The sequence below is a fragment of the Morus notabilis genome, unplaced genomic scaffold (genome assembly GCF_000414095.1).
Source record: "Morus notabilis unplaced genomic scaffold, ASM41409v2 Scaffold324, whole genome shotgun sequence".
Lineage (NCBI taxonomy): Eukaryota > Viridiplantae > Streptophyta > Magnoliopsida > Rosales > Moraceae > Morus > Morus notabilis.
The window spans coordinates 126,918-195,525 of NW_010362325.1; the positions used below are offsets into that span (position 1 = coordinate 126,918).

Sequence of the window (68,608 nt, forward strand, 5' to 3'; positions counted from 1 at the left end):
AACAGTTTATTTTTCAAGGTCAATCGAGTAAACACTTTTATCTATTTCATTTTTTTTAAAATTTTTATTCTACTTATTTTAATTTTTTTGGATTTTTTTTCTGCCAAAAAATGGTTAGCCTTCATCTTAAAAAAAAAAAAAAGAAAAGAAAAAAAAAATAATCCGCTCATGATGTGCGTATGCGACTAATTCGATGCAAAAAATCATAATTTCCCTCATTAACGTTTATGTAGAAGAAATTGACTAAAATTTAAACTTCATTCTTAATTTAACCAACGTTACAACAAATTTTAAAGTTTAAAAAGTGAATTACTACGAATAAAATTTGAGGATTAATATGTTAAATTTGTAAAATTAAAGGGTATCTGTACAGAAAAGCCTTTAATTAATAAATAAAAAACAAAAGGCTGCAGTAGCATGCAATTACTTATAATGGCATAAATAATAAACCTTCGTAAAACTATGACAAATTATGTACTTTTTTTAACTACATAAATTTTAAGAAAAATGAGATAAATGCTTTTTTAAAGTGTATGAGTCTAAATTTTTACTTATTATTTTTTATTAATATTTTTTTAATTAAATCATTATATTAATAAAAAATAAACGATAATAATCAAGACCTATTCACTCATAAAGGTAAGCACAGTAAATCTTTCTAAATTTAATTTTTTTTCAAATGTCTTAGAGAACTCTTTATACTAAAGAAAGGGCAAATTTTAAAAATATCTATTGAAATGGAGTCCACATTAGTTCATATATTTTTATTTTTTATATTATAACTAATTAATGGGTAGAACTTTTTAAAAAGATTATTTAACCGGTTAGAATATCTAATTTTCTCGAAAACATAAAGGCCCAAACGACATCCAACTAAATTATAAAGGGCTAAACGACATCCAAATAGAAACAACCAGCAAATTAGAAAAAAAGTAAATAATAATAAAAAACCACAAAAAAATGACTGTAAAATCTCTAAGAGAGCTCTTTAAATTTTAACTAAATTCTAACTAAAATAACTTTTTAGTTAGAAAGTTATTTTAAATAACAGCTTTTTAGTGAAACCACACTCTCTACTTTAATTAAATATGTATTATTTTAATATTTTTTTGAGTTTAAAACATAAATAATTTTTTTAACTTTTAATTTATGTCAAAATAAAAAATAAAATAATAAAAAGAAAAAATAACTAACCACTTCTTGTTAACTATATTTAGTTAATAAAAAATACTTTAATTAAAATTTAGAGAGCTTGTTTGAAAATAATCTATGTAGCGCAAGGTAAGGTCAATGCTCCAACCAATTATATTTATTACCAATGGAGTTAAGATTAATAAATACAAGTAGTCTGTCTCCCACTATTTTCCTTAAAGCGTAGACTCAAAGGTCAAGTGGATGATTAAAGATTAGTAAAAAACGTGATTTATCCGTAAACATAAGAAAAACCCCATTTTAGCCCTAAGGTGGGATACCCTTTTGATGATGCTTAACTTTTTTTTTTTTTTTTTTTTTTTTTTGGCTCCTTGTCACGCTAGTAAATTTAAAATTGTTTTTTTTTCTTTTGCTGAAAAGTGAAAAGTTAAAAATTTGCTTTAAACGAGCCTTCAATTATTTAAGTTACGACTTATGGTAATTGTGCAAATGAAAGAATATCCTACTTATCTTGTCTAGATTTTTAGAATGTCTGCTCAAACATTTTAGGTCATTCATTCAACTTTAGTTTATGCAAATTGTGTCGCATTCTATGAAGTTTGTCCTTAGCCCTTTGACCATTACAAGAGTCAAAACAATTTAAAAAAAAAAAAAAAAAAGAAAACGACTAATATTATGTGCAAAGAAAAAAAAAAGGGTCATTTTACATGTAACACTGAATATTTTGTTTATAAGTTACCTTTGTAATGAAAGGCCAAGAACCGAAGGATATTGTTGCTGTGAACTCTTTCTTACTCAACCCTTCACCCTCAAGAAAGAATTGTGTTGGTTCATTTATGATAAAAATCTCACTAATTTGAAATTTATGGCCAGTTAAATATTATTTTATTTCCTCATGGGGGGGCCCACTAAAGATGTGCAATACAGCTTTGCATTTTAACAGGGGTCTGACCATTACCACATAATATTTAGATCCAGATATATAGCATCTGCTAAACCTTCATATAAATTGGTAATTTCACAAATTAGTATTTGGGAATAAGAAAATGAAAGGAAAACAGATGTTCTTATCAATTAAATTAAATTAAATATGACAAATGTCCATTATGTGTCTCATTACCACCTAATTCCGAATCTTATATTTGTACGACGATCATTGAGATTATCATGGAATCCTGATGGAGTTAGACGTTTTACCAAACTAAATACTGACTTTCTTTTTCTTATGGACCCTTAAAAAATAGATAAACAAATAAGTAGCAATTATGCATTTACTCTTATGCCATCTTAGTGCCTTAGCGGCCTATCTTGAGTGTGTGTTTGAGACGCTCTTTTCACAAGTCTTTCCCAAGTTTTATTAGGAGAGAAATAGAAAAATATGTCAAGATTTGAGATGAATTAAAATTAATAAGTTAATAGTTTACATAAGTTAATAAATAGGTCAAATTACTATTTTCGTCCATAACTTGTCTGGTTATAAACCATAATTTGACAAGTTATTATCCATAACTTATCTGATTATGAACCATAACTTGACAAGTTTGTCCATAACTTATCTGGTTATGAACCATAACTTGACAAATTATGGCCTATTAATTTCTATAACTAAAAAATGGTCTATATATTTTTTTTAAACTTTTCATATTGACCAATTTTCTACTATTTTCCTTTTATTATTATTATTATTATAAGATATTAGAAAATACACTCCTTGAACTATCTCCTGTCGTTTTCCTCTGGGGTTGTAATTTGCGATTATGAAGTTTTGAAAGAATAAAAATACAGATTAGGATTTTTCTAACTATTGAAGGCGGACCACCATATTTTAGGTTCAACAAAATATACAATATTTCTCTTAGTACATTTTTTATAAAAAATAAAATAAAATAGCGTCTCTAATAGACCGTTTTATCGGTATGACTAATTTTTTGACCTTTGAATATGATCAAAATCAAATCAAATTGAAAAAATATGCAGAATATGAAGTTTCTAATACAAATATAACGACTGAAAAATAAAAAACTACCAATAGTTTATTTATTCTGATCCTATAAGAGAAATTCTTAAAATATTCTTTCTTTTAAACAATATTTCTTGTAGTTTTATGATTCATGAAAATTATGGGGCGCGTTTGGAACTCGTTCCAAAATGATTTTATTTTTTTTGTATGAAAATGAAAATAAAAACGTCTTCAATCTCAGACAGAAATCATTTTTGAAAATGCGTTTAGTAGTTTTATCAAGAGATTGTTTTCAGTGTAAAAAAAAACTCATTAATGTCTCTATTTCTCTCTCTCTGCTCGAGAGAGGAGAAAACAGAAATAAAAAATGAAAAACAACTAAAAGTTGTTTTTCATTTCTCTCTCATTTTACACTAAACCAAAAAATCGTTTTCATTTCTGTTTTTTGTCTTTATTGTGCCAAACGACGTTTTCATTTTTTTTTCAAAAAATGTGAAAAATAAAAACCGGATCAATTCTAAACACGGCCATGAATGCACATGACATGCAACGGCGGAGGCAAGTGGGGGCACATGCCCCCACGAAAATTATGTATAAAATTTTTTTTAATATAATTTTTTAAAAATATTACTTTTATTTGTATTTTTTTTATTTTGCCCCCATGCAAGTTGAATTAAAAACCTCCTATTTGTCTTTTCTCTCTCCACTCTACTCTTCTTCTCATCTTCTCTCAACAAGCAATGTCTGCTTGAGGACTGCTGCTGGCCCACCACGCCCACTACTACTCAGGTTTGTTTTCTCTTCCTTTATTTATTATGTGCTTTGTGCCCACTTCCTTTACCGAAAAGTTCAAGAGTTTTCTCGATGAGGGCAATTGTAATATATTTGGTATATTAATGAGTTTATTGGTTGTTAGCTTTAGCACTGATTTTAGCTGTTGCTACTGCTACTATTGAGAGGGTATTTTCTGTTATGAATATTGTGAAGAATTGACTACGCAATCGAATAGGAGATCAATGGATGAATGACAGTTTGGTTGTATATATTGAAAAAAAATTGTTGATCATATTAATAATGAAGTTATTATGCAACACTTTCAAAATATGCAAACTTGATGAGGGTAATTGTAATATATTTTATAGTTATTGAGAAATACTATGGTAATATTTTTTATATTTACTGTTGTTCTATTTATTTATTGTAAAATATGCTTTATGTCCCATTGAAATTTTATTTTGGCTGCCACTGATGACATGTCAATAAATTTAATCATAGTTTCCAAAAATATATGGATCGAAAGGTCTGTTTCTGTTGATCTTCTCTGTCTTCAATGATGTGGGACAAATTGGCCATCATCACCATGTATTGCCAACTTCTCTAGTATGCTATATACCCAACATACCATAAACAACTAACGTTCTTTATAGCGTACGTATTAGGACAACAAAACTACATGGCATGATTGTGTTGTTTTGATTATATGGCGTTTGGTAAGAGGGAAAGAAAATAGAAAAGGATGAAGTGTATATAATGTAGGCAGAACAAAAATAAATAAAAGAAAAGACTTTTTTTTCTAGTTATGGTTGATATGAAATTCATTTTTCAGTCTTTTTGATTTTTTGAAGGATCAAAATTACAGTATTACCTAAAAGATTACAGGATTTTTAATTTTTCATCTAATTCATTCTCTCCTTTAACTAATTCATCTTAACAAATTTCAAACAACTAATCCTCTTACTTGTATCTCTCTCTAAATATTTCCACTTTTCTCTCCCACCAAACATGTGTGTGTGTGTGTGTGTTTTTTTTTTTTTAATACACATGTACATATACATATATTTTTTAGGATTAATTTACAAGTAATGCTAGACAATCTTACTATGTAAGTATTTACAGTCCAACTTTTATACTGGCCAATCATGTCTCAGTGATTTTTAAATGAAAATTTTATTTTATTTTTTATCAGTGACAGATATACCTTTTATTTTTCAAATAACGTAATCACGTAAACATAATTCAATCGTATCACCAAGAAAAATAACTCCTTAGTGTTTAAACTAAAACATTAAAATAAAAGTAAGGGCAGCGCAGATTAATAGATATCCCGGGAGCTCAAGGAGTTCTTGGACGTGTGCATGGGAATTTCGGATTGCCTGAAAGGATGTCAAAGTGTGAGGAGGAAAATTTTAAAAATAAAAAGTATATTGTTGCTATCATTATCATATAGTCCGTAATTATTGCTGCTATTGTAGGCTTAACAACAAGAAGTCAACAACAAAAATAAGCTGTTAGCTGCGGTATTCTTCTCTCATAATATCCGACTTACACACACACACACACATATATATATCATGTCGTATGAGAAAACTAAAATAAGGTTCACTCACCATAGAAATTCTTCTCTCTCTCTCTCTCTCTCTCTCTCTCTCTCTCTATATATATATATATCTGGTGATTGTGAATTCATTGTTCTCTTTGGGGTGGGGTAAATATGAAATATACATATACACTCAAACTTCCAAAGAGAATAATTATGTTAATGGTGATTGAATATATATATATATATATATATATATACACGAGCATAAAACTGAGAAAATAATAATAATAATAACAACTTTATTCTAGCTAATAAGCTAGGACACCAAAGGGTAATGGTGGGATTGCAAAAGGGGATAAACCTTGATGATACCCACAGAATCACAAGTGGAATGTGACCCGTCCTAACCCCAAATGGTCCTCAAACTCTTCTCATGACTCATGAGTTATGTGCTTCCAAAACCCATTTTGTAAGCTTTGGATTATGATTTTAAAATATATGATTATGTTCCTTGATTAAATCTTGGAGCAAATCTTTTAATTAAAGAGACAGAAAAAGAAGGAGGGTTAGGATGTTGATGTGTTGCTTGTAGGAAGGGTAGTGGTACTTACCCTTGTCAAAAAATTTGTCCAAACTCCCACAAGAGAAAAAAAGAAAAAAGAAAAAAGGAAAAAAAAAAGGTCGCTTTAATAATGGAGGGGCCATCCAATAAGCACAAGTATTAGCGATTAAGTAAAGATTAGGACAAATGATTCAAAGAGATAAGAGAGGTTGAGAAGGAAAGGAGAAGGAGAGGTGGAGGAAATTTTTACTTAGTGGTGGTAGGGTAGGATGCCCTTATCAACTAATTGAGGCCACTTTCCTATAATTGTAATTAGAAAATTAATTTTTCAACCGTTTCAAAAGTTCGATGATTTTTTTTTTAATCTTTTCCTTTTAAAACTGGGAAAAATATTTTGACTAAAAAACGCGTATCCAACTTGGTGAATTCTAAACAAGCCAAAAGGTAAAAAAGTAAAAAGAAGACTTTATATTAAATAAAAGAGAGAGAGGGAAAAAAGAAAAAAATGGAAGAGTATACTTAAGAGAAAAAGATGGCACCAAAAAACCGCGTTTAATACAAAATTATACATAAAGAAAATGACCCATACACAATGACAAAAAAAAAAAAAAAAAAAAAAAGACAAGAGGACAAAGTAGTAGTAGTAGTAGGAGGATGGGGTTGGAGATTCCCATCCCATGTCCAAAACAAGGACTTGAAAAACCATTGAATAGTAAAAACAACAAGAAATAACAATAATTAATATTTAAATACCAAAAAAAAAACTCCCATTGATTGCGATTTTAAAAGATATGACCCCCCTCTCAATTAAATATAGCAATTAAACCTTAATTCAATGGCTGTGTATTATAAAGATATGTTAATAAAGCATTAAAAGCTTAATAATTGTAAAAAAAGAGAACCCTCCCGCAAATCCCACCACATTAAACCACCCAAAAAACCCCACAAAACCTCTCTCCTTTTCCCCTCTCTCTCTCTCTCTCCTCTCTAATCTCTCTCTCTCTCTCTCTCTCTCTCTCTCTCTCTCTTTCTATCTATATCCTTACTAGCAAGAAGAAGATGAGCTAGACCCTCCAATTCCATCCTCCATCCTACAAACGGCGTAACGGACCACCATAACGCCGTTAATTCAACCCCATTCCAAAAACATCACCATTTCAGTCACGTGCGTCATAAAAAAAAACCCACTCATCTCATCTCTTCTCTTTAATTAATTAATAATTATTATTTATTTTTTAAAAAAAGTCTTTTATTTATTTATGGCTTTGGTGCAAGCGACGAGCATTCCCGCGAGCGCCAACACCGTTGACGGCGAGACTAACGGCGCTGTCACCGTTCTGCCTGTTCCGCCGTCAACAGACGGCGCCGGCGGAGACGACGGCAGCCGAGCCCCAAGGCTCCCCCGGTGGACTCGGCAAGAGATCCTCGTCCTCATACAGGGCAAGCGGGTCGCCGAGAGCAAGGTCCGGAGGATCCGAACAGCCGGAGGAGCCGCCTTCGGGTCGGGTCAGGCCGTCGAGCCCAAGTGGGCCTCCGTCTCCTCCTACTGCCGGATGCATGGCGTCAACCGTGGCCCTGTCCAGTGCCGGAAGCGGTGGAGCAACCTCGCCGGAGATTACAAGAAGATTAAGGAGTGGGAGTCGCTGAGGAAGAACGACCCCTCCGACTCCTTCTGGGCGATGAGGAACGATCTCCGGCGAGAGAGGAAGCTCCCTGGATTCTTCGACAAGGAGGTCTACGATATTCTCGATTCCGGCGCCAACCAGCCGGTGGCGTCGGGGGCGGAGGCGGAGACTCCGGTTCCGGTTCCGGCGGCGGAGGAGGAGGAGACGGGAGTTATGTTCGATAGCGGGAGGGGTGCGACGGCGGAGGACGGAATGTTCTCGGATTTCGAGCAGGAGGAGTCTGGTCGGAGCCCCGAGAAGGAGGCGCAGCCGCCTCCGGCAGTGGCCAAAGAGGTTGCTAGGGTTCCGGTGGGGATTCCTGCTACGCCGATTTCAGGTAATTCAACTAAAAGAGAAACCTTTTTGGCTCTTTCTTTCTTATGAGAAAAGAAAAATGAAAAATAAGTGAATTTGGATGATTTTTTTTTTTTTGAATAATTTTTCATGGTTGGAGCGAAGTGAAACTGCATTTTGGTCTTGGTTCATCGCAAACTTAGGTGATTCATTGGTATTGATTTTTTCTTTTAATGGGGATTCTCGCTTGTGTTCATTCGGCGGTGGAATCTTCACTTGAGAACTTGGCCGCTTCATTTCTTTTCATTTCTCTATTGAATATGTTATTAAGTTTTTTAGGTACAAATACAAATTATCATATGCATTAAATGGGTCTTACGGATGTAGTTAATTTGTGAAGATTTGTCTCCTAAGCAGTTTGATTAGTCTAATTAAGCTTGGTTTAACTGGGAAATTAGGGAAAAGCTTGGTTTACCTGGGAAATTTGGGAAAGATCAAACTTTTTTTTCCCCCCTGTAGAACTCTAATAGCCACATGGCTTGGTAGGATCATGTTTTTGGGGGATTTGATGACTGACAAGTGACAATGTCCTTCACTGATTTCCTAAAACTAATTATGAGTTTGTGACTGGATATTTTGGCGGACACGTTCTAGAACAAATCATAGCAATATTGTTAAATGATGAGATGAGATGGGGTATCATCATCTAGTAAAAAACTATTGACCACTTTGTGATTCTGTTCTTGCCTCTCTTTTTTTTTCTTTTTTTTTTGCCTGCCTTCTGGTCCTTTTTTTGTGGGCATCTCCCAGCTTGTCCTCTTTTAAATTTCTCACTCGTCCATTGATTTCTTTCTTGGGTATTATATATTCCTATCCACTTTGCTATTACATTTGAGTTGACCTTTCTAGAACTTAGAAAATGAATAGCATCCTTAAGTACAACTGATACTATGAGTGCAATTTTCAAGCTATTTAGTTTATAATGCGTTTTCACACTGGTGGTTGGGATAGACACTAATTGTTTTTCATTTATAAATCTCTTATGCGATTCCTTTTATTCAATCATGTTTCTGAATCCAACACATTTTGAGTTCTTAAGTTGGCAGAAAATTTCTCTTTGTGAAGTTATTTTAGGGCTTGGTATTGTTTTAGAAACTATGGTGTTTCTGCCAATCTAGATCTTCAGTTTCTTGGATACTGTTTTTGGATCAGCAGGTGCGGCGGCGGCAGAAAGCGAGAAACAACCGGCAACAAATCCCGACACAGGAGCCACCTCTCAAGAGGGAAGGAAGCGGAAACGATCCGCATTCGACGCAGACGAGGAAACCAGCTTACAGAATCAGTTGATAGATGTGTTAGAGAGGAATGGGAAGGCAATGGCTGCCCACCTAGAAGCTCAGAACACCCACTTCCAACTAGACAGGGAGCAGAGGAAAAGCCATTCTGATAGCTTAGTAGCTGTTATCAACAAGCTCGCAGATGCTTTGGTCAGAATCTCCGAGAAGTTGTAGTATAGATGATATCTCCTGAGGCAACTCACAAACTCTAGTGTACATAACACAAAAGTTTCTCTATTCCTCTCTCCGAGACCAGTAGATACTAGCGGTTCATTATCACAAAGACCACATTTCAGAGCGCCTTCATATCTCTCCTTCTTCCTCTTCTTCTTTCCTATATATATATATATATAATACATATTTTTTATTCTGTGGTGTATATGCCACCTTTTGTGGGCTGGCATATGACCATCATAGTGCCTATACACACATAACGATTTTTAGAAATTATTATAAAGGGGTTTACCACATTTCTTCTGCTTCTATTGTCGTATAATGTTATACGTAGATCTATATGGAAATTTCTTTGTATGTTTGCTCGATTGTAAAGGCTATTGATATATAGATGAGTTGCATGTCTTACTCTTACCCAATTATTCTTACTTTCTGATGTCGTATACATACAATCCTCGCTCTTCAAAGATATGTGCAACAGTAGAGGTGAAACTTTTGTTTTCCCCTATAAAACTATACATAATGTTTTTTCTTTAGCATCTGTAAGTGCTTTCTTTCATTTGTCAAACTTTTGTTAGAGGGCAGAGAGTGGAATGTGGGGGCTCTTGTTACTTATCCACTCTGTGCTACCAATTTCAGTTTGTTTGATTGTCATATAATCAATCCACTACAGATTTGAGATTTGCAATGGTAAAGCTATATGATGTCCTAAAGTAAAGATATTCTGAACCATTTATGCCGGCAAATTTGGAAATCTGGATTCTGTGTTTACCATTCTGAGCAAAATAATCTTTTTCTTATATAGATTTCCCTGCCCAATTTACTCCCAAGATTTCATGGTGTTTTTATCTCCATCCTGGGCAAACATATAAAGGATTTTAATATGTTTTCTTTCTACAAAGGAAATATAATAATGTTGATAATGTTGCATCATCATCCTCTTCTTTCTTTTCTTTGAAACCAGAAGAAGAAAGAAAGGTTTTTTCCGTAAATAAAAAAATTTCCGTCACAACAAAATATAAGACGGGGATCATGGCCACGGGGTCAATACGTAAATAAAGAGCATAAACAGCTATAAACTTGTGTATTCATGGCATAGACAAAATATGTACACTGAACACCGCACTTTAAAAATAAAAATAAAAAGAGCTTTGATTAAGGCCTCAAAAAGTTATCACGTGCAGGACCCAGTAATTTTAATTTTTGCCATGTGAGTATATGACAATATTACAGTGCTGCCCGGGTGTTGTGATGTATTACCAATAATGATGAATAACACAACTCTTCTTGCACACTTGTCTCATGAGCCCAACTTCACAAAGCTATGCTTAAAAGGATATGTAAGCCCCACAACTTGACTGCTGAGGGATTTGGGGGACAAATTCTAACATTCATCAGCATTGTTGCCTTTCTCACCTAAGTATCAGAGTCATAGGAATTCGCCATTGTTCTATACCTCCGACCTGGTTTTTGGAACCCAGTATTCGCTGCCGCCTTTGTTTCGGGCTCATCGTCCTCAACGCCACTAGTTTCAACTTCAACCTCTCCGGCTGCAATGCCAACTGCGAAGCCTTCTGGGTGCAAGGACTTTCGTCCCTCACTTTCCTTGTTCTGCTCCACCTCATGGCCCTCATTTACCACTTTAGCATCACTAGCCTTTTTCTTCGGAATAAAGGTCACAGACTTTGGAAGCCCATTAGAAAATTCATTCTGGATATTCTTCACCTCATTAAGAAAGTCTCCACAAGCTCGAGCGTTAGAGAATTCGTCAACTTCAGTTGTCGACTCCAGACTATAACATGTGTACTTGGAGGGATTTACCAAATAGTCTGGCAATCCAGAAGCCTTAAAAACTACCTCATTGGGAGATGTTTCTTCACCGTCATTTTTACACTCAACGTCGAATCTGACTCGCTTTTGAGGCTTAAAAACCTTAAAAACTGACTCATTGTCTTTCCTTTTCAATATAGGCTTTGGCCGAGCTTCATCTTTGGATCCTTTTGCATCTGCAGGTTCCTTTATTTCCGCAAAGTTCTGAGCTTCAGCTTTGTCTTTAGATCCTTTCGCATCTGCAGGTTCCTTTATTTCCGCAAACTTCTGAGCTTCTGCTTCATCTTCTTTCAGCCTATGCTTTGCAGCTAGGTGATTGGCACGCGGGTCCTTTTTGTTTCCAAGCACATTGTCGGAATTTAAAAAAGACCCCTTTTCAGTAACATCACTCATATACAGGCGATCCCCGGCATTTTCTCTTCCCGAAGCCACTTTGTCAAACTCATCTTCCTCTTCCTGAAATTCAAGCAAATTTAATCATTAATGGAGACAACGACACTAGTCAAACCAAGCTTGTTTCTAGATTCTAAGTAATAATAGCAGAATGTCGTTCTGTCCAACCAAAAGTGTTTGGTTCTATGCACGTTGTAGAACAAGCCACAGCTCCACAACCATGGGAATATTTCCCAATACTCAGATATATATATATATATATATATATATATATATATAATATTGCATTACAGAATTACGAAAAGCTCCAAGGCAATTACTTTAATTTATCTCAGCTCAAAAATAGATTGATACGCGACAATCTTCACCTCAAAACTCAAATTCAACACTAATTGTCACTAGCAGGTATAATATTCCCAATCTTAATAAGAAAAAGAAGAGGCAAAAACCAATTCAGGCAGTATATTATCTCCCAAAACAATTACTGCAATTTAGCTATAAATAATTTATAAAGGTCTCCAAAACAAATGTCTTGTCATGGATTATCTAAGCAAATCGTTCAGTTTAAAATGAAATTACAAAAAAAGAGGAAAAAAATCACCTCGTAATCGAGAGTGCGATCCATGCCAATGAAGGATCGGATTCCCCATTCATCTTGAGCAGCGCCGTTCTCATCGCGTTCGGCGCCGATTCTCTCACGATCCTCGTCCAGATCTTCATCGAAATCTCTCCGCCGCGGGAGTCTCCAATCCTTCTTCAAGAACTCGTCGAAGGACGAAGAACACGGCGTTTCGTCTCTGCCGGAAGTGTCCGCGCACCGCCTCCATTCCCTGCGCTCGACCTCGCCGTCGGAGATCGACCAGAGAGAAGAAGATGAACAAGAAGGAGACCGCACCGACGGAGACCGAGAAGCAGCGAGCGATCCGAACACCTTTTCCACTCTCGCTTTGAAGCTCTCGTCCATGGCGGATTTTTTATTCTGCTCCTATGCTGGTTACTTTACTAGTTTTTGTGATTGTGAGACACCGCCATTGTGGGGATTATTTTTTAATTCTCTCTCTTTGAGGGTGGTTGTGGTAATTTAAAATTTGGGCCGACAGTTTGGGCTAGACTTTGGTGGGATTTTGTCCATGATGAAGATAACGGGCTGACACCGAAAAAATTGGAAATGCACCACATTCTATTCACTTTAAAAAAAAAAAAAAAAAAAAAAAAAAAAAAAAAAAAAAAAAAAAATTGCATGATCTTATTAGTCTGTTGAGATATAAAAAATAAAATAAAATATTTTATAAATAAAAAAATTATAATTACAATAATGATTATAGCGTAATTATATGCCATAAAACGTGACAATCATTACACTAATTGCTAGTGTAAAAGAGTTAAAAGAAATAATTGAAACAAAAGTAGATGATGAGAGATGGGGAAAATTGTGGCCTCGGATGCTATAAGAGACGGACGGAGGCAGTGATACAGCTTTTGAAAGATTGAGAGGTGGAGGCTGTTTTGTCTCGTAAGAAATTGGCAAAAAAATGCAGAGACAACATGGTCAGAAACTCTTCCTTCCCGTCAACCTTGAAACAGACCTAGGCTGGGCCTAGTTCCTGGTAAAGTGACCAAAAACACACCTTCATATTATCATTGGTACTATGAACTTTCCTTCATTTGTTCATGTTTCGCTTTGTTACATGGCATTACCCAAAAAAAAAATAATAAATAAAAAATAAAAAAAAACCTAGCTGCCCATAATCCATGAGTTTAATAATGATATGCCTTTTTTTTAATAGATAAACATTGTTATGTTGAGTCTATATTCATTTTTAAATGTCATTGAATTATATTAGAGTATACGTGTGATCCTCCAACTTGAAAAAAATTTGATGGTATAAAATAATGCATTTATCGTTAAGTGTTTTATCAGAAAATTCTCTCAGCATGTGTTGGGCAAAGATTGCGGCTAGTGACGGTGCCAAAAGCACATTTGAAATACAGCCTAGGTCTTATGGGGGTCCTGATTAAGCGGGAATTAACAAGTTTCTAAGTTGAAAAGAAACTCTTTTGATCACAATAGAGAATAAAAAAGCAACACCCATGTTTCACTTTACTTGCTTCTTATTGTGTGCTGTCCTTTTCTGTCGGTTCTTTAGCTTCCCTTTGCTGTTTTTTTTTTTCCCTATCTTTCCTTTTGGATGAATTTTTCTAATTAGGGATTATGCATATGTATTTAACTTTTTAAGGCTGCATCTTTAGGTCTTGGTTGTCAAATTAATGCATTGCACATGATCCACCCCCTTTACCAATGCTTCGCAAAATGTATATGTCATTGCCCGTTCATGCTTGCTACTTGCTATAAACCTATGTAAATGAGATCATCACATGATAAGATGTTAAAAAAAAAAAAAAATTTGATTCCTACTCTATTGTGTGATGATTAAAAATTGATACTCTATTATGTGATAATTTTATTTATGATTTAGAGTTTTTTACAATAATATTATAAAAAATAAAACAAGACATTATAAAAATAAAATTATCTATTAAGATTTAACGGTTCAAAATACGATCCTACCGATAATAATTTTTCATAATTTATACCTTTCAATAGGATTGTCTATCTTTTTTTTTTCCCTTTACATTGCAAAAGATAGACGTGTACGGCTTTTAATCTTTTTATGACATTTGTAGGGCAATGTAAAATAATATATGGCCTCTGTTATGATGAAAGAGAAGCACGGTGACACATAAAACACACCGTTATAATTAATTTGGTCAGTACCATACAACTTATTTGAACCTCCTGCCCACTGTACTATAAAAGATTCCCATTCATCATTTCATATCGTACATGGAATAATATAAAAATTTGTCTAATAAGCACTTTTATTATTATGTTAATTAACAAAACACAACAATATTTGAGTAATTTCGAAATTGTCGTTGATAAACACAGGCCAAATATTTTTTTTTTGGGAGATGTAACTAGGGCTAAAGACACATTTTTTTCCCCGCGAAAAAGTAAAGGACTCACTTGCATTTTTGTAGAAAGAAACAGAAAAAGAAGCTCAAATGGTCAAAAAGCAAGCAACATTAGGCCATAGTTGGCATCATAAAGTTTCAATCTTTGTCCCTCTTTTTTTTTTTTTTTTTTTTTTTTTTTTTTTTTTTTTTTGGTTGAAGCAAAAAAAACACACTTTCCGTCTGATCCAGCCAAAACCATCTTAATCCTCTTTCTTTTTGTCCATTTACAATCCCTCCGTTTAACTTCCATGTCTTTCCTGTGTTGAAGAACATGAAAAATAAGTTTGAACTAAAGTTGAGCGATTGCTTGTTCACATCAAAGATGATAAATCATTTTAATACAATTTTTTTTACCAGAAATAAAATCTCCTACATAGGTTTTCCTTTTTTATTTTTTTTGACAATTATTATTTGTGGATTGATCTTTGATTTCTAAAAAAAATTTACATAAAGAGTCTTGACCTCAAATATCAACTATATCTATCAATATATTTAAATGAAACAATTAAGAGGTAAAACTGTGCATCAATTTCCGGTGCCGAAAAATTCAACATGCACACTTAAACATCGAGCACAGACAAAATTGTTTCATCAAGTCTACTACAGTTAATGGAAGATAAAAAAACTTATAGCACTAAGACCACCTACAACATTACATAAAAAACAAATCTAACGAATTAAATGCACCACCTACGTTAAGATGTTGGAAGACGACTCTTGTTATTATTACAACTTATCAAATATCAAAATTTAAAGTGCACATAGATATCTTTTAAAGATCATATCCAATGAAACAATAGGGAAAAATTTGTAATTTTTTATTATTAAAATAGTAACAATATAATTATTGGTAAGAAATATTCTATACATTAACTAATAAGTAATTAAACGTCAAAACTTATCCAATATCAAAATTTGAAGTGGACATAGAGTATGGTTTTTTTTATGATTAGAGATGCTCTTATAGCTATCTCCATTTTTTTTCCCCCCCCCCCCCCCCAACTTTTAAGTGGGAAACAGAAAATAAAGCGCGACAAGGAGTGATGTTTCCCAACAACAATGGCAAGTTGGCAGCCTCCTCCTCATATACACATCCATTAACAAGAAATTGTTGAAACCCACAAAAAAGGATTAGACCAAAATTTGTTGTAATAAATAAAAAAGAAAAGGACATTGTGAAAGTTGTTATTAAATTGGTTTTTTTAAAATTAAATTAGCGGGTGGGGGGCATCACAGAGTGTATTTGTAAGCTATAAACCTCTAGTGTTGCTTGAGCACTAATTAATCAAGAATAATGGTCCTTTCATTAGCCACAAAAATAATAAAGTGAAAAAAAAATCAAGAATAATGATCAAGCAAAAACCATTTTATTTTGATTTCTGCGATATTTTTTTGACATCCTTTTACTGTACCAATACTGGTGGTCCAAGCAACTATTCTCTTACGGATATTATCAAAAACTATTCTCTTACGGATCTGTCTATTTTTCATTTTAAAGACCACCCTCTCCACCTGTACAGCTTTCTTCAGCCTTTACAGGTCCCACCACAAAATATTTTTTATTTTTATTTTTTGTAATTGAAAAATACAATATTAATAGAAAAATACTAATTGGTAATATAATAGGTGTTAATAAAATACTCAATTAGTAAATATGTAATTTCAAATACATAAGCAACAATATATATAATAGAACTTTACAAATTAACAGAATGAAATAAAATAATTTAAAAGCATATAGCACTGCAACTAACAGGTTTGTATTGTGATTGCAAGGAATAATGTAGCAATAAATTCACATTTCTCTTTTTATTTTTCTAATGTTGAGGTTTGAATTTGAAACCCTCTACTTCCTTAGAACAAACCAAGAAAAAAATAATAATAAGAAAGAAAGAAAACTAAGGGGTCTACTACATAAATAATTCTCATTATTTATGTCTCGTTCAGTTCGTAAATTTGAGTTGAGATGTGATTTTATGTGAGAGCTTTTCACTGTAGTAAAAAAGTTAGATGTGACTTTTTGTGAGAGTTTTTAACTGTAACAAAATTAGAATTAAAAACTCAAATTAGTGAAATGAATGAGACCTTAATATTTCTACAATTTCTTAAAAAAAGAAAAAGATCTCACTTACTTTATCGTATCTTTTGGGTGCGTTTAGAATTGGTTTCAAAATGATTTTGTTTTCAATAAAATGTAAAAATGAGATTGTTTTGAGAATTATTTTAGAACCGATTCTAAAATTGTGTTTGATTGATTTTTTAAGAAATTATTTTAAGTATAATAAAAAAAAAATATCGTGTTTATTAATTAACATATTATAATATTATTAATAAATATTAAAGAATAAAAATAGGAAAGTGAAAACAACTTTTCATTATTTTTTAATTCCTTTACAAAAACTATTTTTATTATTTTCATTTTCAAAATATTTATTAAATAAGTGTTGTTTCATTTTTTTTATTTTTTATTTCTTAATATACGTGAAAATTGTTTTTAAAAACAGTTTCAAACAAACACTTTTATTTTTCATTTTCTCCATTAAGAAATTATTTATTTATTTATTGCAAGTAAAAAAATAATTTATTTATTTATTGATTGAATTTTTGTTTCTTTTGGGAAAAAGAATGATGTCTAATTTGTTATTTTTAGGAAAATAATAGAAAATAAGTCAATATTAAAAGCTTTAGAAAGTCTATAGGTTAATTTTTAGTTATAAAAATTAATATGTCATAACTTGTCAAGTTATGATTCATAACCAGATAAATTATGAACAAACTTATCAAGTTATGATTCATAACAAGACAAGTTATAGACAAAAATCATGAATTATGAATAATAACTTATCAAGTTATAGTTCATAACTATATAAATTATGAATAAAAATAATAATTTAACTTATATAAACTATTAACCTATTAATTCTAATTTATCTCAAATCTTAACTTATTTTCCTCTTTCTTCGTTATTTTTAAGATACACAGAGCAATGCGAAAGGGGAGTGTGTCGGGGAAGAAAATGGAGGGAAATATAAGTTGGCCCACCACATGAAGTGCTGGGCCCGCTTGACAGAAGCATCTATCTCAGATTCAACACTAACCCCACGCTCCTCAACCTGCACGCCAACGCGCGTTACAGCTAGACGACTCCACTCAGCCGCTAGATCTAACGAGATTCACATCTTAAGAGCTCGAATTCTTTTTTATTTTTATTTTTATCTCCTTATTAAAATCATATCACAGTAGTTAGCTATTATGATTTTTTAAACGTTATGAAATGAAATTTTTATTAACATATTATGATATTATTAAAGAGATATGAAAAATGATTCAGATAAGAAGACGGAAAAGGTCGAATCCAATGTGACTAGTTGCAAGTTATCACCAATTTTGTTGATCAAAATATTCTTTTTCCTTTTATCTTTTTAAAGAGAACATAGTAATATGGATTTTTTTTCTCTCTGAGATTGATAACAAAGGCGTCTTGATGCGTAAAACACGCTTATGGAAGCGCGTGGGAAATAAATTTGGCTACCTTATAAGCCTGAAAAGGCCAAGACTGTCAGGGACTCAGAGTGAACTCATCTCCGTTACTAGACGGACTCTCCCTTCTCTCTCATTTCCATTCGCATCTCCCGCAAATAAAGCAAAACCCCAAAACCAACCCAATATAGCAAACAAGGAAAAAAAAAAAAAAAAAAAAAGAGGCAAAAGGATCTGTTATTTTGCTTTTATCTATGCAGTAAGTATTATTGCTTGATTGAGGATTGTGTCTGTCTTGTATCCGAGTCTTAACACATGGGTTTTAATTTATTTATGGTTTTTTATGAGGTTAATGGACAAGTGAAATGAAATGAAAAAGGCTTTAATCAAAAATCCCACACACAAACACAAAACACACTCTCAATTCCCAAGGCAAACGCTCAAACTTCCTCCTTTTCCCTTTACGGTCCTTCTAGGGTTTTGAATTCGAAGGCATTTGATTTTACACACACCGAAAAAAAAAAAAAAGAGAGAGAGAAATTCTACAACCGAGAAGAAGAAGAAGAGGAAGAAGAACCAAAAAAAAGAAAAAAAAAAAAGAATCAAACGACCTTCGTTCTGGAGAAGCTCACCGCAGCACCAAGCTCTGTCATCAATGTCGTAGTTTGGTTTCCTTTTTCGGAGGTCCTTTTTCTATTATTTGTCATTTTTTTAATTTTTCATTTTCGAGTTCGATGATGGCGATGGAGATCGGAGTGGAGTGAAGAAAGATCTTATGCTTCTGATTAGTTTTGATGAAGAAAGAATAATACTAATAATCGCACTCGGCGAAGATCAAATCAAAGCCCTTTGGCCTTTGCTTGCTCTAATGGTGTTAATATTTATAATTAAATTGTTTGATTCTGTTTTGGGAAGTTGAAAGAAAGGAGGAGGACGATAAATATCGCCACTCTCCAACATGCATTTCGCCAAGCTCGATGACTCTCCCATGTTCCGCAAGCAGGTTCTCTCTCCTCTCCTTCTTTTGTGCTTTTTATTTTTTCGCCTCGTGATTTTCAGTGTCCTGTTTGGTTGCCGAGGAAATTTCTGATTTTTCTAGCTTGTTATCGGAGGTTAGGGTAGCATTTTTTTTTTATTCTTTTAGTTTTTCTTGAATTTTCTCTCGATTAATGGATTATTGCTGTGACTTTGCTGGCTTTGTCTAAATGTTACGGAATTTAGCCGTGCTAACCTAGAATCATGACCTTCTACATCCTGTGAACTACTCAAATATTCAATTTTTCTTATGCATTTGATCGCATTTCCTAATTATGTGATTTTAGGTGTAGTAAGCGCTAAGATTTTGGGCTTCTCCATGTGCTGATCGAATGCAAATTAGAAAGAATTGGTTTTGATTTAGAATTTTGTAGTTTGCTTGGATTTCGTTGCACAACAACTGTCACATTTTTACCATAACTTTGGAATTTTATTTTGGGTTAATTTACGTAGTCATTTTGCTGAGTCGTCAATTTCTCATTATAATTCATTTTTTAGTTTGATCGCTAAATTAGAGTTGTAACTGAACCTAAATATGCAAGAATTGAAATTGCTAAAGAGAATTTGTTAGAAAAGGTTCTATGGACTAGAGATGCATTGTGAATTTTTGTTGATAGATGTTACATTTCTGTTTTTACATGGCAGTGTAGTAATGGTACTTGCTACTTTGATTGGTTATGGACTTCGCCAAGCTAATCTCAGTGACTTATGCCTTCTTTGTTAAACAGATGCAATGCTTGGAGGAAAGCGCCGAATCGTTGAGGGAAAGAAGTTTGAAATTTTACAAAGGATGCCGAAAGTACACGTATGTGGACGCATATCTATAATGTGAAATATGTTATCCTTAATAATGAACTTAAACTCTATTGCCACTTCATGAACATTTCATTTGATAGCATGTCAATCAGTCTTTTTAGAAGTTTTGAATATTGAAAGCTTCTAAACCTTGCACAAATTTACATATCATGCTATGAAATGGCTTCGTGCCTTTCTTTGGTCTTCTGTTGAATTTAAACTTTGTTCTGCTTGACATTAAATATATGAAGGTTTAATCATGTTCTTTTTTTTTTTTGCTCTCAGTGAAGGACTTGGGGAGGGATATGATGGGGACATAGCATTTGCAAGTGCTCTAGAAGCTTTTGGTGGAGGGCATAATGATCCTATTAGCGTGGCTTTTGGAGGTATGTTGATTTCTTAGCATTGCTTTGTGGTGGTTAAACATAAATCTATTAATGTTGTTGTTAGCTTAAATCCTGTAGGATGTCCTAGAGAGTCCTAGTTATTTGAATACTTTAATTTAAAAGTTTTGATTATTTAATTGCAACATGTATTTAGCCAAAGGACGGAGAAAGGAGTGGAATATGCTTCTCATCAGATAGTCTCTCATACGTGAAAGTAGGTAGACTATGGATTTATGCTTTAACTTCTATCTGTTTATAGGTCCGGTTATGACGAAATTTACTATTGCGTTGAGAGAAATTGGAACATACAAGGAAGTTCTTCGGTCCCAGGTAATTGTTATGATATACTTTTACACTAATCTCTTACTCATGGGATGTGGAACAAGTGCATCATTATTTGTGGATAATGAGAAGTTTGACAGTGTCTGACATGTTTCCTTTTTCCACTCAGGTTGAGCATATGCTTAATGACAGATTACTACAATTTGTAAATATAGATTTGCATGAGGTCAAGGTATAGTTGGTTTTTTCCTTCTCTGTCACATTTATATTACGTGCGTATTATACGTCCCTGTAGGTTGGCTATGTAACGTTAGATTTATATTTAAATCTGGGCATATCTATGGTGTTATTCTTTCATGGATAGTTCATTTACTGCTGTCATGTGTAGGTTGTCAAATGTGACAGTACGGTCAAAGACAAAATTTGCATAGTTATTGGATAACTGTTGTCAGATTTGTTTTATTTTCGGTTTTAACTTATTTTTATTTTATTTTTTAGCTGTTAACTGTAAACTTCTTCATTTAATGTTTGTGTCTCCATTTTTCATTTAACAGTTTGTCTTCATGCAGGAAGCTAGGAAGCGTTTCGATAAGGCTAGCCTTATATATGACCAGGTCTATCCTCAGTTCTTAATGTATCTTGGTACTGTAATTGATGCCAATTGGCATGCAATTACATAATGTTTTCTCACGTTTAATGTTCTTGAAAAAGAATCCAAACTTTGTCTCTAGTATGCCTAAAGGAGTAGCAGCTTTTCTCTTTATCTTGTAAACAAGCATAAGGTCTGACTAATTTAGGCTTGCATAGAGATGTGTTGGTGGTGTTGTTGAATTTGAATTTAATTGGAACCTGTACGAACTTTACAAGTCAGTTGTTGAGGTTAAACAATTTGTTTTGGACCAAAAATCTGGTGATAACATTTGTGAAACTTGAGGTAGGGGTCTCATGCATATGTGACGTTGGCAATAATTCATAGATGCAGTCACTTTTTTTTAATTGGACTATTTTCTTATCTTTTTGTGCATAAAAGCCTATGAAGTTATGTTGATCTAAACTTTTGGACCTTGCTTTTCAGAGCTATAAATCTGTTTGAAAATATAATGAACCAAAACTCAGATTTATTTGACTAATGCTTATGGTGCTGTGGCAGGCCCGTGAAAAATATCTCTCACTGAGGAAAAGCACAAGAACTGATGTAGCCACTGTTTTGGAGGAGGTATTGCACTTATAATTCTCGGGTTTAAATTTTGATGTTCTTGTGCCATAAGAGCATCTCCAATGCAGTGACAACTTTTGCTAAACTTTGGCATTTGGATAGGAAAACTACTCAGCAATGCATTGCTATTTTTTGTGCTAAATTTGGCATATTCCATTCTTAGTGCCAATTTATTTGCAGTTTGCACCCGGGGTCCAAGGTTCGAATCCCGGAAACGGCCTCTCCTTCGGGGGGGTAAGGCCGCGTACATATGGGATTGAGCTTTCCCCCGAGCCTGGCATAGTACGGGAGCCTCTTTGGCACTGGGGTCCGCCTTTTTTTTTTTATAGCATATGCCAAATTTTGGCAGTTGGTTGCTACTGGTTGATGTTGTGTTAGACTTTTTTATTTAATAATTACAACATTGTCATTTTTAAATTATTTAAAAATTTTGAAGTTTACTTAAAAAATTTGAAGTTTACTTCTACAAGTTAATAAGTATAGCATTATGCATTTGGTTTACAAAATAGAACAACATATCAAATATGCGATTTGGCATTTCACAATTTTGTGTGCCAATATAGCATTTGCATTGTCATTGGAGATTGTCTAAGTAGTGAATTTTGACATCTGTGGAAATTCTCCTTTCCATGCTTTCTAATATAGTTTTGAGATCTTCTAGGAACTTCATAATGCAAGGGCTACATTTGAGCAAGCTCGTTTTAGTCTGGTAAGTGTGTTTCTTAGTTCAGATGAGCTATAAGAGTCGGTTTTTCGTTGCAATGAGAAATTTGTTTCTAGAAATTCTCGCTGCACTCATTGGCCTTGTAACGTTGATCATTTCCTTCCAGGTGACCGCTCTTTCTAATGTAGAAGCAAAAAAGAGGTTTGAATTTCTGGAAGCAGTCAGTGGGACAATGGATGCACATCTGCGCTACTTCAAACAGGTGAATTTGATGGCAGTTATTCTGTGTCTTAGTCACACGTTTAATCACAATTGTGTTAATATTGAACAATTGTGAAACTGTGTAGGGCTACGAGTTATTGCATCAAATGGAGCCATATATTAACCAGGTATGAACAAGAAACATTGTCCCTATGTACACATATTTCTATGCATACTAGAAATATATTGGAATTATTGTTTGCCATGATTTGTTTGATTTCATAACTTCTTGACGCAGAATGTGGGACATGATTGGTCTAGAATTTTTCGTGCTTAATCTTTTCCATTATGTCACTCAAATGCTGATTCTTTATTATTTTACAGGTATTAACTTATGCGCAACAATCGAGAGAAAGGTCCAATTATGAGCAGGCGGCTCTTAATGAGAAGATGCAAGAGTACAAACGGCAGGTTGATCGAGAGAGTAGGTGGTCTTCCAACGGCTCTAATGGATCTCCTAATGGAGATGGTAGACAAGCCATTGGCAGGAGTTCTCATAAAATGATAGAGGCAGTTATGCAATCTGCTGCAAAGGGAAAGGTTAAATCAAAAGACTTCTATGAACAATTTTGCCCCTAATGCACTTTTATCTTGTAACGTCTTCTGAACTATCTGCATGTAACACCTTAACAAAACAATATCAGGTTCAAACTATTCGGCAAGGTTATCTCTCGAAACGTTCCTCAAATTTGAGGGGTGACTGGAAAAGAAGATTTTTTGTTCTTGATAGCCGAGGAATGCTCTATTACTATCGGAAGCAATGCAGCAAACCATCTGTATGTAAAATGTTTGAAAATATTTATGATACTGGAGCAAGACTATTGAAAGCTTGTTCTTAACTTGCTTTGGTCTTGCATTTGTGTATGCTTGTAGGCATCTGGAAGTCAACTTTCTGGTCAGAGGAACAGTTCTGAGCTTGGTTCTGGACTGCTAAGTCGATGGCTTTCTTCTCATTATCATGGTGGAGTTCATGATGAGAAATCTGTTGCTCATCACACTGTTAACCTGCTAACCTCGACGATCAAAGTTGATGCTGATCAGTCTGATCTGAGATTTTGCTTCAGGATCATTTCACCAACAAAGAACTACACTTTGCAGGTTGGCTCAGGAATAGTTTGCTGCGCTTGAACTTCTTTTAATTCAAGGATTATTTATTATTTCTGAGACCTTTTTTGGGCAATTCTTTCAAGAGGATGGTTTATTAGTAGAATTTGGTGATTTTCTGTCAATGTTACTTATTTGTGCTTGTTGGTGCAGGCAGAGAGCGCACTTGATCAAATGGACTGGATTGAAAAGATTACAGGAGTCATTGCTTCATTACTGAGTTCCCAAGCTCCTGAGAGGGTAATTATCTAGAGGTGTTGCACAGTATATAGCCACTGATTTTTGTAGTAACTTGTGTGATTTGTGTTCCTTTTTATTTCAGTGCCTGCCTGCCAGTCCCATGGGAAGCAGTCATCATCGTTCTACCAGTGAGAGTAGTTCATTTGAAAGTTCTGACTTTGATCACGCTGCAGTTGAAGATCTTACATTGGAAAAGAATGCTTCACATCTTGAGCGCCCATTGAGAAGTTCTCAACAGCAAAGGTCCTGCATTAAAAGTGAGAAGCCACTCGATGTCTTACGAAGAGTAATCGGGAATGACAAGTGTGCTGACTGTGGTGCCCCTGAGCCAGATTGGGCATCATTAAATCTTGGTGTTCTTGTTTGCATTGAATGCTCTGGTGTTCATCGTAATCTTGGTGTACATATATCGAAGGTAGATTTTGATTTTGACTACTCATCTCATTTTTACATATTTACAGTCTCCAACTAATCAACCTGGAACTCTTGAGCAAAGCCGTGTTGCATTGACAAGTGACAACTAAATCTATATCCTCGTAACCATAATGAACGTCACAGGAGGCATGAAGGATCTGCAAGATAGGTTGCACTGAGTGGTGTAAGATAATCAAAAGAAACTATCTGATTTGCTGCTATATTTTGCCTCTCAATCTGTTTTCTTAACTGAGAAACTCTTCCATCAGTACAATGGTGGAACTATGTATCACCATATTTGTAATTACATTATCCAGATGTATGACTTTTACTTGGTGAGCTTATTATATCCTCGTGCACAAGTGATTCTTGATCTTGCTGATACCAAACAAAGCCGTAGTGTTGTGATTGGTCATTCTTTTTTTTGCGGTTGAGTGAATATACTATTTGATGATGATATTTGTATAGCTACCTTGTTTAGCAGACCCTTCTTCCTTTGGTGACTTACTTTTCTTTTGCAGGTAAGGTCTCTCACACTGGATGTTAAGGTGTGGGAGCCCTCTGTTATAAGTTTGTTTCAGTCTCTGGGTAATACCTTTGCCAACTCTGTCTGGGAGGAATTATTGCAGTCAAGAAGTGCTTTCCAGGTTGATCTTGTCTCGACAGGGTAAAGAACCCCATTTATGATTGAAATAGGTTTTCCCAAGTTACATATAGTTGTTGTTTACTGAATGGCTAACATTTTATCTTTCTTTTACTGGTGAAGCTCGTACAAATCTGACAAAGCACAACTGTCTTTTATCAGCAAACCAAGTCATGCTGATTCTATATCGGTGAAGGAGAAGTTTATTCATGCAAAGGTGCGTAAGGTCTTTTATCTTAACTTTTGCTTGAAGATAAACTGATATAGAGAAGGCCATAGTAAACCAAGCACATGCTGGTTTACGATAGAAGGAAAAGGAATAAGAATGATCAAGATGCATTTTGCCACGAGTGCTGTTTAGCATCTCCATTTGTACAACAAACTGATTCCTTGATACTTGTAATTGGTTACAACTTACAATTTTCGGATGCCTGGTTGAAATGTGTGTAAAACGTGTAGTTCTTCCATTGCAGTATGCAGAAAAGCTGTTTGTTCGCAAGCCAAAAGACAGGCAATATCCTCATCTGGTGGCGCAACAGATTTGGGAGGCCGTTCATGGTAATGACAAGAAGGCTGTGTACCGTCACATTGTGAATTCTGAACCAGATGTGAATGCTGTTTATAAGCAAGCATCTTGTGGCTCTTCCTTAACTCTGGCCAAAGTAATGCTATTGCATGAGCAGCCAAGCATTGAGCACAGTGCTAGCTGCTTGACAGGAGGGGATTCATTGGACAGGTCTTCTACTAGCTCCTTAAACTTGGGTTGTTCAAGTGAAGGCCAGACCATGGAAGATCTAGACGGATGCACTCTGCTTCATCTCGCTTGTGAAACTGCAGACATTGGCATGCTTGAACTCCTCCTACAATATGGTGCCTATATAAATGCTACTGATTCCAGAGGTCAAACACCACTCCACCGTTGCGTTCTCAGAGGCAAATCAGCATTTATAAAATTGCTTCTTGCAAGGTAACTTAACGATCTGGCTCTATCACAATGTTCTTTTAGTGTTTTTTTTTTGGATAAATTATCGTATCCTTTATATGTTACTGATATTACCCATTACACCTGCAGGGGAGCTGATCCACGAGCTGTGGATGGCGTAGGCAAAACTCCATTTGAGGTTGCAGTAGAGTCGAACTTTGATGATGCTGAGGTCCTTTCTCTACTGTCAAACTCCAACGTATGAGAAACTCCCACAAGGAATCACTGAAGGGGCCAACTACTCAAAAGCTGGAAGATATTGAGAAAAAGAACAGAAATGTAAGAGAGAAAAAAGAGAAAAAAGAAAATACAAAGGTATTGCATTTGTATAATTATATTTCATAATTTGAGAGCTATTCTCCCGTTAAAAAAGATGTCACCATAAAATGTTTTGCGGGTTTTAGAGGAGAGTGGTCGGTTGGCTTGCCTGCCCCATGGGGGCATCTGTGCAAAAAAAAAAAAAAAAAAAAGGTTCCCCAGAGTTGTAATTTATAATTTATCATTAATTTGGTTCCATTTAATCCTCCGACGAGAGTCAGTCAAGTCAAGAGCATCTCACGTGGCGCTTAGCCAAAGAGGGCTGGTTGATATGTTTTGCTATAATGTTTATTCAGTTTGTCTGCTTCCTTTTATGGTGAAGCTGTGAGGATCTAGTTTTTAGGTCATTGTGTATTTTGTACATTATTTTCTTTCTAGTGGAGCTTTGTTGTGGCTGTAACTTTGTTATATCCTTCGAATTTTCTTACCATTTTTATGCCAACTTCCAAGCTTTGATATCCAGGTGATGCATCTTTACATATGTTAGAAAACGAATACTATGACATGGAAAAAATAAATAAGTCATGTTATGAAAACTAAGAAAATGCAAAATTAAGAAGAAAAATTTTAGAGACGGGGAGTTTTATTGATCTTGTGAAGGTATATGAAAATGAAGAGCTTTGGAGCTTTATTTATAGGAAATTTTTGACACTAGTCACAGTTACAATTTGTATAGTATTCGATATTTACGATTATTATTTGCACAGTAAAATTTTGACATGAACATTAATTTTGACTGACTTGCACAGTAATTTTGACTGAGGTGGACAATTACTATTCACAAATTCCTCCTTAGATGTCTATCATTCATAATGTCTCATTAAAAACCTTGTTAGGAAAAACCTAGTGGGATAAAAACCATAGGAAAGGAAAAAAGAGTACAACATTTATCTATACGTGTTTATGTTGTCTTGTTAAAAATCTTATTAGGAAAACTTAATGGGATAAAACCATAAGGGAAAAAGAGTACAACCACGTAACTCCCCCTCGAGTTGACATGTATAGGTCTTCTTCATAAATCTCGCAGATGACACCTCCCGATATTGTGGATATGCTTTCTAAATGTTGTAGTGAGAAGTGCCTTTGTGAAAAGATTTGATGCATTGTGACTTGATCGAGTGTATTGAATATCAATATTCTTATTCTTTTCAAGATCTTGGGAGTATGAGAAGAACTTCAGGGGTATATGTTTCGTTATGTCACTTTTCACGTAACATTCTTTTATTTGAGCGACACATGCTGCATTGTCTTCAAATAATACTATTGGATCTTTATTGATAGATAGTCTGCAAGTTTTTTGAATATGTTGAGTCATAGACCTGAGCCATACACACTCTTGACTTGCTTCATGGAGTACAATAACTTGTGAACAATGTCAAATATTGTTGTTACAAGGTAATGTGAGATGCATGAAAAGTGGAGTAGGTTTTTTCTAGCATTTCACCATCTGTGATATTTACTCCACAATTTTAATTGCAAAAAAATTCTAAACATGGCAGAGTTGTAGTTGTTGGCTTTCTTAAAATCCTAAAAAGGTAAATTGTTCCACTCATCACGAGTGGCGAGAAGTACGACTTCTTTCTGGTGGTCGTATCTCTCCTTCAGACTTTTCTAAAGGACAAGTGGATACTTAATCGTGAGATATTTGCATTTCAAGCCTTCATTAAGATGTTTACGAAAGAAAATTATTACTTTCGCCTTTTCTTGTGGTGACTTATTATTATTTTCTTTAATGGTATCGGTTAGTCCTATTGGCTCTAGATGCATTTCTACATCTATGATCCAAGACATATAATTCTTTCTTGTGATGTCAAGTGCAACGAACTCAAGTTTGGCAAGATTCGACACGGTGATAATTATAATAAAACATCGATGTAATAAGAATGACAATAGTATTATTACAATAAAGAGTGCAATTAAAATTACATGTTAATCATAACAGTAATAAATAAAAGGAGAAATATTACAAGTATGAATATTGCAAGGAAAACTGAAAATCGTGTGTAAATAATCTCCAATAAAAAGAGCAAAAATATAGAAAATGACTACTAAAATAACAAACACCGTCATCATCATATTCGCCATATCGTGAAGATTATATTAAGAATAGTAAAGAGAAGATGAGAAGTGAAAGATAAAAATAATAAGAAGGGGGAAGAGAAGATGATAAGTGAATTGTATGGGTTAAGAAAAACTACTTTTTATAGAGTAAAAATATCTATTTATAGCCGTTAATAATGGTGTAAAAATACGTTATATTACTGTTAGAAGTGGAAGAAAAATTACAATTGTATACCTCAAATGATGTAGAAAAATAAACAGATAAGAATAGTAATATGCATGTAGAAAGTGCAATGAGAAATTATTACCTGCAAGCGGCATAGCAGTCTATATATGAGAATTATACAAACACCCCAAACTACTCGGTAAACCTTTCGAATGGTGTATAACGACAATTATAAAAATTATAATATGTTAGTAGCATAGTCATCCTTTGTATGAATATGAAATAATAGAGTATATTTACATACCTTTCACTTGAATTAATAAGCGCAGAAACTTGTAGTAGGACTAGGGCTAAGACTTACTTTCTTTTGACTTTAAGGTAGATACTTGTAATTGGGTCAGTGCCTCCTTTCTTTGAATTAATGAATGTAGACAATCACAGTAGAAATAATACGTTCATGCTGATTATGTGTTATGAAAACTAAGAAGAAAAGCTTTAGAGAGAGAAACCAGAGAGAGTTTATTAATCTTGTGAAAGTATACAAAATGAAGAGTCTTATAGCTCTATTTATAGAAAAAAATTTGGTACTATTCATAATTACTATTTATACAATACTTACTATTTACGGTTACTATTTGCATAATAAGATTCTAATATAAATAGTAACTTTGACTGACTTGCATAATAATTTTGACTGAGGTTAAGAGCTACTATTCATAACAAGTCAGTATTTGTATTGTAGTTTAATGTTTTGTTTGATGCAATAATAGCGTAGACAACAATGACAAATAGTATTTTTCCTTTCTTATTTGAAGCTCAAAAAAATTGATGTTGTTTATTGTATAATGAGAAAGAGACGGTGTTTGGTAGTGGATGGAACCACTTGTTCCACCGGTGACAGTGGTGGCAGAGTGTCGAAAGGCGATCAAGCAGAGCTTGTTCACTAATCATCTAGAGTTGACATTGTTCACAAGTAAATTGATATTATACCTCTTATTGACTTGTCAAATATGACTTGGACTTATGTAACTTAACACTCTTTAGATACTAGTTAAAAAATCATGGGTCAAATTTGTTCCATATATGATTTCAATAGATTACTTAATTATAATTGGGTTAGAGATGTAATCATATTTATGTATATAATATGTATATATTTGTATTTTCAGGTAACAACATGGTTTGGTAGCTGCGAAACAAATTCGCCCATATCCCGTCTAGGCTATAGTTTCTTAGTTTGGTACCTACAAAGGGCAGCCATGATTGTAAGTAGCCGCTTCCTAAATTCTACTGTAGACAGTCTTAGGGTTCGTTTGTTCATGCGTTCAAACCTTCAGTTTTGATTATGTTACAACGTTTTCTTCTCATAAAAAATTTAAATTTTAAAAGTCAGAATCAAGAAAAACTGGTTTGAACGTACGAACCAAACAACTCCTTGGTTGTATAATAATATACTCGACCAACATAAACTGTTGATTGATACTCACAAATGAAACAATAAAAAATGGTGGTTTTAACACTAGTGCCTTAACACGATTACAAATAATCCATCCTAGTTGGATGTCCATAAACTTGTGAGAATTCTCTGCAACAAATTTTTTGGGACCTTTTCTGGTACGTCAATATACCGGTAGGCCACGTTTTCTGTTCGTCAAATCTGTATAAAATCACGTAAAAATAAAAAAGGACGCAGATCTAACGGTTAAAAAAATCTGACCTAGGGTATGCATAGAACCTCCTTTTTTTTATATAAATATTCTATTTTACTACTGCATTAATCTAAAAAGAAAGAGCGATTATTTGATTATTACCAATATTATTTTTTTCTCATAAAGAAAGATGAAAGTAATAAATAGGTTTTTAGCACAATCGTCTTCCAAATTTATCGTGATTTAATAAATTGTCACTTAAACTTTTAATTTTGAATGTCAAACTCTCAAATTGACAAAATTATTGCAGTGTACCTCATTTTACTAAAGTTATTTAGATTTTTTTGTTAGATTTATGGAATTAAAGGTTGATGAATTAAAAGATTTGTGTTACATTTGAATTTAAATCTTAGAATTTTTTTATCGAACGTGCTTTTTCAACACTAATTTAACACAATCATCGTCAAAATGAATCATATTGTAATGATTTTATAAGTTAAAGGGCCAATTTACTAAAATTAAAAGATTAATGGACAAGTTGCTAAAATCGTATATTTTAGGGAATAAATGTACACAAAAAAACCTAACTAAATCAACAAAAAAAAACTTTAGTGCGTGTTTGAAACTGTTTTTAAAAATGATTTTCACGTATTTTGAGAAGTAAAAAATGAAAACAAAATGAGATTTGTTTAGCAAATATTTTGAAAACGAAAACAGTGAGAATAGTTTTTGTGAAGGAATTAGAAAACAGTTAAAAGTTGTTTTCACTTTTATGTTTTCATTTTTTAGTACTTATCAATAATATTATAATATATTAATTAATAAACACGATTTCAATTTTTATTATATTCAAAATAATTTCTTAAATAACCAACCAAACGTAATTTTAGAATCGGCCCTAAAATAATTCTCAAAATAATCTCATTTTTACTTTTTATTGAAAACAAAGGGCTTGTTTGTTTACACTCAAACTCAAAAAAAGTTTGAACTCAAGTTACAACTTGATTCAAGTTCATGTTCTTTTGTAAAATTTGAGTTTGAACTTGAGTTTGAGGTTAAAATCTGAGATCAAGTTTATCTTTCAACTCAAGTTCCTAAACTCAAACTCAAGTTAATGAACATTATTTTTTTTTCTATTCTTAAAAACGCTATAATTTTTTCGTTTTAATTCCGATTGAAATGGTTCTTTTTTTATGTGTTCACAACAAAGAGACGAATAAAACCCCACTCATATATTCTATTAAAATTTTTCATCATCATTGAATTTTTATTAAAATATTATCTAAATACAAACTCAAATTTTGACCCACCCAAACACAAACTCAAAAAGATTCTCATCTCAAATTATAATTCAAATGTACACAATTAAACACAAATTTAAGTTATAATTTTAACTCAAATTATAACTCAAATTTAATTAACAATCTAGCAAGACACTGCCATTTCTTCTACAAAATAATGGGCTTGTTCTTTTGAGTGAAAAACTCAAAAAAAAGTAACTCGAGTTACAACTTTATTCGAGTTCATGTTCTTTTAAGTTTAAACTCGAGTTTATGACTAAAATTCAAGCTCAAGTTTTCCCTTCAACTCGAGTTCAGAAACTCGAACTCAAATTAATGAACAATATTTTTTCTATTCTTAAAAATGCTATAACTTTTTCGTTTTAATTCTGATTGAGATGATTTTTTTTTCTATGCATTGACAACGAAAAGACGAATAAAACCCGACCCATATACCCTATTAAAATTTTTCATTAGCAGTGAGTTTTTATTAAAATACTATCTAAATACAAATTTAAGTTTTGACTCACTCAAACACAAATTTAAAAAGATTTTTATCTCAAACCATAATTAAAATGTACACAACCAAACACAAACTCAAGTTACAAGTTTAACTCAAATTTAACTTAAGAATTATACTCAAATTAAACTCTAAAAGAACAAGCCCATTGTATCGCAAAAATAGGAAGAAAAAAAAACCCCATATAAGCACAAATTCCCGTGGTTCCCTCTGAACGGTAAAGATCTGAGTAGTAAGACAACGGACGGCAGAGATGTGATTGGTGATGTACAAAGTTGGACGCTTTCCGTTTTGGACGCTCGTGATGTAGACACGAGGGGGAGGGGTGGGTCTATTGCCGACGTGGCAGTGGACCCCACCTGGCCCTGAAAGGCGGGAAGCCCCAGTTTTGTCATTTGAGGAATCCGAAAGGAAGAGTGTATGTGTTTGTGAGAGAGACAGAGAGAAAGACGGAGGGGAGAGAGAGAGAGACAAGAAAAAAGCAAAAAGAAAAAAAAACAGAGAGGAAAGCTTGAAACAAAGAAACTGGCGAGGCAAAGAAAGTCTTGTTGTGAAGCCGAGAGAGAGAGATTTCAACAACAAGGGTAAAAAACTACTACTGCTACTACTACTAGTACTTGGACTAGTAATAGAGTTGTTGTTGATTTTCTGAAGAAAACGATTCTGCTTCCTTGTTTGTTATATAGATTAGTGACTGAAAGTCTCCGACTTTAGCTCTCGTGGGTTTTTTTTTTTTTTTTTTCAATTATCACTTGTTCTTCTCCTTCTTTGGGTCCTCTCTCTTTCTCTCTCTTAAAAAAGTAGGATTTTGTTAACACGTCTTTGTTACCACCTAATCCTATTATTATTATTTTCTTTCTCTCTTTACTTTTTTTTTTTTTGGCGAAAGAATTCCTCTGCGTATTATTATAGTGCAGGGAACAGTGCCACTTTTTTTTGGCTTCATTTTTTCGTTTAAGAGTTTAGCGTGTGAAGGGTGTCTGATATTCTTCGTGAGGAATCAGGACACAGGGATGAGAATCGGTTCCTTTGCGTCTTTCTTCTGAAGTTTTTCCATTCTAAATTCTCCCACTTCTCTCTCTTCGATTTTTTATACTTCTTCTTCAATGGGCTTTCTCAGAATTTCCCCGCAATTTTCGGAGCATTTTAGAACTGGGGTTGATTAAAATCAAAACCCCTCCAAAAAAAAAAAAAGCTTCTACCTTTCTTTTTTTTTTTTTTTTTCTTTTTTTTCTTTTTGTTTAGCTCCTTGTTTGGTTTATGGTAAAGAAGGCCAACATTTTCAAGAGCTTCCATAGCTGCTTGAAAGCTCCAAAAACAGCATTTGATATTGTGGGTTTTGGCTCAGCCACTGAACTTTTCACTCTCTTATTTCACAAGAGTTTATTTAAACGAAAGCCCTCCAAAAGAAGCTTCAAGCTTTTCAACTACTTGAGGCTCTCCTTGTCTGGTTTTATGTTGAACAAAAAAGGGCCAATCTTTCCAAGAGTTTCCGCAGCTTAAACCTCTCAGAAAAACACTTTCTGCTATGTGGGTGTGGTTTGGTTCAACCACTCAACTTTTCTTCTCTCTCTCTCTACCACTATTGGACTACTAGTTTTTTATCCTTGGGGAGATTTTTCTCAACTCTGCGTCTCTTTCTTTCTTCCATGGATAACCAAAAACCCACTTCAAATATCTTCCCTCTCCTTCTATTTCTCCTCACACTTCTCCTTCACAATCCAACTTCACTATCCCAAGAGACCAATAGTACTAGTACTACCAATACAACCACCACCAAAATCCCCTCTAAATCTTCATCAACAATTGGTCTCAAGAGAATCACCTTAAGTATAGTTTTAGGAATTTTCACAGGACTAATGGGCTCACTCCTCTTTGCTCTCTTAGTCCGCTGCTTCGTCCGGTACATAAACCGAACCCCAATCCTCAAAGGCCCTGTCATTTTCTCCCCGAAAATCGACCCCAAGACGCTCCAATCCGCTCTCCAATCCGAAAACCAGTTACTAGGATCAAGCCCCTCTGGAAAGTACTACAAGACTGCTCTAGACAATGGCCTTATCATTGCGGTCAAGAGGCTCGAACCCTTTTCCGAAAATGGCGAGAAGTCGATCAAGAGACGGATTCAGCAGGGGCTGGAGCTCCTTGCCACTCTGAGAGATAGGAACTTGATGAGTTTGCGAGCTTATGTTCGCGAACACGATAGGTTCTCTTTGGTTTATGATTACATGCCTAGTGGCAGCTTAGATGATGCCATGAATAGAGTTAGGGAGAATCAGTTGCAGCTTGGTTGGGAAATTAGGCTTCGGATTGCGGTCGGAGTGATTAAGGGGCTTCAGTATCTCCATTCATTTGTCCCTCAGATCCTGCATTGCAACTTGAAGCCCACGAATGTCGTGTTGGACCCGCAGTTTGAGCCGCGGTTGGTGGATTGCGCTCTTGCTAAGCTCGCTCCCCATGTCCATCGCCCGACTACGGGTTATAGTGCTCCAGAGTGTTTTCAAAATGGCAGGTGCTTATAAGTTATCTATTACAATCGCTTTGATGATGAGTTTAGTATTGTAGCTTATCATGAATCAATTTCCTTGATGTTAGAATATATGTGCAGAATTCGCTCTTGGTCCATTGGTTTTCTTCAAGTCGGCCCTTTTGCTCACTGTAGCATTGATTTATTTTATTTTTTAAAAGGAAAATTTTGAAATGAATCTCTATGAGAGTTGTGAGTAACTCATCCTTTCTTTGAGATTTATTTAGTTGCCTCATGGAATTCTGCAAGGCTGTTGATTTATTAGTTTGTGTTCTTAATTTAATATTTCAAGATATCTGTTTGAAGGAGTTGTGTTTAAGATAACTCAAACCGCATAATGTTAACGGGATGTGATAGTAATAAGGAAATCCAGGAAACTAACGATTAAAAGGACCTCATATCCTGTTCATGGACAACTGAGAAATGCCATTGAAATGCAAGAAAAACGAGATATTGCCCGTTTGTTTTTTAAGACTTCATTGATCAGTGAAGAAGTTTTTGTGTGAAGATATTGCCGGATTGAAGGGCTTATAGTTTTGTTATTATATATGTTGCAGGTACACTGATAAAAGTGACATATTCAGCTTTGGGATGATCTTGGCTGTTCTATTAACGGGTAGAGACCCAACTGAACCGTTCTTCGGGGAAGCATCTAGTGGTGGAAGTTTGGGGCAGTGGCTGCGCCACTTGCAGCAAGCCGGGGAGGCTCGGGAAGCTTTAGATAAGAGCATTGTAGGGGAAGAAGGTGAAGAAGATGAGATGCTGATGGCAGTGAGAATTGCTGTTGTATGCCTATCAGATGTGCCTGCTGAGAGGCCCTCCAGTGATGAACTTGTTCATATGCTAACCCAACTGCACAGTTTTTAGAGGACAAAATGTAAGTATTAAAAAAAGAAACGGAAAGAAACCCCTTGTTTTGTAGATTTTGGGTTTAGACTTGGTGGTAGATTTTGTTTGCTTTCAGGGTTTCTGTTCTTGTGACAGTTGCAATCCCTTGAGTCGAGTTGGTATTGGCTAAGACAAGAAATGATAAGCTATTTAGTCGCACATTACACATCGCATGAGAAAGATTCATAGGTTTGTATTTGGTTTTAGAAAAATATTGGTGTGTACATGACTAGACTAATGGTGTAAGTGAGAGGAAGAGGAATCTGGAAGTCAGATTTTTGTAACCCCAGAATAGGAGTTGTTATCTGATCTGATTAATTTACTACACAGGAGACATATGCATTATTGTGTTTTTCATCCTCTAATGATGGTGGGGTTTTGTTGGCTGTCTTTTTCTGGACAATACTTTTTTCAAATCACGGGTCCTTTTACCTTAAAAAAACATTTTGACACGTCTTTGTATGCAATTGAAAAAAAAAAAAAAATTAAAATGGTGTGTTTGCATGATCTTTTGATATCTAAAGTATAAAGTGGTCCTTTTATATTTGGAAGTTTTTTTTAGTAGGATTAAAAAAAATAAACTATAAATAGGTTTCTACTTTCAGTTATTATATTTGTATTAAAAATTGTATGTTATGTATATCTTTTTAATTTAATGTGATTTTAAGCCGATTTAATAGTCCGAAATTAAGCTCTATGAGGAGGGAGGTCTATAGGAGAAACTCCCTTTGTATTATGCTTTTTATTTTTGTTTCGTTGATCTGTCATGAGCCAACCAGTCAACTGAAAAGTGGGCCTTGCTTACAAAACAAATAAGCTCTACAAGGATCCCATTTCCATATGGTTCCTCACGTTGTGAGTTGTGACTTTATTGAGTAAGCACATTTTCTGCTTGCCTTTCCCCTAGTTGAGTTGAGTTAAAAAATTCCCCTAGTATATATTTACACTAATACTATATTTTGTTATGTATTTTTGCACGAAATAAAAAAATGTAACTAACGGCAAAATAGTCATTTGGTATCGTAGATTCTCCAACCTTTTCTTCTTTTTCTTCTTTCTACTAAACATCCTAATATTCCCCTTTGTTTTGCAACATTTTCTCCAATTTCTTCTCACTCATTTTCACTTTACCAAACATAATATAGATGACAAAGCTTATGGTCCCTTTCTTGTCTAAGTTATTTTTTCATTAGCTAGTAAGAATGTGAAGAATGCAGAGCTCACCTTTTATTATTATTATTATTATTATTATTATTCTTTTGTCAGTGATTTGAAAGGATTGGTTGTTAACAACCCTAATTATGACGCTCATAATTTTCAATTAAGTGCCTTTTTTCTTATCACTTTGTTGGTGTAATGACCTTGATTACCTTGATTCTGTTCTGGAAGATGGGGGAAAAGGTTGGTTTGTGTTAATCTAGTTCGTCTTTTCAGAAAGTGTGTCCTCATGCAGTGTACAATTGCCTTGGAAGCATGAAAAGATTGTGGTAGATATTTATTTCATTTTTTTATTTTTTATTTTTACAAAAAAAAAAAGAGAAAAAAAAGAAAAAGAAAGGCAGGTGGGGATGTTGAGGGAACTCAAAGAGTGAGAACCATACAATATACATGTGTGGCCAAACCAGAGATGGCATATCACAAAAAGCCTGTGTCAAAACTCAAAAGTATGATTAGGATGAACAATTAATTCTCCTTTATGCCCTTCCATTCCAGCTGTCAATGCAAGCTTCATAATTACATTTGCACCATATATATATATATATATATATTATAATACTATAATATAAGGATCAAATTAAACAGTCCGAGGATGTCTTATACTATATACTTTATTTATTGCTAAGAAATTCCGGAGGCTGTTGCTTGTGTTGTCGTGTTGTGCTATATTTTAAGTACCATCTACTGTCGGCATGCTAAGATCGGTAAAATATGTAAATATAAATATGATTATGAATATGAACATGATTATTTACCCTCAGAATGGGTTTGTTTCATTTTCTTACTGGAGTAAATTATATATATATATATATATATATATTATGAAGAAAAAAAAGAATTTATTAAAAAAAAAATCTTGCTTTTCAACTTTCATAGCGTTTGTTTATTTAATTTTTTGTATTCGAACTTTAAACCTCAAATTAAAGGTAAATACGGAATTTTTTTTTTTTTTGCTAATCAAGGTAAATACGGAATTAATGCTAAAATTTAGCACTTTTCTGCTCCACTCCATTGAAACTCAAGTATAAGATAAAAGATATTAAATATTTAGGTGTATTTTTCGTTGTCTAAAACTATAATCTATAATGAAAGAAAACGGACCAATAAGAAAAAAAAAAAAAAAACGCCTAATTTGATTTGGACACTATTGTTTTCCTTCTCTCCAAAATTAACAAAAACAAGTTGGGATATAAACAGTGTCTATTCAAGTTCAACAATGACGACGACGCTAAAGATAAACAAAGTAGTTTTCAGAATAGTACTTGACCCACAACACAATTGTTGTTGTGTGTTTTTGTCACCACATGAGCTAATTGCAGTGAAGTCCATTACAGAAGCAAAGGATGGTCACAGACATTTCTATAACCCTTAAGCCCCCTTCACCACCACATTTTTTAAGTCAAACAGAAATCCAAAAGCCTTATCCTATTTCCTTGTCACAAAAAAAAATATCTTTGCACCACCTTATCCATCCAAGTCTCTAGCATACAAACTGCCCAAGTGCCTAAAAGTTTTAAAGTTTAAATCTCAATACCATCTCTATTCTCCATTAGACATAGGCACATAGCACATCTCATCTGAGGAAACCAACCAACCAAGCCATCAAAATGCAGGCCGCTCTCAACCTTCCGACGCTACCTCCGATCCGCCTTATCACGCCCGCCAAATCCCAGGGCTTCCCGTGTTGTTGGAGCTCTATTCCTAAGCTCCAATCCTCCAGGACTCCCCAACTCAAGGTCACGGTTGCTTCAAATGATAGTCCAACGGTTGATTACAGCTCAGTGACTTCGTAAGACCAATTCTCGGAATTGATCTTTTCCTTTTTTGGATTATTGTTTTTCGTCAGATCTTGAGGATCTAGTTTCGTTATAGCAGGAAAGGAAACTATACACTGCCTTTTTATTGAACCTTGAGTTTTTTTGTTGGTACCAATATTGCAGTGTTTTTCCGGCGGAGGCTTGTGAGACAATTGGAGGAGACACTTGTGATGCCAAAATGTATCCTGAAGTGAAGCTCACACCACAGCCCAAGAACACAGCTTCCACAGATTCGTCGGAGCCTGCTGACAGAGAATATCTAGAGTACAACGGTCCCAAGACGTAAGATCTCATCAATCCCAACTTCAACTTGACACTTCTTTCTTATTACTAACAACAAAAGGACTAGTTATGGATATAAGGTTATTGATGATTGGGTTGCAACAGGGTGTTCCCAGGGGAGGCTTGTGATGATCTTGGAGGAGAATTCTGCGAGCCCGAGTATCAGACAGGAGTTTACTGAAATACCATCCTAATCTTAATCAAGTTTTAGTCCTTGTATCTATTTCTTGCTCTTAGTTTTGTTGATGCTGGACTTTGGTTTTGTGAATATTCACTAAATAATTTGTATGTCAAAAACTTGATCATATTATGAATAAAAGTTCAGACTAGTCAGCAGCTAAGAAGCTAAAACTAGTAGAAACAAGCCAAAGCTGAACTGAATTTACAAAATATCACATAGCTATATCTAAAGGACATGTACATCAGACAGCACAAGAATTTTAACAAGATCAGAAATCACAATTGTACGATAGAATTGAGAAAGTAATTTTTTTTTTTCCATTGAAACCTGGATAGATTTGGTGTTGTCACAATCTTTTATTGTTCACAATCTTCAGTGATTCCCTCTAAACACAAATAATGTAGAGCAATGGTGTACTTGGCAGTTCTCTTCGACTCCGAGCTGCTATTACTTTTCAGAATAAACGAGCCAGAGCCATCACCTTCAGCAAAAACAACCAACAAGCTCTTTATCATGTTGCTAGAACAGAATGTTCCATTTTAAAAAAAAAAAAAAAAAAAAGTCCCTGACTTTAGAAGGTATATAACATACAAAAAAGAACATTTTCTTTCTAAAACGCAAACAAACCTTTAATTGTAAAGATGGTGGAAACCCATCTCTTGTAGATGAAGAGCAACCTCAGGGAGTCTCCGCGGTGCGTATCCGACAGCAGAAGCTTGCAGGGTCTTGTTTCACTGCACATTGCATTCAAGATTCAAAGCAGTAAGTACAAGTATGGTTTGATGGAACGACCATTCCAGTGGCACCAAACATGACAATTGTAAAATCGGTGTTAATTCTAATGTTCAACCAAACATTGAAATCGGAATAAATGATCCACATTATATTCCTAGTCAGATTCTATTCCATAAAAGGATTTGCCCTTAAAAGCATAAATAACTTAACAACTCAGAGTAAGTGGAAATGATAAACAATTATAACTAGTTAAGCTCACTTCGCGTGAATAATGGCATTGTGACATAAAGCAAGCGTCCGAACCATTGCCAATTCTCTTCCACGCGAATTACCATATCTCTCTTGGCAGCTCCTTAGGGGAAAAAAAAAATGTAAGAATGTCAAAATCGAGCACAAAAATCAAACCAAAAGATTGTGATCAGTTAAGTGGGAAAAAAGAAAAAAAAAGAAAAAAGAGAAGTGTTTGCTTTAGTTATTGAATTAGCATATTGATAGTAAGAGAAAGAGGCACCTCTCGTCAAAGAAATCTCCAAAGTCATCAATAATAATGGTGGAAGGTAATGTGTTATGCAAGTGAAAGGCAGCAAAGTACCTCTTAATGCCTTCATCATCCTCAACGTACCTATCATTAACAATACCAATACCAATACCATAACCTATTATTATATTATATAATATATCTTGTAAGATGAAAATCCCACTTGTTGTTTTGTCTTTCTGCTAGTCCTAGATACAATTTTCTCATGTAATGTAATCACTTACTTCATCTGTATGTGCTGAAAGGTATCCGAGGATGGATCAACATCCTGAAAAATTGAAGAAAAAATAGAAACAATTTTACAACCAAAACAAAGAGGGGGGAGGGAAGATAAATAGGTGACCTGAGAGAGAAAAGGTGGGTTGGATTCTAAGTTGCGGCGGTTGCAAATGAAGAGCACGTTTTGATGACTAAAGCTCGTCTGGGTCGCCGAGTTGTATGCATACTGGAATAGCAGAGACGTTTTTCCACTGCAATTCATTCATTTTCAGTATACATACACATATATATCTATACACACACACACACAACCAAATTAAATATATATATATATATATATAAATGTATATGTATATATAAATATCAGTCTCAGAGTGGAATGAAAAGGAAAGGAAAGGAAAGCGAGTGTACCTGGAAGGAGGACCCGAAAGAAGCATAATTGGATGAGAGTGAGAGTGAGAACGGTCCTCCATTTGCCTCGTTGAGAAGAATCTCTCAACCATCTTCTTCTTCTTCTTCACCGTTCCCACTCCATTCTCTGCAACTCAAAACCAACATTTCTCTTTTCTTTTCTTTTTGGGCTCCTCTGTCCAAATCCCCAAGTTTGGGCTCTGCTTCTTGGCCTCACATTGCCCGAACGGGCCTATCAGTGTGTGGCCCATTTTTCAATGTAAGCTGAGGAACTAGCCGAAGCCCAAAAGAAAGGAGAGAAAGTCCAAGAAAAAGGAGCGAAAATGAAAGAAAGTCCGCATAGTGAGGTAAATTGATTACACAGCAGACAGAGGCACAGCCTAATTAAATAGTGGTACGACGTACGTAAGTTACTGTACTCTGCATGGCAGAAAACAGGTCATAAGTAGTAGCACTCTGGTTCTCATAATTATATTATTTATTTTATATTGACTTTTACACACACCTCCATTGGTGATTTGGTTCAATCTATGTATTATTAATAATGATAATAGTATTAAGAAAACAAAATTGTGTATAAAGATATTTAGTTAGAAGATTTAAATTATGTGATTTGAATTAATTTTGATTTATGTAAATTTTTTATGAGAGAAAATATTATAGCGAATCATGAATCATGATTTAAATCAAGAAAGAGAATGAATCTCTCTGTCAAATATCCTCCATTGTTGCATTAAATACAAATGATCAATCTATTTACTCATTTATTGATATGTGACTAAAAACTAATTTCAGCGCTTTTCTAAAATACCTTCGTTATTACATGATTATTACCATCACTAATTCGTACACTAACTTGTTTATAAAACTTAAATCAACTGTACACGTGTAAAATATTTGAGAATATTCTTGCATCACCAATGTCTATGATCCTTCTAGTATATGAAGGCAAATAATAATAATAAAAGTAAAAATAAAAGACATGAATATATCGATCCAGATCAATAAAGTTATTTTTCTTGTTTTTCTTTTCGTTTGCTAAAGAATAAAGTGATTGAACGGATAAAAAAGTGGGGACTAAAATCCAAAGTAATGTTTGTTCCAACAAAAAAAAAAAAAAAGGGAGTTTCATGAAAAAAAAAAAATGTAGATAGTTATTTATTTTTTAACTGTTATATCTATATTAAAAATTATTTCTTACATATTTTTTAATATAATGTAATTTTTATTATATCCCATAATTAGAAATTGACATTATTACTGAGGAGGCCTGTAGAAAAAATTCTGAAAAGAAAAAGAGAAACAATCTTACGATATAATTAGAAAGGTTGCTCTTTTTATTTTCTCCCTTAAACCTATGTCCATGCATATCTAGCTGGCAAAACAAGGGGTGCCAACTTCGAAGGTGTTTTCAGATGTAGATTCCTAGTTTTGGAAGATACAGGTCTTATTCATTTTATAGATTTGAGTTTTTAATTTGAGTTAAAATGTGATATTTTTTAAGAGTTTTTAACTGTAACTGAAAAAATTAGATGTAGCATTTTATGAGAGTTTTTAACTGTAAAAATTTAAAACTAAAAACTCAAATTGGTGAAATAAATGAGCTCATAGTGTAATTATATAATAATATCATATTTTATTCATTTTTTCCTTATAAAAAGCTTCTTTTACTAGTGGTATGTGGTTATGAGCCCGTTTAGTTCGCTGATTCAAGTTTTTAATTTGAGTTGATATATGATTTTATATGAGAGCTTTTTACTGTAATAAAAAAGTTAGATGTGAGTGTTTCTGAGAGCTTTTAACTATAGCAAAACTCAAATCGGTGAAATGAACGGGACCTATAAGATCACATCAAAATAATAAAAAAATGTGTAATTAACAAAAAAAAATAGAAAATATATGTATAGATTTATATATATATATATATATATATATACACACGAGGAATGTTAAATATAGATTCTCTTTCAAATACTATCTTATCTATTTGACATGTGTCATTTTAATTTTATTAAACAAACACACTTAACAATAAATTACTTTTTTTAATCATATTTACAACCCCGCCATCCCTCATTTTCCAGTTTAAAATAGTAACTTTTATCCTATGCACTATATAGATTCTCTTTCAAATACTATCTTATCTATTTGACATGTGTTATTTTAATTTTATTAAACAAACACACTTAACAATAAATTACTTTTTTAATCATATTTACAAGACCGCCATCCCTCATTTTCCAGCTTAAAATAGTAACTTTTATCCTATGCACTTATATATAAATAAATAAATATATTGCTGAGAATTTTATGCACGCACGCACACATTGTTAACTTTTCTGTTTATGGCAGTGCCATTAAGGCCCTTATCTACAGCAGCAAGTTTCTGGCTTTCTCCATAACCACTCATCTTCTCCCCGTTCCATATCCAGAGACATTGACATTTTCCCTTTATAAATCATAAAACCTGTTGACGGTCAAATTTTATCAATAAAAAATTAATCGGGTTACCTCTTAATTTTTTTTTAGTTTACCGGCCGTGGGTGTATTAAACGTGTGTGGATTTATTGAACATGTGTATTTGTGTGTTAACTAAATTATACATGGACAAATGACACCATGAATTTTTATAGTAGTTCACTCTATAAAACGAGAGCTACATCCACTGTGACTTTGTATTTATGTTTAGAAGGTAATAATTTACAGCCATTGCTCTTCTTCAATCTCCTTTTCTTTTTAATTTCTCAACCCCTGCCTCACTGGGGGTCTTCCTCCTTTTATACTGGGCTTCTTTCGTTCAGGGGGTTCCCTTTCTAGGTGGGAGCACTCAAGTGCCCTTCCTCGGTAAGCCAAGACATAGCCCACTAATAAGCACTGTTCACTCAGCTAATTAGTCTCCTATTATGGCTATGTGCTTCTCCGTAATACTTTTCTGTCCCCTATGTGGGGCGGTTTGAGAGCTTGTAATTAATGCCTGCAGACGTTTTCCACTTAAGCACGCAACTCGTCACGTCTTCTAAAGAACGTTCCCCTCGTCGTCAGCGCGGCTTGGCCTAATCGCCCACTTTGGATCCTTTCTGCAGCCGAGGGATCTTCGTGCCTACGGCGCAATCTGTCGACGCCATAAGGGATCGTCGTCCTAATTTGGGCTTCGCGCTGTCCAACGGGATAGGAGAGGTCCGTAGACATCGAGGGTTTTTTGCTTGGTGGGGAGTGGTCAGGACCACGTGTCGCATTATCGTCTGTCCACGTGTCCGTCACATTTCCCCACATGACAGCTACCCCCCAGGTCGAGGGCTCCTTTTGGGCGGCCTCAGACTTAGGTTCGGTTGTCCTTCCGTGCTTTGGGTGTGGGAAACCGGTCCCGAGCCTCCGTTTGAAATGATGGCCTGGGCGCTTCGGATTTCCTTCGGGGGACGCAATTATCGCGTCGATTGATTTCTCATGATAACGTACGGCCTTATTTTGAAAGGACGAAAATGGGCCCTTGGATCGCGACCTCTCTGCTTCCCGCCCTCTTTTATCACCGTTAGATCCGGGTAGGATTCCCTTGCCGTTGGATTTGTTTAAAATCTTCATTTGACGGTCAGGGTCGAGGACGTCCGTTCCTTTAAATGCCCTCTACGAACTCGAGAGCCATTTTTTCAAGACTTCAAACTCTCTTCGCACCTGTTGGACTGTCGCCTTCTCCGACGGACTCCTCCCTCTCTTACCTCCGGTTCGTGCTTCTTGCTCTTCGAGGCGTATCGCGCAACCGTTCTTTCTTCCAGACTTTCCCGGGAATCCTTCTTCATCGGTAAGCCTTTCCACCCTCTGTCCGCTTTTCTCATACACGGGCTCCTTCTATTCTTTTCGTTTGAACTATGTGTTTATGTCTAAAGAATGTGCGGAATGTAGAAGTTAGGGAGACTTACCCCGTTTTGTTTTTCCGCTGTGGATATCATATCTTTGCTGTCTGTGTGCGTCCGGTTTATGGGTTCTGGGGAACCTGGAATCCTATGAGCACTCGCCGTTACCATTCCCATATGAATGGTCGACGTCAAGTCGAGGCGTTTTGAGTTGTCGTCGTTTAGAATAACCATCCTTTCTTCCTCTCGACGTCAGGGTTTTAACTTAGCTTCTTGTCTTTTTAATCACCAGAACAATGGCCCAAAGTTCCCCCAGCCGAGAGAATTCTCCTGTCGTCCGTCCAGACCCCCCTCTATGGTGGAGATTTCATGGTCTTCTTCGTCTTCCAGCGTCGACTCCGTGCTGAGGGACACTGAAGATGTTGGAGAAAGATATGAGCCGGGCGACGACTTCGGAAGTTAATTCGGTAGCGTCGAACGGTTTCTGGATGAGATAGTTGAACGGATCCCCTTCACCGGGGGCAGAGTAGGCGGGGTGGCTGCCTCGACGGTAGATGCCCCCCTGGCTGCCACGAGTGGTGAGCCGGATAGGCCTTTCTTCACAGCCGATGTTGTGGCGTCGAGGGTCCGGAACAAAGATATCATCCGGGCTGTGAAGGAAGGATGCATTGACGGGAAGTGGTTCGAATACCTTATTCCGGATGTGCATTTTAGAACCAGCATGCCGCCGACCGGATACCTTCCGGTCTATACTAGAGCGGTTACGGCAGGCATGACCCTCCCAGTTCATCCCTTTGTAAAGGACTACTGCCATTTTTACGGCATCTCCCCTGTTCAGCTGGCGCCAAAATTCTGGTACTGCTTCGCCGGTGCCTGGATTTTATGGCACCAGCAATTCGATATGGAACTCCCCGTAGATGAGTTCCGATTTATGTATAAGTTATGCCACGTTGTCAAGTGTGAGGGGTGGTATTTTTTGAGCGGTCATGGGAGGTCTCAGCCCATATTCGGGAAGCTTATACTGGGCATTCCCTCGTCGTCACATGGGTGGAAGCCCATGTTCTCCATGATTCACGGGCCTTTCAATTTTCACCCTAACGACCGCCTACCGCGCCGAAGGCAGGTGTATGCGGCGTTTGGAAACATGGGTGAGGATTTTGATTTCCCTTTATTTTACTTCGCCTATTTCCGTTCATATGCTGATTATCTTCTATCCTTCAGTTAACCAGGATCGGCTGAAGTTTTCTGGCAACAGCTTAGCGAGGATTGAAAAGGCTTTCTCTTATTCGTCAGAGGCTCGCCATATCGAAACGCTTTTGACCGCGAAAAACCTTCGCGACGCTGGTTTAATCCTTGATCTCCCAGACCCTACCGATTTAGACGCCGTCCGTCAATACTTTCACCTAAACGACGAAGGTATCTTTTACTTTTGACGCCCTTCTTTATTGTAACTTGGGCTTTTCAATTGCTGAATATATCTTAATCTCGTTGTTTCTTGTAGAAATGGCGTCTTTGAGGATTCAACTTCTTGGAAGCCAGCAATCTGGGCCGAGTCAGCAGCCACCAACAGCCCCCGCCTAGCCAACCGCCCCCGTCGAAGGGAAAAGAGAAAGCTAGCTCTTCTTCCCACGTTCCAAGGTGCAGGAAGACCAAGGGTCCTTCGGGGTCGGAGGCGGATCTTGTGCGGAAAAAGAGGTGAAAGGAAAAAATGCTGGTTGTAGAAACGTGGACGCCGACGGTCCTTATTCCTGACGTCGACATTCTGCTGGCGCCGAGAGAGCGCGTGCTTATTCCGGTGGCTAAAATTATGGACCCCAAGTTCCAAGTCCCAGATATATCTGATGCCGAGATTGGGGCGATGCTGAAACTTCCTCCTCGCTTCTCCCTCGTCTTTCAGGCTCTCTATGAGTCTTTTCTCGAGCCACATTGGGTTACTGCCGCCCAATCTTCCTTAGTTGACCGTCAGCGAAAACAGATTTCCTTCCAAATCCACGTAAGAGTTTTTTTTTACTCGTCGTTCTGCATTTCTGTCTTCCTGACCTTCAACTTTTCAGAGCCTGGTCCTTTCCATCCTTAACCTCCTTGACCTTGTCAAGGTTGAGGAGCGTAAAAATGAAATGGACGAAGTGGAAGCCAAGCTTCAGTCCCTTGTTTCTGACACCAAAAAGAATCTAGATGATGCCGTCGAGAAGAGGGACGTGGCCTTGGCAAAGCTGGCTAGTTTGGAAGATGAACTACTAAAGTTGAAAGCTGAGGTCGCGAGTCTCACAGAGCGGGCAGACCTGTCTGACAAAAAGTTGTCTGAAGCGGCAGGGGAAGCGGATAAGCGTTTTGCTGAGGGGAAGACTGATGGGAAGAGGGAAGTTGAGGCAGAAGCTGCATTTGCTTTCGACGCCAGGCGCGCCGAGATCATTGAGGAGTTCAAGGCTTCTCAGGAGCTCACTGACATCCGCACCAGGGATTTTCAATCTGCGGGTCAACAAATTGTCGACCTGATAAAAAAAGAGCGTCCTGAGTGGGACTTGAGCTTCCTTTATAACTCTCATCCTCCTGCTGGTGATGACAACGTTTCCCCGCCTGGTGACGGTGAAGAATCAGCAGCTGGCGGCGAGGCCTGAATGATTTTTGCCTGTCTCCCTTTTGTTTGTAACTTTATTGTTGATTCGGACATCTTTTATTTTATCTGCTCCTTATATATATATGAAAGACAACAGATTTAATTTATACCTTGATTTGCAATTGCTGCTTTCTTAGAAAACTCATTAGAATTTTACTAAGTCTTTGCCTTTCCTTTCTGAAGGATTTGACGTCGATCGTACCCCTTGGGGTCGTCGTCTTAGAAAATTCCTTGGAATTTTGCTAAGTCCTCGTCTTTCCCCCTTGGAGGATTTGTCATCGATTGCACCCCTTCGGGTCGTCGTCTTAGAAAATTCCTTGGAATTTTGCTAAGTTCTCGTCTTTCCTCCTTGGAGGATTTGACGTCGATTGTACCCCTTGGGGTCATTGTGTTAGAAAATTCCTTGGAATTTTGCTAAGTTCTCGTGTTTCCTCCTTGGAGGATTTGACGTCGATTGTACCCCTTGGGGTTATTGTCTTAGAAAATCCCTTGGAATTTTACTAAGTTCTCGTCTTTCCTCCTTGGAGGATTTGACGCTGATTGCACCCCTTGGGGTTGTCGTGTCATTTTTTAGTGATCCGTGGACCCCTGTCCCCCCATGTCTGTTTAATATAACCTTGGTTTTTAAAGCGGACATGTTATTAATGGGTGAATTCTTTTCTTTCTGCAAATACATCAATTTATTCAATTTATAAAAAATGTACAATTGAGATATGTAAGAATTTCATACATTATTGGTAGTACAGCCTTAGCTGTTCTGCATTCCACGGGTGTTGAATCCTTTTGCCGTCGAGGGTCTCCAGAATATAGGTACTGGGGCGTAGTACTTCCCTTATGCGGTAGGGCCCTTCTCAAGTTGAGCCCAGTGGGCCAGTATTTTTGGGCTTCGTGCTCTACGTTACCCTTTTTAACACTAAGTCTCCTGGGATGAACCTTCTCTGCCGAACCTTCTTATTGTAGTATCGCGCTTTTCTTTGCTGATAGACGGCGAGACGTAGTTGGGAGTCGAGCCTTTTTTCTTCCAATAAGTCGAGTTCTCCGTTCATGCCCTCCGCGTTGTCATCGTCGTTATGGATTACGGTTCTTAGAGTCAGCGTTTCAATTTCTATGGGGAGCACTACTTCGACGCCATATGCCATGGAGAAGGGTGTTTCACCCGTAGTGGTTCGGCTTGTCGTTCGGTATGCCCATAGGACCTTGGGAAGTTCCTCGGCCCATCTCCCCTTCAGGTCGTCAAGTCTTTTTTTGAGGGTATACTTTAGTATCTTTTTGACCGCCTCGACTTGTCCTTTTGATTGTGGATGGATCGGCGCCGAGAAGTCTTTCCAGATGCCTAAGCTATCACAGAATTTGCGTGTTGAGGCGTTGTCGAACTACTTTCCGTTGTCGGATATTATTGAGTGGGGAACCCCAAACCTGCATACGATGTTGTCCCATATGAATTTGGTGCAGGCCGCTTCCGTGGTTGTAGTTAGATCCTTTGCCTCTGCCCACTTTGTGTAGTAGTCTACCACAACGATTGCAAACTTAAATCCTCCAGTTGCAAGATGTAACGGCCCGATCAGGTCAACCCCCCATTTGGTGAAAGGCCAAGGGCTGAGAATGGAAGTTAAATTTTCTGGGGGTGCCCTAGGAATTGTGGCATACCTTTGGCATTTATCGCAACGCCGGGCGTATTGAAAAGCATCCTTTTTTAGCGTGGGTCAGTAGTATCCTTGCCTTAAAACCTTTAGGGCCAGAGACTGCCCTCCAGTGTTGTTACCACAGACTCCCTCATGGATTTCGTGGAGGACCTTCTAGGCTTCGGCATCATCCAAGCACCGCTATAGAGGGGTTGAGTAGCCTCGTTGGTAGAGCAAGCCGTCGTACAATAAGTACCTAGTAGCTCTATACCTGATCCGTCTGGCTTCGTCTTTGTCGTTCAGCAGTTGTGCATCCATTAGGTAATGGATGAGTGGAGTCATCCAATTTTCACCTACTTAGACGATTAACGCCTTAACCTTTTCTTCGATAGTTGGGCGCTCCAATTCTTCGATAGGAACGACCCCTAGTGTGTCGGATTCTCTAGAAGATGCTAGCTTTGCCAGAGCATCGATGTTCGCGTTTTCGGTCGTGGTCTCTGGAGTATCTCGTAGTTTTTGAACTTAACGAGTTCTTCTTTTACCTTTCTCAAGTACGCTCCCATCTTCTCACCGTGCGCTTGGTATTCTTCCTTTACTTGCGTAACGACCAGTTGAGAATCGCTGAAGACGCTGAGCCTTTCGATCTTTAGGTGGCTAGCTAACCGTAGTTCGGCAATTAGTGCTTCATATTCCGCCGCATTGTTCGACGCCTTGAATTTAAATCGAACCGCCAAGGTAACCTTGTGGCCTTCGGGCTGATTAATAAGACGCCGGCTCCTGACCCGCTTTCGCTCGATGCCCCATCTACATAGAGCTTCAATTTTGTAACCTCGACTTCTCCAGATGTGGCGGGAGCTGGTCTATGAGAGAACTCGGCCAGAAAATCGGCGAGCGCTTGGCCCTTGATCGCAGTCCTTGGCACATATTTTATGTCAAACTGGCTCAATTCTACCGACCATTTGAGGAGTCGACCGGAAGTTTCGGGCTTTTGTAGGGCCTGTCTCAGCGGGTGGTTTGTGAGAACTCGTATTGTGTGAGATTGGAAGTAGTGTCGAAGCTTCCTTGAGGCTATCATCAGGGCGATGGCTAGGCGCTCCATTTCGCTGTATCTCGACTCGGCGTCGAGGAGCCTTTTGCTCACATAGTAGATCGGCAATTGCACCCTCTCTTCTTCTCTTACTAATACAGAGCTTACAGCGTGTTGGGACACGGAGAAGTATAGGTTAAGCTCCTCGTCGACGTTTGGTTTTGACAAAATTATGGGCTTGCCCAAATGCTCCTTCAATTTATGGAAGGCCTCATCACATTGTGGTGTCCACTCAAAGCGTTTGCTTCCCTTCAAAGCGTCAAAAAAGGGGACGCATTTGTCGGTTGCCTTTGATATGAACCTGTTTAGGGCGGCGACACATCCTGTTAATCTTTGCACTTCCTTCGGTTTTGTTGGGGAGCACATATCCTGTAAGGCTTTAATTTTCTCGGAGTTTGCTTCAATCCCGCGGTTGCTGACCATAAAACCAAGAAATTTCCCCGACCCAACTCCAAAGACGCATTTCTGGGGATTGAGTTTCATGTGGTATTTCCTTAACACACCAAACGTTTCCCCCAGATTATTGACATGATGGCTAGCCCTGGTACTTTTCACAAGCATATCGTCGACGTAGACCTCCATCGTTTTGCCGAGCTGTTGAGTGAACATTTTATTCACAAGCCTCTAGTAGGTGGCTTCTGCATTCTTTAGGCTGAAAGGCATCACCTTGTAGCAGTAGAGGCCCCTGTCGGTTATGAAGGATGTGTGCTCCTCGTCGGCCGGATGCATGGGGATATGGTTGTACCCGGAGTAGGCACCCATAAAACTCAGCATCTCATGCCCCGCCGTGGCGTCAATCATTTGGTCTATTCGAGGGAGTGGAAAGCCATCATTTGGGCAGACTTTGTTGAGATCGCTGAAGTCGACGCATGTCCTCCACTTCCCGTTGGGCTTAATCACTAGAACGGGGTTTGATACCCAACGTGGGTATTGGGCCTCCTTGATGAACCCGTTATTGATCAACTTGTCGACCTCTTCTTTCAGCGCTTCATACCTCTCGGGGTTATCGGTCGACGTTTCTAGCGCTTGGGCGGATATGAGGGGTCGACGTTTAGGGAATGACATATTACCTCGGTGTCGATCCCTTTCATGTCAGAATGATTCCAGGCGAAGACATCTAGGTTCTTCCTGAGGAAGTTTTTGATCTCGCCCTTAAGTGATGGGGCTAAGCTCGAGCCCACTTTCAGCACTTTGGTGGACTCACCTTCATCAACTTGGATTTTCACCAATTGCTCGACGGGTTGAGACCATGTAACTTCCTCTTGGATCCTGGGGTTGACGTCCTCGACGAGGCCCTGGTGAACCATCCTTGCCTCCTCTCTTCCCGGCTGGTCATATCCACGCATGACGTCAGAGTATGCAACCCTAGCTTCATATTGGTTGCTCTCCATTTCTCCTACGCCATTTGGGGTGGGGAACTTGACCTTTTGGTGGTAGACGGAGGTTATTGCCCTCAATGCCTGGAGGGTTGGTCTCCCGATTACCGCGTTGTACTGGGAGCCTCCTGTTATGACCACGAAATTGGCCATTGTAGTTGCGTGTCGAGGTTTTTCTCCGGCGGTTATGGGTAGCCGGATAGTCCCTTGAGGGATGACGGAGTCCCCAGTGAAACCATATAGCGGCCGAGAGGTTTTTTCCAATTGTTCTTTTTGGATCCCCATATTCTCCAAGCAGTCGGAGTATAGGAGGTCCACGAGCTCCCATTGTCTACCAGGATTCTGCACACGGTGTGGTTTCCTATCATGGCTTCCACCACCAAGGCGTCGTTGTGGGGGAAATGAACCCCACTGGCGTCATCCTCGTTAAAGGCCACGTCGGTGTGACTGTACTTTGGGGTTTTTACAGCGGAGACGCTCCAGAATCACTCCTGATAAACCCCCTGGCCTCGTGGGCGTAGTCCTTCTGAGACTTCCTTGAGTCACCTCCTATATAAGGACCGCCGAGGACAGTCCGTATGACGCCGACGGGTTCTCGGTCTTCTGGGCGCTGGTTATCCTCTCTGCGCCGACCGTCATTTTGCCCATCGTGGCCGTCGTTGCGAGGTCTCCGCTCGGCCCTGAACTCTTGTAACCTTCCCTCGCGGATCACTCTTTCGATTTCATCCTTGAGGTAGGCGCAATCGTTGGTGTGGTGTCCGACATCGCCGTGGAACCTACATAATTTCTTCTGGTTCCTTCGGCTGGGGTCTGACTTCATTGGTTCCGGTCCGCGTAGCAAGTTCCCGCGGCCGACCTGATTGAAGACCTCCTCGACTCCTACCGTTAGCTCGTGGTAGGAATTGTATTTTTGGAACAGTCGAGGCTTACGGGTATCCTCTTACCTCGGCTTCTTAGCTTCTGGGGCGCTCGTCGTCGCGGCGGGCTGCTTGTCCATGTTTCCTCCACCTCGACGCTTCTTCCCATCCTGTTTCGCAGGCGTCGACCCTTGTTCGGTTCCTTTATTCTTGTTGGTCCTGTGCTCGGGGTCGTTTGCGTCCGCCTCTTCAGCGTTGATGTACCCCTGTGCTCGCGCTAAAAACTCCCTGTTGCTGGACGGAGGTTTCCGGTTCAGCTCTCTTTTGAATGGGATAATTTTCTTCATGCTAGATAAGACCCCCATCAAGGCCTCTCTATTTGTTATGTCCATCGTGGCGGCGACAGCTTCCCCATACCTTGCGAGCCATTCTTTGAGTGACTCGTTCGGCTTCTGGTATATCATCGTCAAATTCTGCTTTAGGGGGACGTACTCTTTGACCCCTATGAATTGGAGGGAAAATGATTCCTTCAACTCGTCCCAGCTTGAGATGGAGTTTGGCCTCAGCGTCCGGAACCACCTTCGGGCGGAATCCGTCAAATGGTTTCGAAAGGCTCGACATATGATCTCCTCGGCGTAATCATGCAAGAGCATGTGCCCCTTGTACATCTCCAAATGGTCATCGGGATCTCTTCGCCCATCATACGGTGGGATTGATGGTGACCTGTATTTATCGGGGAGAGGGGGCGCCATTATTTCTTCGGTAAATGGATGGTCATGTGTGCGGCTGGGTGTGATATCAACGTTTACCACCTCAGCCACACGGCCTATATTCTTTTTTAGGCTCGCTACGTCCCCAGTCAGTTTTTGCTCCAGGCTGGCCATTCGTTCCATGATGGCGCGTGCTTCCTCTGTCGAAATGGCCGAGTCGGCTACTCTCGACGCTTCTGCCTTCTGAGCGTTGGGTCCGCCTCGGGCCTAGCCGCCTGCCTGTACTGATCCTGAGTCTCCTGGCGGGTTTCCACCTGGATTCTAGGATAACACATCGGGGTTTCCTGGACCTCTCGGTACCCGGTCCTCGGGAGCTCAGAGTTCGGCAAGCCCCAAACGACTGCCGGAGGATTGGGAAGGCCGAGGCCTAGGAGGGCCCCGGTGATTCTCACTATCTCCGGTTCCTTCTTGGATATGTGGGTGGTCACCGTAGTTCGGATCTCCAGCCACAGCAGGTTCCTGCGGCCTCGGGGCGTCTTCTAATGGCAGCATGGAGTTCCTTCCATCTAAGCGCTCCACCACGGTCATTAGCCCACACACCAGCTCGGTTAGAGTGGTTAGTTGGGCCTGCATCTGCATCGGGTCCGGCCGTGGTGCGTCTGGAGGTGGGACTTCATTTTCGACCGGGTGTAGATCTTCTTCCATCCCGATATTCCCTAGACGGATGGAGATTTATAATTATGTAGTTGGGGGTCGAACGTTTTCAGGTCCCCAGTGGAGTCGCCAATTGTTGACGGTCAAATTTCGCCAACAAAAAATTGGCCGGGTTACCTCTTAGTTTTCCTTTGGATTACCGGCCGTGGATGTATTAAACGTGTGTGGATTTGTTGAACATGTGTGTTTGTGTGTTAACTAAATCATACATGGACAAATGACACTAGGAATTTTTATAGTGGTTCACTCTATAAAACGAGAGCTACATCCACTGTGACTTTGTATTTATGTTTAGAAGGTAATAATTTACAGTCATTGCTATTCTTCAATCTCTTTTTCTTTTTAATTTCTCAACCCCTGCCTCACTGGGGGTCTTCCTCCTTTTATACTGGGCTTCCTTCGCTCAGGGGGTTTCCTTCCTAGGTGGGAGCACTCAAGAGCCCTTTCTCGGTAGGCCCAGACGTAGCCCACTAATAAGCACTGTTCACTCAACCAATTAGTCTCCTATTATGGCTCTGTGCTTCTCCGTAATACTTTTCTGTCCCCTATGTGGGGCGGTTTGAGAGCTTGTAATTAATGACTGCAGACGTTTTCCACTTAAGCACGCAACCCGTCACGTCTTCTAAAGAACGTTCCCCTCGTCGTCAGCGCGGCTTGGCCCAATCGCCCACTTTGGATCCTTTCTGCGGCCGAGGGATCTTCGTGCCTACGGCGCGATGTCGACGCCATAAGGGATCGTCGTCCTAATTTGGGCTTCGCGCTGTCCAGGGGATAGGAGAGGTCCGTAGACATCGAGGGTTTTCTGCTTGGTGGGGAGTGGTCAGGACCACGTGTCGCATTATCGTCCGTCCACGTGTCCGTCACATTTTCTCACACGACAGAACCCACTCTTTTCTTCTCATATTCTAACATTCACCAAGAAACAGAGAGAAATACAAATTAATTTAATTTGCAAACATTTAAAAAAAAAAAACCTAAAAAACCCTACTTTCTTTCTTGCAGACTAAAAATGGGGCAGCCCCTAAAATTGGTGAATTCTTCTGAAAGAGTGCAAAAACCTTCAAAATCTTCCAAAATAATTTTTTAGATTTTCTTCATCATTTGGCTGACTTAAATCCCACAAATCACTCAAATTAATTAACTTTCCAAACACCCAGAAAGCAACTATCCACACTGTTCAAAATGCAAGAGAAATCAGAGCAGATTTGCTGGGGAAGGGCATGCTGTCCGGATCGGCATGGCCACCTTCTTCTCCGATGACGCCAACTCTTGTGACGGCCTGAGAAATCAGAGCAGATTTTCTTCAGTTTTTTACCAAACACAAAAAAGTAATAACTTGTTAAAATAGTGCTTTTGACCGGTTGAAAAGCATTACGAAACTGGCCTATATACATACAAGAGGCCTCATGCATAATTGATAAAATTTGGCAAAGATCTACGAATTCAAAACAAGGAACTACATATATATTGGTATGCCAAAAACTAATACAATTTAACAAAATTTTATTAAGATCTCATAGTTTAAATTTGTGTCTTACCCATTTTTTCACCCAACTATTTTTTTTTTTCTTTTCAGAAGACAAACCAAACCCCTAATTTCCATGAATGCTTTTAAAGTGCTACTACATTAAAGACTCGTGCATGCTAATTGTCTATTCAGCATCTTACATTAATTGTTTCATCCTATTTACGAGTGAGCTCCATTTATAGGATTTATGTGAGACTTGCTTATGGGGCATAATTTTTGTGGGATAAATGGGTCCCACCTTTTACGAGATAATAAGATAAAGAACAAATATATAGTCTGTTTATTTCACTAATTTAAATTTTTAATTTGAGTTGAAATGTGATTTTATATGAAAATTTTTTATTGTAATAAAAAAATTAAATGTGACTGTTTTTAAGAGTTTTTTACTATAATAAAATTTAAATTTGAAACTCGAATCGATAAAATAAACGTGTGATCTGACTCTATATACCACTCTATCAAAAATCTTTACTTTCCAAGGTTATAATAATACGTGATATTCATAATACCGTATAAAAAAATATTTCAGCTCTTATTTACACATAACTATTACATCAATAGCAAATTGCGTAGACTGACTATATATCCTTTCGAATCTTAGAATGAATTTCACTAGACATAATTTCGCGAGCATCTATTAGTTATTAATTTATACAACGATGGGTTAAACCGTATTTACATTTAGCAATGATTCATTTAAAAAAAAAGAAAAAGAAAAACGTAATATCTGCATCTCAAAAGTATATTTTAGAAAAAAAAGTTTTTTTAATACATTTACCCTTAAATTGTCGTAGTTTAACAAATTATCTTCTAAATTTTTAATTTTATAACTGTCTTTCAACTTTTAAAGTTATTGTAATACACCTATTTGATGATAATTGTATTAAATTAATGTCATAAAAACACGTTTAACGAGAAATTTTAATATCCTAATTTAAATAAATACAAATATTTTAATTTCTTAATTTTTAATAATTTAAATCTAATAAAAAGTTGAACAAATTTAATAATATTAGGCATATTACAATAATTTTATAAATTTAAGGGTTAATTATTAAAATTAAAAATTTAAAAATAATCCGTTAAATCACGACAAGTTCATAAAATGATTGTGCTAAAAACAATCTGCTTACCAACATTATTATATCGTTGTTATTTTAGTAAAGAAATATTTTCAGTTGATTAAAAAAAAAAAAAGAGGAAGGAAATTTGTTCTTAAAGAAAAGGGACTTAAAAGGGCGTTTATTTAATTTGTTTTATTGAAGGTGATTGGCACGTTTATTAATTCACAATGGATTATAATCAGAAAGGACAAAATATCTTCAAAGGAAAAAGTATATATATATTACAAGAAAGAGAATAAAAAATTTGATTAAAGGGATCTGAGTATTTAATTCCAGTATATATTGACTTGACTTTATTAAAATCAACTGAGAGAATTACTTTGGGATCGAATTAGGACCAGAATCCTAAGTCAAGTAAAAAAGTAAAGTTTGTATATAGTTGTACAGAAATTTGTACAATCCATCACTCACAAGAGCATGGCAGCCCTCGTTACGACACGTGTGCTTTCCAGAATCTTGAGGTAACAAAACCGTGCATCTCCCAGGCATATAGGCTTTATCTCACGGGGGCAATGATTCTGTCACCGTCAAAACAACACACGTGCAACTTCCCACAGCGGAATCCTCGAAACGTACGACTCATTCTAATTGGGCCGTGACCTACCACCATGGGTGACGTTACAAAGTAGTCCCTCTAAAAGCAAATGAGTCTCTTCTCTTGGACCTGCTTGCTAATAAGACGACAAAACCATTTCCCGAAATTCGGAACAGCTTTCATCTACCCATGACAAACATCGTTACATGTCCGCCAATTCCACGCCCACGCGTTTCGCCCCTCACAGTAACGCCGTTTACCCAAGTCTTTTAAAAACTAATAAACAAAAGAAAAATGTTCAAGAATGCTATAAAAGAATAGGAAAAAAAAACCAAAAATAACATTTAAGATGGTAAAAAAATAATATTTATATCTCTCCACTAAAAATTAACATAGTTGTTCAATTAATAAATAAAAAATAAAAGATTATATTGACTCCAATTATTTATAACGATATAAATAGTAGGCTACATTTTCCTAACAAATCATGTATTTTTTTTTTATAAGAAAAACCATTATTTTACTTCTCTCATTCATTTTAAATTGATCATTTAGGCCATTATTATTTTAATAGCACATCTTTCATTTTCTATCATAATATTTTTTTGACATGATATTTTTCGTATTTTACTATAATATATTTCATATTCTACTATAATATTTTTAATGGCATAAAATACGAGACGATGAAAACAAATAGTTATTCTTGTAATTTTCTCTAAACGAAATATGTGCACTATTTAAAAAAAAAAAAACACACACATTGATTTTATCCTTGTCTTGAAAACACTTACAATGGTCTTTTAAAGGGTTAAAAAGAATATTTTGATAAAAAAGAGGAATTAGCGACGTTAATTTATAAACTCTTTATTAGCTAACAGTCTAGTCCCTATTTTATTAACTTGACGAAACAATCTCCAAACTCTTTAAATAGTGGTAACTAAAATATTTCTTGATGGAACGCGCATGTGACCCATCACATGGCCTCTTTTTTTAATAAATTGACTGAAATACCCCGATTGTGAGGCAATGTTTATTGTTTTTTATTTTATTTTTTCTATGGTGGCTAAATATCATTCTTGTTAGATTTTTATGCACATATAAAGTTGATATGTATTAGAAAAAAAAAGAAGAGAAAAAAGAAAAAAAAAAGAGAGAGGAACAAGAACGATCTTAGGGTTTAAACCCTGTCTCTCATGTGTGATCCTTTAGGGTTTCTTTTTGTTTTTTGTGGCGCCGCTTCTTTGTGTCTTTTAGTCAGAGTTCGGTATCGCCCCTGAGTATACTCAAAAGGGTGATAAAAGTTAAATATCGATATTTTTTCTTAATAAAAATAGAGAGTATTGCTTTATTTGACAAGTAGTTAAATATTGAGATTTTTCTTTAAAAAAAAAAATTTGAGAGTATTGCTTTGTTTGACAACTAAAATACATAAAATTTATTCCAATTTACAACTATTACTTGTTTCAATTTAGAAAAAATTTGTGGACAAGAACATCATCTTGTAAGGTAAATCAAATCATATAGGATTTGCAAGAAAAATTAAATATTGTTAAACTATATTTTGAAAAGTAGTAAAAAAAAAAGAAAATAAAAGGTAAGTTATTTTATTAAAGGAAAAAATAAAAGACAAGTCTTTGTCATTAATTAAGCCTACATTGATTGATATTACTCTGATTTTTTTCCCTTAAAAAAGTGGTCGGGTATCATAGGAGTCAACCGAAGGTGGAAACTCTACATTTATAAATATCAAAATTTCACTTAAAAAAAAAAGGGAAAGAAGAAGGGAGGAAAAGGAAAGAAATAAAAGGGAAAGCGTAAAAAGAGGAAGAAGGCTTGTCTGTATATCAGTAGATAGGCGTACGACCACTATGCTGGTGAACAGAAACACACACACACTATTCACAAGAAATGGAAACCCATTATTATTTTTTTTGCTTGAAAGAAACCCATTAATTTAATATTCCCCTTTCTCCTTCATTTCCTATACGACGCACCATATATATAGACACACACACACACACACACACACACACACATACATACATATACGTTTTCTCTCTCTCTCTCTCTCTCTCTCTCTCCAGGGTTATCATCACCATCGTCTCTGTCTTTCAGTACTCTGTGTGTCAGTGAGCCAAGGCCAGGATAGGACGACTTATTATTGGTTCTCCTTCCTTCTCTCTCTAAAGTTGTCTTCTCCAATAATTCACTGTAATTCGCCGAGCAACCGAGGTTTCCATGAAGCGAGGCCAGAATCGGAGTTTCTGAGACAGAAATCAATGGATTCCTCTTACGGTAACACTAACGGCGGAGACGCCGCGTCCAGAGGCTCTACGACTTCTCCAATGGACGGTAATGTTGAATTGTTTTTGCGAAATTGTGTTTCCTCTGAATCTGATTTTTGTTTTGTTTGGTTTGGTTTGTGAAAATGTTTGGAATTGGTGAATCTGATGGTAGATCATGAAAATGCGCTGTACAAGGAGCTCTGGCACGCTTGCGCGGGTCCTCTGGTGACGCTTCCTCGCTCTGGCTCCCTTGTTTACTATTTTCCCCAGGGCCATATCGAGCAGGTTCTTCTTCTCTTTATTTCAATTCTCCCCAAACATATATATTTTTATATGTGCACAAAAATGTATATGTTTTTACATAATCTTATGCGTGTGTATATAAAAACACGTACTTGTTTCAATTTCGCTTTTGTGTCGGTAGATTTTGCATATTTTGTCGCAGCATCAGTACTGTAAATTTTCTGCTTGGAAAAGTAGAACTTTGCTTGAATCTTTCATATGAATGAGGCTCAGAGATTCTAATTTCTGAATTTGAACGGAAACAGGTGGAGGCGTCGATGAATCAAGTAGTTGATCAGCAAATGCCGGCCTATGATCTTCCCCCTAAAATCCTCTGTCGCGTTATGAATGTTGTGTTGAAGGTTTTACCTTAACTCCTGATCAGTGTTCATTCTTCCATCGGAGTTATTGGTGTATAAATTTTCTTTCTTTTTAATGCAGGCTGAACCAGACACGGATGAAGTGTATGCTCAAATGACTTTGCTTCCTGAACTTAAGGTATTTGGATGTTTGTCTTTCTCATATTTGTATATGTGCTTGTGTGTGTTGAGTCATACGAATGTTGTTGTGGTTGTTGTTGATGTGTGGCAGCTAGATGAGAATATGGCGAAGAGGGAGAAAACTCCGCCTTGCCCTCCGCAGCCTCGGGTGTATTCCTTCTGTAAGACTCTTACAGCCTCGGATACAAGCACTCATGGTGGCTTCTCTGTCCTAAAACGGCATGCGGATGAATGCCTTCCCCGACTGGTTTGCCTATCTTCACTCTCTATTCACTTGATTCTGTGTATGCTTTCATATTTCTTAGTTTGAGAGACTGAGCTTTCTGGTCCCTTGGCAGGACATGTCTAAGCAGCCTCCGAATCAGGAATTGGTAGCTAAAGATTTGCATGGCCTTGAGTGGCGTTTTCGCCATATCTTTCGAGGTAATACCTGTTTGTTTATAGTATGTGATAATAATCATTTGGTAACGACATGGAGTGTTTATTCTTTGTGGGGTCTTTTTTCACAGCCTTTTAGTGTGTTCTCCACTTGATTTCGTGCTTTCTTCAAGACCTTGCTTGGGTGTTGATTCTCATGATGTCAAGAAATTACTTACTTCTAAGTACAATTATTTAATAAAACCATGTGTAAGTGGAACCCATTATTGTTCCAGGTCATCCAAAGAGACATCTTCTTCAAAGTGGTTGGAGTCTCTTTGTCAGCTCAAAAAAGCTTGTTGCAGGCGATGCTTTTATTTTCCTCAGGTTAAGGATCGTTTGTTTCTATCAGAGATTGCCATTATGATTACTCTGTTCCTTCTGCGATTTGCATAGCCTTGAGTTTGACTTGCAGGGCTTTGCAGCCGCAGAGAGGGCATTTGTAGGTTAACTTTGTTGATGGAATTGTAAGCCCATGGGTGCCTTACAAGGTTCTTGATTATGATTTCCAGGGGTGACACTGGAGAACTTCGTGTAAGGGTTAGACGGGCTATGAGGCAACCGAGTAATGCTTCATCCTCAGTCATCTCTAGTCATAGTATGCATATTGGTGTACTAGCAACGGCATGGCATGCTGTTTCAACGGGATCAATGTTCATTGTTTATTACAAGCCAAGGTGTGTGGTTCTGCTTGCTACAATTTCTACATAATATTGACTATTCCTTTCCATCTAATTTACAGACTCGATTGATAAGATTTATTATTCTTGCCCTTTAATCTCTAAATTTGTCCTTCTCCTTTTTCTTTCTGTCTCTGCGTTCATTCTATGTAGTTGATCAACTTTACTTATTCCATTGTATTTTTGGATGTGATAATTGTTTAGGACAAGCCCTTCCGAGTTTATTGTTCCCTTTGAAGAGTACAAAGAGTCCGTCAAGAATGAGTATCCTACAGGGATGAGGTTCAAAATGAGGTTTGAAGGTGAAGAAGCTCCTGAGCAAAGGTATTATTCTTGTTATGAACCTTAAGGGAAGAAAAGAAAATAAAGTAGAGAAAGACTCATAAGAAGCGGGAAAGGAGAAAGAGTGAGTTTGGAAATAACTTCCACTTTTCTGTTTCACACCCTTTTTTTTTTTACTGACTAGGTTCTCAGGTACTGTGATTGGGACTGAAGATTTAGATCCTATGAGATGGCCTGGATCCAAATGGAGATGCCTTAAGGTAGTGATAGAAAACTTTATGTCCATATGATTTGTTAGATGCTAAAAAAATATGCTTATGTTTCGTTTCCTTTAGGTTCGCTGGGATGAAACTTCTCACTTTCACCGTCCAGATAGAGTTTCCCCTTGGAAAATAGAACCTGTTTCAATTCATGCCCCAGACCCTCTTCCAGTATGTCCGATGAAAAGGCCTCGCTTGAGCATATCATCGTCTACCTCATCTCTCCATGCAACAACGGAAGGTATAGCTCCTGTTATACATGCCCCATGAGTATTTTTCTCTACATAATGCAAGTCTGGCTTGTAGCTTATGGAGATATTGTGTGACCATCAATTAATCGTGCTTTCGATTTTATCATCAGGCCCGTCTAAAAGCAATGTAGAAGCTCCAACATGGAATGAGTGCTCAAGGGCCTCTCAAGGTCAAGGCTTGACCTTAAGTGGTGGTGTCTTTGCTAGGAATTTTGAATCAAACGTTGAGAATGTCACCACCTACATTCCTTCATCACAAGGCAAGGATCATCAAACAAACTTGCTCTTTGGAAAAAGATGTTTTGCTCCGGAGGATAGAGTTGCTCAAATAAGGCTTGGATCACAATGCACAAAGGAGATCTTAGCCCCCATAGCACGCCAGAAATCGTACATGGCGGGTTGGCCTTTGGTTGATCAAAACTCAACCGACATCAACTGCTTGCTTCCTTTCCGAGATTTTAATGATGGAATGCATGGACTTGAAGTCCAGCAGCAGCTGCCCAGAGATTGGTTGTTGCCTCTGCTGCAGCCAGCACATGCTGAAAACTCTAATCACCAAATGATTCTGAATTTGGACGACCTGCCTTTGCAACAAGATTTGAAAGCCAAGGGGAACGGAGAATGCAAACTCTTTGGTTTCTCCCTCCTTGGTAACCCTGCCATGACAGAGCAAGAAATACCATACTTGAACTCTACAGACAGGCTACGAGGTCATACTGATGTTGAATCATCAGAGCATCACCAAGATATAGGACCGGGACAAGTGTTGAAGGGGTTAAAGATTCCGGAGTTCTCCGATACTGAAACTGTAGGAGATGAACAAGGGCAACACTCTCAAGTTTTAAAGAAGTTTTCTCGAGACAGTCAGGTTAAGCTTCAGGGTTGTTCGACGAGAAGCTGCATTAAGGTGTCTTATCTTATTGTCATTGGGCATGGTCTTTTTTTTTTTCAAAAAAAAAAAAACTGAGAACTCAAATTTGTGATGTTATCTAACTCTTACTGGTTTTATATGAATTCTTGATTCAGGTTCACAAGCAGGGGACTGCTTTGGGAAGGTCCGTTGACCTGAGTAAGTTCAATGGCTATAGCCAACTGATAGCAGAATTGGATCACATTTTCGAATTTAATGGTGAATTAATGGGACCGAAGAAGAAGTGGCTGATTGTTTTTACTGACTACGAGGGTGATATGATGCTTGTTGGAGATGATCCCTGGGAGTAAGCAAATTCGTCTCTTTTTTCCACTTATTTGCATACATATAATTGCGTCCTACATCATTAGCATAATTTGGAGTCATTATTGGTAACTTTGAGATCGGCTTGTTCTAACCAATGTTTGTGTCTGAACAACATAGGGAATTCTGTCACCTTGTCCGGAAGATTTCTATCTACACTCAAGAGGAGGTAAAGAAGATGGACTTAGAAGTCACTAATCCAAAACCGGAGGTAGTTTCAGCAATAGCAAACAAAGGAACAGGATCAGAAGAAGCCCAAAGTTTGGGTCATCCTTCAGGTCAATAGAGAAAGAGAGGGGTTTAGTGTTGTGTAAATAAGGTTAGAGGTTTTATCTTACTAAGTTCTGTTATCATTGGGGGGGGGAAAATGCTGGAAAATTTGTTTGTTCTTTTGAAGTATAAGATTGCAGTTCTCCTTTGATAATGGATTTGCTGGTACACAAAAAAGACTACTCTAAAACCCCCCAATTAATATTTTATAGAGTAAATGTGGAAGGGAGGGGTTCTTCAATTTGTAGAGGTATAAAATGGTGCACAGCTTGGGTTAGCCATTTGAAATAGAACCCCCCTTTTAACATTTTCATTAGATTTTGGATATTAATGGCCAGTTGGAAGCCTGTGAAGTGGATGAAAATAGTGAAGGGGCGATGTCCATGTCCATCCATAGAATATTATAAAATTCTCAGTTTTTTTTTTTTTTTTTGGAATGTTTGCTGTACAGTCTCCAGTATTTTTATTATATTTATTTTTGTGCATCTTTTGAGGGGTTTAAGGTTGGGGTGATATTTGGATTAATGTAATGATGTCTCAAAATTCCCTAATCATTATATAAACTTCTGCACGTGCATATCCAGCATTGTCGACGATAATCTTTCTTAAAATGAAAAAAAAAAGAAAAAAGAAAAAAGAAAAAAGAAAGAGGAAACAAAAAAAAAAGGAAAGAAACAATGAGGACAGTTTGATAACAGTTCGGGGCCCCACCATCATCACACTATGCTATCACATGGAGTCTGGAATAATGTTTGTTTCTGACACTGGCCAAGTGTAACATAATTTTTTATACATAAAAAGTTTGAAACAAAATGCATTATTTTAAAGAAAATTTTGGAAAATTCTGCCATGGAGTTGAAGAAGTATCTTATAGATACGGGTAATTTTAGTCCGGATGAAATCAAAATCATAGTATAACAAATATATATTGTATATATAAAAATACAAGTTCACACGACTTTATGAACATTTGACTATATTTATTTGGATTAATTTCAAAAATTCTTCTTGAACTATGACCATTGTAACACTTTGAAATAACATACGTTCTTCTTGAACGTTGTTCCGTTAACAAGTTTTATTATTCTATTACAATAAGTGACGAAATTGTCACGTGTTACTTATTTAGTGAGAATTGAAAGTGTAATTACACTTATACTCTCTTAATCAGATAATTTCTCATCTTTATTGAAAAAATTTACTATTTTCGTTTCCATTTTGCTTTTTTTTTTCCTCACCTTGTTCATCCATGGCAAGTTCCACCATATCTACCTTCTCCTCTTCTAGGCCAGCATGATTTCAACGAATACTTGAACGAGAATCTCAAAAACGGCATCGTCTTCTTCGTCGTTGTCGTTGCCGTTAATTTCCCCACCGCGAGGCCTCCTCCGGTCACTGAGATTGGTGGCGTTATTGCATGAATCCCTGTTTTCAGATACAAACTATCCATTTTTTCTTGTAATACTCTTGTTTCTGAAATTCCTCTGTTTTGTTTGGGATTTCTCTGTTCCTTACTATTTATGAAGCAAAGAAATGCTGAAGATTATCATTGTATCAGTGTTAGACAAGCCTAACACAACCAATAGACAAAAATGTGTGTGAGAGAGAGAGAGAGAGAGAGAGAGAGAGAGAGAGAGAGAGTTGATTATTATGCAAAGCAAGAAAAGGAAAAACTTGATTTTATTTCAGATTTTTCTTTTTGGGGGAAAAGTTATAACCCTAACACAACCAAAAAAATCGACAAAATGGATTTTTTTAATGCATTTGAGTTTTTAATCGCTTTTTTAATAATCTAAGGCTGTTGTAGGTTAATTTACGATAATACCCTCCTCAAATGGGTTATGTACTTGACATGTGATGATTTTCATCACTCATTATAACAGAAGGATAAAACTTGTTAACGGAACAAAGTTCGGGGGGAACACATGTTAATTTTTAAAATTCGGGAGATAAAGTGTTAAAATGATCATAGTTCGGGAGGAATTTTTGAAATTAATCCTATTTATTACTTGTGGTACCAAATAGGGTGTACCCGCCCCAAGAATCTAAAGAAATTTTTTTAAGAACATTATTGACAAAATTGGAATGATAGAAACATAGGTAAAAAACTTAATATACAACAAGTATAAACTAAAGTATTGAAAACAAATTAAAGGCCTTAAAAGAACTAGATTGGCCCACCACAAGAACGCTACATTCCTTCATTGTCGCCATCACAGTCGCCACGAAGAAGCCGATCCATTTTCAGATCCACACTCGTGTATGATTAAATTAGATAGGTCGCCACTCTCAAAAAAGGCTTGGTGAAGGGCCTTCACACATCTTTCAGCTTCACTATCATTTACAATCAACGAGATGTTGACCTGGTTGATACATAAAATAACATCCAAAACTATCGTATCACTGGACAGCTAAAAATAGTTTAATTGCATATTCGTGTAAATGAAACGAATTATATCAAACCGACCTTGGATGCCCCCTGTGAGATCATTTGGACATTGACGTCGTTTGTCCGAAGAACGTGGAATGCCTGCATCAAAGAAAGTTGATCATATGAGAAAAAGGCGGGAAATTTCGGAAAAGAACAACATAGTAGAATCTGTTAATTGGAAATGCGCAACCTTCTCTAGAATCAATGAAGATCGCTGAACGTTTCCAATGAGAGAGATGATTGATCTATGCTGCAGAAGTTTCACGACTGCAATCTTTTTGAGCTCTTCCTCTACATTGTCGAGTTCCTGCACAAGAAGCCAAACCTTTTTATCAAGTGCTGGTTTGGCATGCCACCGGTTCTTTTACTTTTTTCCATGTCGATAGTACTCCTTTACTAAGACACTTAGAGGTGATGCATTGTTTTGATGAATAGCAACGCTCATAAATAAAGCACACACAACATATCTACGACTGAAACACGATAGGATTTCATGCTTGCCTGCTGGATTAGTTCTCTACTCCAGAGTTTTGATGGGTCCAATGTCAAAGATATACTAACTTCACTTGTAGCAACAACATCCACGGAAATGCCCAAATCCTCAAAGATGGAGAACACCTGCAGAACACCATGCAAACTGCAGTCACATCGAAATGAAGGCATTAAGTGTCAGAAACAAAAGCACACCAATAATCTTTCTTTCTCACCATGGCAAGGAAACCCACTTGACCAAGCATGCGTGTACTTACAATATCCAACATGGTAACATTCCGCTTCAAAACTATGCTGGTTAGAACAGCCTGAAATTGAGTTTAGAACAGAAAAGGACAAAAAAGAAACAGAAAAGGTCAACCGTGTTTGAATTCTTCTAAATGCTTAGATTATAATATTGGCATCAAATCCAGCTGCTATAAACCTCAGCCATATCTCTTGTTCTAGTGATGAGGGTGCCGGGAGCTTTTGGGTTGTAGGAGTTCTTGACCCTAACAGGAATATCACCTTCCCTTGCTGGTCTCATGGATAGTGGATGCAGGACCTGCAAGAAGCTCATGGTAACTATAATTCTCCCTTTATACAACAAAGAGTTCAATTTGTATTCTAATATTCCGAATTATAGGAATATCTATTCTTTTCTTTTTACTAGTTCAATTTGACTCTACAACTAGTTAAAATCATGGACAGAGGGATTTCCAAAGAAAGGGTTAGTTTACTCATTATTTCAGCCAAAACTATGATATAAGAGCCTGTTAAGCAGAAAAAGAAGAAAAAATTCACATTAAACATAAAGATATTTCAACCTGTGCACCAAAGTATGCGAGCTCAGCTGCTTCATCAAAACTCAAGTTAGGCACAGGCTTTGCACGTGGATATATACTAGGATCACAGGTCAACACGCCATCAACATCCTTCCACACCTATTAAAGAAGGTAAAGTAAGCTGGTAATATTGCAAAAGCGTATTAGCACAGAATTCCTACAATTGAAAAAGAAAAACAAAAATGCTTATACATATTTCACACAAAAGTGATTCTCATATTAGCAGTATCTGTAGAGAAGCAGATAGCAGTTCTAAATAAATCAAGCAGTGAATCAGAATGCATACATGGCGGGATTCACATGTTCTTATGAATTCTCTGTGGTAAAAGCACAAGGAGCTAATCTGACCTGAATTTCTCGCGAGCCTAAGGCTTTACCAATGGTGGTGGCTGTCAAATCACTACCACCCCTACCCAAGGTGGTTATTGCACAAGATTTCCAGCCCTACAATTGAAAGACACGACCTGTTTTATTAATAGCCCAGCTACGAAACTCTAAACATAAAATTTACAGTTGAAAACGAACTACGAACTAAGCATGTAAACAAGAATACAAATGCAGCAGCTAGCAACCTTTCCGAGGAACCCGGTAACAACAGGAATTGCAGGATCTGTAAACCAATCACCATGTAACCTTTTAGCAACAGCGGGGTAAGTTGCTTCCAAGATATCTGCATTTGTGAACTCATCTGTAGTTATGAAACCCATGTCAAACGCGTCATACTGCAACAATGCAACAAAATTATGTAAGGGAATTGTGTCAGAAAATATATTGAATGACTGCCAAAAAGGAGAGCCAATTGACATATCAGAATTTCTTTAGTGACCATGAAAGATAAGTCAGACATGGCGAACCCCTGCTTTTGAAGTCAGCTTGGATCAAATCAAATAGTTCGCCAAACAAGTGGGTAGAGCCTAAGAAACACTTGCATAATGATAAGCCTGTTGCAAAATCAGTTGAAGTACTAGTATATTTCTTTTCTCCTAAGTTGTCTAAACAAATGAAAATTAAAATAATAACAAAACGAGTTTGATTTCAACTAAAAAACAATAGACGAGAAGAATAATTGATAATGAGGAAGTACATACTTGGCGTGCTTTAACACCAATATTATTCAGATAAGCTGCAAAGATTCTAGTGGACATGCACTCTCCAAAAGAAACTAAATAATCTCTGGTGCGGGGTGTTAACTCCTTCATCATAGCTATGCCCTTCAAAAGTTGCTCCAGTTCTTCCAAGTGTGCTGCAAAATATCTCGAAGCACATTCCAAAGAAAATCCAAATAAGTCTGCATACTCAACACGCATATCCTTGGCATAAAAAAATCAACACAAAACAATGACCTTTGTCTAATGAAGTATCAACG

At 36.8% G+C, this 68,608-nt stretch overlaps 9 protein-coding genes across 15 annotated transcripts in view; 5 read left to right on the plus strand and 4 right to left on the minus strand.

Annotated features, from left to right (window-relative positions):
- The first annotated feature begins 6,894 nt into the window (after nt 1–6,894).
- Nucleotides 6,895–9,981, plus strand: LOC21396329 (trihelix transcription factor ASR3). Of its 2 annotated transcripts, none has more exons than XM_024167949.1 (2): nt 6,895–7,995; nt 9,165–9,981. In XM_024167949.1, the coding sequence occupies exons 1-2, from the start codon at nt 7,254–7,256 to the stop codon at nt 9,461–9,463; spliced, it is 1,041 nt and encodes a 346-aa protein (XP_024023717.1). In that variant the 5' UTR covers nt 6,895–7,253; the 3' UTR covers nt 9,464–9,981. The 2 variants fall into 2 exon arrangements, with proteins under 2 accessions (XP_024023717.1, XP_010100033.1); XM_010101731.2 differs by having other exon boundaries at nt 9,168–9,981.
- A 512-nt stretch (nt 9,982–10,493) lies between these two features.
- Nucleotides 10,494–12,711, minus strand: LOC21396330. The gene is made up of 2 exons (XM_010101732.2): nt 12,288–12,711; nt 10,494–11,749 (listed from the first exon to the last, which is right to left on the minus strand). The coding sequence occupies exons 1-2, from the start codon at nt 12,648–12,650 to the stop codon at nt 10,880–10,882; spliced, it is 1,233 nt and encodes a 410-aa protein (XP_010100034.1). The 5' UTR covers nt 12,651–12,711; the 3' UTR covers nt 10,494–10,879.
- A 5,581-nt stretch (nt 12,712–18,292) lies between these two features.
- Nucleotides 18,293–27,004, plus strand: LOC21396331 (ADP-ribosylation factor GTPase-activating protein AGD3). Of its 3 annotated transcripts, none has more exons than XM_024167962.1 (20): nt 18,293–18,868; nt 19,100–19,187; nt 19,948–20,024; nt 20,300–20,400; nt 20,660–20,730; nt 20,852–20,914; nt 21,252–21,296; nt 21,833–21,898; nt 22,560–22,607; nt 22,729–22,824; nt 22,910–22,951; nt 23,148–23,363; nt 23,468–23,599; nt 23,697–23,921; nt 24,081–24,167; nt 24,250–24,582; nt 25,103–25,248; nt 25,348–25,441; nt 25,698–26,191; nt 26,297–27,004. In XM_024167962.1, the coding sequence occupies exons 2-20, from the start codon at nt 19,143–19,145 to the stop codon at nt 26,409–26,411; spliced, it is 2,496 nt and encodes an 831-aa protein (XP_024023730.1). In that variant the 5' UTR covers nt 18,293–18,868; nt 19,100–19,142; the 3' UTR covers nt 26,412–27,004. The 3 variants fall into 3 exon arrangements, with proteins under 3 accessions (XP_024023730.1, XP_024023731.1, XP_024023732.1); XM_024167963.1 differs by having other exon boundaries at nt 18,293–18,443; XM_024167964.1 differs by having other exon boundaries at nt 18,293–19,187; nt 25,387–25,441.
- A 6,147-nt stretch (nt 27,005–33,151) lies between these two features.
- On the plus strand, nt 33,152–35,992 carry LOC21396332 (inactive leucine-rich repeat receptor-like protein kinase CORYNE). Its single transcript, XM_010101734.2, has 2 exons — nt 33,152–34,709; nt 35,282–35,992. The coding sequence occupies exons 1-2, from the start codon at nt 33,850–33,852 to the stop codon at nt 35,589–35,591; spliced, it is 1,170 nt and encodes a 389-aa protein (XP_010100036.1). The 5' UTR covers nt 33,152–33,849; the 3' UTR covers nt 35,592–35,992.
- Nucleotides 35,993–38,197: 2,205 nt separating this feature from the next.
- Nucleotides 38,198–39,319, plus strand: LOC21396333 (light-regulated protein, chloroplastic). The gene is made up of 3 exons (XM_010101735.2): nt 38,198–38,619; nt 38,771–38,929; nt 39,035–39,319. Exons 1-3 carry the CDS (start codon nt 38,438–38,440, stop codon nt 39,108–39,110), a joined length of 417 nt encoding a protein of 138 aa, XP_010100037.1. The 5' UTR covers nt 38,198–38,437; the 3' UTR covers nt 39,111–39,319.
- Nucleotides 39,320–39,407: 88 nt separating this feature from the next.
- On the minus strand, nt 39,408–41,126 carry LOC21396334. Of its 2 annotated transcripts, none has more exons than XM_024167950.1 (7): nt 41,014–41,126; nt 40,727–40,853; nt 40,608–40,621; nt 40,357–40,467; nt 40,105–40,197; nt 39,738–39,844; nt 39,408–39,591 (listed from the first exon to the last, which is right to left on the minus strand). In XM_024167950.1, the coding sequence occupies exons 1-7, from the start codon at nt 41,103–41,105 to the stop codon at nt 39,467–39,469; spliced, it is 669 nt and encodes a 222-aa protein (XP_024023718.1). In that variant the 5' UTR covers nt 41,106–41,126; the 3' UTR covers nt 39,408–39,466. The 2 variants fall into 2 exon arrangements, with proteins under 2 accessions (XP_024023718.1, XP_010100038.1); XM_010101736.2 differs by having other exon boundaries at nt 40,608–40,651.
- An 11,377-nt stretch (nt 41,127–52,503) lies between these two features.
- LOC112092265 lies at nt 52,504–53,313 on the minus strand. The gene has a single exon (XM_024167957.1). The coding sequence runs from the start codon at nt 53,311–53,313 to the stop codon at nt 52,504–52,506; it is 810 nt and encodes a 269-aa protein (XP_024023725.1).
- Nucleotides 53,314–59,054: 5,741 nt separating this feature from the next.
- LOC21396335 (auxin response factor 4) lies at nt 59,055–64,049 on the plus strand. Its single transcript, XM_024167933.1, has 14 exons — nt 59,055–59,386; nt 59,492–59,604; nt 59,868–59,963; nt 60,043–60,099; nt 60,193–60,348; nt 60,440–60,524; nt 60,755–60,845; nt 61,031–61,195; nt 61,403–61,522; nt 61,665–61,740; nt 61,816–61,981; nt 62,102–62,898; nt 63,018–63,208; nt 63,346–64,049. The coding sequence occupies exons 1-14, from the start codon at nt 59,314–59,316 to the stop codon at nt 63,509–63,511; spliced, it is 2,352 nt and encodes a 783-aa protein (XP_024023701.1). The 5' UTR covers nt 59,055–59,313; the 3' UTR covers nt 63,512–64,049.
- A 1,448-nt stretch (nt 64,050–65,497) lies between these two features.
- Nucleotides 65,498–68,608, minus strand: part of LOC21396336 (aspartokinase 2, chloroplastic) — a 4,236-nt gene continuing 1,125 nt past the window's right edge. For 2 of the 3 annotated variants that reach the window (XM_024167953.1, XM_024167951.1), the window contains exons 4-13: nt 68,331–68,485; nt 67,815–67,964; nt 67,591–67,686; nt 67,225–67,341; nt 66,843–66,962; nt 66,634–66,726; nt 66,428–66,544; nt 66,117–66,233; nt 65,963–66,025; nt 65,498–65,858 (exon numbers count right to left, since the gene is read on the minus strand). In XM_024167953.1, coding sequence (XP_024023721.1) covers nt 65,709–65,858; nt 65,963–66,025; nt 66,117–66,233; nt 66,428–66,544; nt 66,634–66,726; nt 66,843–66,962; nt 67,225–67,341; nt 67,591–67,686; nt 67,815–67,964; nt 68,331–68,485 — 1,178 coding nt within the window. In that variant the 3' untranslated portion in view covers nt 65,498–65,708. The remainder of the gene's footprint in view (nt 65,859–65,962; nt 66,026–66,116; nt 66,234–66,427; nt 66,545–66,633; nt 66,727–66,842; nt 66,963–67,224; nt 67,342–67,590; nt 67,687–67,814; nt 67,965–68,330; nt 68,486–68,608) is intronic. The other variant, XM_024167954.1, reaches the window with a different exon arrangement.

Excerpts from the sequence above, each read along its gene's own strand:
- LOC21396332 (XM_010101734.2), top strand. The coding sequence starts at position 33,850 with ATGGATAACCAAAAACCCACTTCAAATATCTTCCCTCTCCTTCTATTT. Across the intron at positions 34,710-35,281 it reads GAGTGTTTTCAAAATGGCAG|GTACACTGATAAAAGTGACA; the intron begins GTGCTTATAAGT and ends TATATGTTGCAG.
- LOC21396335 (XM_024167933.1), top strand. The coding sequence starts at position 59,314 with ATGGATTCCTCTTACGGTAACACTAACGGCGGAGACGCCGCGTCCAGA. Across the intron at positions 62,899-63,017 it reads CGACGAGAAGCTGCATTAAG|GTTCACAAGCAGGGGACTGC; the intron begins GTGTCTTATCTT and ends TTCTTGATTCAG. Across the intron at positions 63,209-63,345 it reads GTTGGAGATGATCCCTGGGA|GGAATTCTGTCACCTTGTCC; the intron begins GTAAGCAAATTC and ends TGAACAACATAG.
- LOC112092265 (XM_024167957.1), bottom strand. The coding sequence starts at position 53,313 with ATGGAACGAATGGCCAGCCTGGAGCAAAAACTGACTGGGGACGTAGCG.
- LOC21396333 (XM_010101735.2), top strand. The coding sequence starts at position 38,438 with ATGCAGGCCGCTCTCAACCTTCCGACGCTACCTCCGATCCGCCTTATC. Across the intron at positions 38,620-38,770 it reads GATTACAGCTCAGTGACTTC|TGTTTTTCCGGCGGAGGCTT; the intron begins GTAAGACCAATT and ends CCAATATTGCAG. Across the intron at positions 38,930-39,034 it reads GAGTACAACGGTCCCAAGAC|GGTGTTCCCAGGGGAGGCTT; the intron begins GTAAGATCTCAT and ends GGGTTGCAACAG.
- LOC21396331 (XM_024167962.1), top strand. The coding sequence starts at position 19,143 with ATGCATTTCGCCAAGCTCGATGACTCTCCCATGTTCCGCAAGCAG. Across the intron at positions 20,025-20,299 it reads AAAGGATGCCGAAAGTACAC|TGAAGGACTTGGGGAGGGAT; the intron begins GTATGTGGACGC and ends TTTTGCTCTCAG. Across the intron at positions 20,731-20,851 it reads AGGAAGTTCTTCGGTCCCAG|GTTGAGCATATGCTTAATGA; the intron begins GTAATTGTTATG and ends TTTTCCACTCAG.
- LOC21396334 (XM_010101736.2), bottom strand. The coding sequence starts at position 41,105 with ATGGTTGAGAGATTCTTCTCAACGAGGCAAATGGAGGACCGTTCTCAC. Across the intron at positions 40,854-41,013 it reads CTTTCGGGTCCTCCTTCCAG|TGGAAAAACGTCTCTGCTAT; the intron begins GTACACTCGCTT and ends AATGAATTGCAG. Across the intron at positions 40,198-40,356 it reads GGAGATTTCTTTGACGAGAG|GAGCTGCCAAGAGAGATATG; the intron begins GTGCCTCTTTCT and ends TTTTCCCCTAAG.
- LOC21396329 (XM_024167949.1), top strand. The coding sequence starts at position 7,254 with ATGGCTTTGGTGCAAGCGACGAGCATTCCCGCGAGCGCCAACACCGTT. Across the intron at positions 7,996-9,164 it reads TCCTGCTACGCCGATTTCAG|CAGGTGCGGCGGCGGCAGAA; the intron begins GTAATTCAACTA and ends TTTTTGGATCAG.
- LOC21396330 (XM_010101732.2), bottom strand. The coding sequence starts at position 12,650 with ATGGACGAGAGCTTCAAAGCGAGAGTGGAAAAGGTGTTCGGATCGCTC. Across the intron at positions 11,750-12,287 it reads ATCGCACTCTCGATTACGAG|GAAGAGGAAGATGAGTTTGA; the intron begins GTGATTTTTTTC and ends CTTGAATTTCAG.